The sequence below is a fragment of the Trichosurus vulpecula genome, chromosome 9 (assembly GCF_011100635.1).
Source record: "Trichosurus vulpecula isolate mTriVul1 chromosome 9, mTriVul1.pri, whole genome shotgun sequence".
NCBI lineage: Eukaryota > Metazoa > Chordata > Mammalia > Diprotodontia > Phalangeridae > Trichosurus > Trichosurus vulpecula.
In genome coordinates, this window is record NC_050581.1 from 51172932 (window position 1) to 51245020 (window position 72089).

Here is a 72089-nt window from a genome sequence, read left to right on the forward strand (position 1 = left end):
GCCACCATCTGGGTTTCCTCATGTTCCAAATACCACATGGTTTCCCATCAGAATACTAAACAGGAAATGAGTCACAATGAGTGGCTCCCCAGCTCCTACATATAGGGGCCTGGCATCAGAGACTCTCAGCCTCAAACTCCACTCCTTCCCTACCTCCTCCCGATACTACACACACACACACATAAAAACACCACCAAGAAATCCTTCATAATATATTTCTTTTGTATCCTCCAAAGGACTAACATGGCAAGCACTTCAATCATTCTGAATGAATGAATGCTAATAAGGTGAAAGGTCACAACCTTGATCTGTTCCATAGTCCATCTCCCCAGTCGACCATCTCATACATAAATGCAGCTGTTATTAGTCACAATAAAAGTAGCTAATGATAATAGTTAACATTTATACGGTGCTTACTATGGGCAGCTAGGTGACACAGTGCATAGAGTGCCAGACCTTAAATCAGGAACATTCATCTTCCCAAGTTCAAATCTAGCCTCAGACACGTACTAGCTGTGTGACCCTGGGCAAGTCACTTAACTCTGCTTCAGTTTCCTCATCAGTAAAATGACCTATAGGATGAAATGGCAAAGCACTCCAGTATCTTTGCCAAGAAAACCTTAAATGAAGTCATAAAAAGTTGATATGACCCAGACAACTGACGGACAATAATACTCTGTGCCAGGCACCGTGTTAGGCACTTGACCATTATCTCATTAGATCCTCACAACAACGCTGAGTGTGCCATTATATCTCCATTTTATAGATGAGGAAACTGAGGAAAACAGTAGTTAAGGGACTTGCCCAGAGTCAAACAGGCAGCAACTGTCTGAGGTCAGATCTTCCAGACTTCAAGCCCAGCATTCCATCAGTGGACAGTGCCGCCTAGCTGCCACTGCAAAGACCACCAGGTCATCACAAAAAAGACCAGGCCAGAGTGTGGCCAAGTACAGGACATTACCAAAAAAAAAAAAATTAACTGAAAGTATATTGTCCTATGTGAAGGTCATTGCTTCTTTTTTAACCTTAAATAACTTTACCAAGCAGGTATTCTGTTCTGTGGCTGCAGGAGTGAAGTATCCATCGTCCTTCCCACTCCACAACTTTCCCAAGAGGAAAATCCCACCAACCCAAGCTCATACATAATCTAAGTTAACCTACCACTTATCAAATGTGTAAAGCGTTTAGCACAGTGCCTGACACACAGTAGGCAGTTTAAATACTTGGTCCCTTCCTTCCCTCCCTCGCCCACCACTCCCTGGAGATAACAAGCTCAAACCAGCCAATCCCAGGACTCCTCCAACAACCCCAAAACACACTCTTTTCAAGAGAGAAGAGGTGATTCCAAGCTCAGGTACACGGAAAACACAGAAGCTTTCAAAGAAGAGGTGTCAAGGGAGGGAGATGGTGAATACTTCTCTGGGGAATGTTCCCAGATCACATTCCTTCTTACCAACAATTCTCACTCTTTCCAAAACTGTCATGAAGAAGAGGTTTGCAATTAGAAGATCTGGGTTCCACCACTTCCTGGAGAGAGTCACTTAAACCTATTTCTTTATCTGTAAAATGGTGACAATCATTCTTGTACTATCTATCTACCTTACAGGGCTGTTGGGAAGGAAAAATGAGATGTGTCTAAGTTTTGCAACCATAAAGCACTTCTTATAGATGTGTCATTACAACTACTCCATCATAAACACGACTTAACACAGAACTCATTCCTCCTCATCTAAAAAAAAAAAAGCAGGCTGAAGGTGACTAAGGTTGTTAACAAAAATAAAACACTCCCCATTCCCAGGACTAAAATGTTGAGTCAGAATCCCTGCCTTAGGAAACATCACCAACAGGTTAGTCATGTGGCAAGAATATAGACAACAAAAGGAAAGAAAAAGAAACAAGCACTTATTAATCACCTACTATGTGCCAAGCATCCTACAAATATTATCTCATTTGGTCCTTACAACTCTGGGAAGTATATGCTATTATTATCCTCATTTTACAGATGAGGAAAATTGAGGCAAACAAAGGTCAAGTGACTCACCAAGGTTCCTATAACTAGCCTCTGAGGGCAGATTGAAACTCAGATCGGAACTATCTACTGTACCAGCTCCTGGTGTTTCCCATATCCAGCTTATGTTTGCTCAACTTCATCACAACCTTTTCACTTGCTGCTTCACTTTCACCGTTGTAGTTCCAAGGTATCTGGGGTCAATGTACTTCAAATACAATGTGGTTTTTTAAAAAAATTGTTACTTTTGATTTATATCTCCTTAGTAGTCATGTACCTCATTGAGACTACTTCCTAGTCTATCTGTAAAATGAGAATATTGTACTAGCTTGCTTCTAAGTGGGCCTTGGAGGTAGGGAGACCTTGCCTCGGACATTGTGTGACCCTAGGCAACTCACATTATCTCTATTTGCCTCAATTTTGTTGTGAAGATCAAACAAGATATGTGCCTGGGCACACAGAAGGTCCTATGTAAATGTTAGTTGTTATTAAGAAAAGCACTTAGTAAACTAAACCATAAAGCATTATATAAATGTAAACAAATAGAATAGAATAATAAATATAATACACAATGTAATATAAATATAAATGGCTGACTTTCTTACATTTCTCAAAACACTGCCTTTCAAGACCCAACTCAAACCACCAGACCCAACCAAGTTTTTTTCTCTTACTACTCTGCCCAATGATCTCTTTTCTCATCAGAACTGGGATTTAAAGGGCTATCATGTTTTTCTGTATCATTGATCTGGCTCATTACACATGGCTTCATATTGTGTTCTTTTCCCAGTATTTGTGCTTTCTCTCCCTAACTAGGATTCATAAAAGGAACACATTCAACTAGGTTGAAACTTCCTAAAATCATTTAAAAGTTACCTCAAAGCAGAGCATCCTAATGGAGAAGGGCCAAATAGCCAGGTATCTCTAGCAACTCAAGAGTCAGAGACAAAAGAAAAAATACCTTAAAAAGCCATTAAGGTGCTTATTTGGAAAGCCCACATTACTGGCCTACCCCTGGGGAAGAACAACTGCAGGCAGCTTTGCTACCAACGTCTAGTGAATGGTTAGGTGGCAGTTCAGTGCCTTGTAGTACATTGATTGTTATCGTCCCTTTATTCACAGCCATCTATATCAATGATGCAACTGTATTTACTAGACGCTGGGAAGATCCATCTCTACCATTAGATAATTTCACGTAGGATCAATTTAAAGCTGGAAGAGATCTCAGTCTAGTCCCCTTATAAATGAAGACACTAAGAATCACATGCAAGATCACAGTAGTAAATAGCAGATCTAGGAATTGAAGTTGATTGGGTCCTCTAACTCTAAGTCCCTCATTTCGACACACAATTCTGCCTTTCTCCCAAGTCCCTTCCAGCTCTTCCTGTGAACCCTCATAAGGGTAAACCAGCATACCAGAAGCAAGATTGAAAATTAACCTTATAGGTGGGGCTGGCAAAGGGCTAGACAATTAGGTGATAGAAAAGTACATGTCTAATATGAAGGAAAGTCATCAAAAAAAACCAGAAAAAGGAAAGTGAAGATGTGGAGAAAATGTCATGGTTTCAGAGAAACCTGAATAAATTTGAATAAAGTTTTTTCTCTCACATTTCTATCTCTTTCATTATATTAAGCACAATCTTACAAGCAAACAAAATTATATAGAATCCATTTTTATGTTCTTGAGCCAGAAGTTTCCATTTAGTAGTAAAGTGGTATCTTCTAGATCAGGAAGTTTTACCTGAGAGCTTCCAAAATGGTTGTTTGTTGCTGTGTCCACACATCACTCTCCAGTTTTCTTCAACTTTCAGTCCAACCTTCCACGTTTAATGTTTGCAAAGACTTATTTATCTCAGTACTCTCATTTTACAGATAAGGACTTTGAGGCTGAGAGTGACTTGTCCAGGGGTCACCCACATAGCAAACATCTGAGGCAGGATATGAATAGAGGTATTCCAGATTCCAAATCCAGCACTGTATGCATGACACCTAGCTACCTCTATATGGGGATTGGACCAATATCCCCTTCCCCACATCCTCCAAGGAACCACATAATAATCTACGGTTCTTTCCAACACTCCACTCCCAAAACAATTCTGCAAACCCCCTCATGGATTTCAAAAAATTCTACCTCACATGTTGAGAAACCCTGGCCTAAATTAGCAAAGTGACTTTTAAGTACATAAAAAAGGAAAAAGGAGTAGTAAAACAAATATTCCAAGTCCTTTCATCTTAAACCAACATTATCCACCCCCACCCTGAAAGGATTTCCTTTGTAAGGTTCTTCTCTTTCCTGGTTGTCGGCCTCTGAGAAGTCTCCAGCTTTATCAATTAAATGTTCTTTTTACTATGTGGCACTCAAAACTCAGCTTGATATGATCTAAGCAGGATAGAGTAAAGCAGTACAGAGTACAGTTCTTTATTTGGGAACAGCATATTATTCTAATATCTATATATTATATATTTTTATTTATTATATAATTTATAAATATTTTCATTATATGATATTATACTAATATTCTAATACCAAATAAAATGCTTAAGGCTGCATTACTTTTGATGACTGCCATATTATTCTAAAATCCTATTAAAACTGAATGCCAAATCCCCCCTCCCAGATTTTTTTCAGTCCAATCACTTATCTAGCATTGCCTTGTACTTGTACATCTTGTATCTGCAAAATGAATTTTTTAATCCAAGGGTGAAATTTTACATTTATCCCTGTTAAAATCTCACACTATTTGATGTGACCCAATGTCTTTATTTGGAATACTGATTTTGAAAATTACTCCATTAGCTATTCCTCCCTATAGTGTCATCTGCAAATTTGCTAAGTATACTAACTTTATTCAAATCACTGATAAAATGCTGAACAGCACTGCCGAGCATGGCTGGATCCCTGGGGCATTCTATTGAAGCCTTCTTTCCAAGTTGATAGGGCATCATTAAGGATTATTCTTTAAGTCTGGCCATTCAACCAGTACCAAATATCCATCTAACATATCTCTCCAGTTGAAACCTGACTAGGTGCTGCATATATAAACTTCAATAAAGCAAATCCCTCATAGTGGTCATGCTCCAAATATCAGACTTTACTCCAGGAAAAAAACACACCCCCAATGATAAAATAACTATGACCTTTCTCAGTCACTTTGCTGCCCAAGGCCTCAGTTTTCTTATCTATAAAAGAATAAGTGGGGCTAGATGACTAGGGTCACTAGAATTAATCATTCTAGTACCACCTTAACTCAAAATAATTTTCCAGTCTAATAAAATAGCCTGTCATTGTAGCACCTGTACTAACAACTCATCTCATGCAGCTGTAGAATTCAGAGGATACGAGATTCTTAGAGTCAATATAAACGTCAATACCGTTTATCACAAGACAGTTACATTCAAATGGTCAGTGTTCCTTAGTAAGGAACTTTTTTCACAAGTTGATAATCCCTTAGAAAAAATTAACACTTAAGTCTCACTTCAGGTTTCCAAAAGGTTATGGAATATGCTTTATCATGCTTAAAACAACCTACCACTAAAAGTGCTGTAAATCAGTTGTGAGAAACCAATAGTTCAGGTTCTAGTTCATTTTCGAAACTACCCACATTTATTAAGTTATAGTACTAGCATTTACTAATTTATTACAGCAAATTTAGGACAGAGTCCTAAAAAAGTGCAACTTGAAACAATGCCTCAGGTTACAGATGTTCTCCTATCAGCAGGCATACATTTAGTATATATGGGAACACTAAAAGAATTAAAGGACACAGAAGGGGCTCTAAGGCTGACCCCTACCAGATCAGACAGAAAAGAATTTTTCTTTGGAAAATGCCCCACGGTCACTATGCTAACCCACCTCTAATTCACCTGCTCATTATGTACCACAGAGCAGTGACAAAGATAGAAACACAGATGTAGGGCTAGAAGAGAACTTCACAGGCTAGTCCAACCATGTCATTTCACAAATAAAGAAACCGAGGCCCAAAGATGTTGGGTAAACTTGTACCAAGTCAGATGGGTATTTAGCATCAGGAGGATTTGCAAACCCAGGTTCTCTGACTCCAGAGTCAGTGGTCTTTCCTCTATACTATGCCCGAAGTCATCAAGGAGCATTAAAATACTGATTCCCTCACAGGCCAACAACTGATATGACACATGATATGATATAGAAAGCACCACACCAGACTAGGACAAAGGAAATACTAACTCAATCGCCTTGGCTTTGGAGTCTTGGCTCTGTCACTGGCCTGCCGTTAACTTCAGTGAATGGAATTACTTCTGAAAATGAGGAAATTGTGTAAAAGACAACCACCTCCCTTCTCACTTTAACAAATTTTTCTTTCAAAGCAAATACCCCTGCACAGCCAAGTGGTAAATCATATCTTGCTATCAATTAATCAGTTTGTCTAAAACCTAAATAAAATCTATGAATACAAATTTTCATACTAAGTTTTAATAGGAAATTCATTTTACAGGAGGGGGTAGTGGAAAAAGAGAAGCAGAACGTAAGGACAAATCTAAGCAGAATGCTCTCGGGAGGAGACCCGGGAAACAGAGAGGGAAGCACAAGAAGTAGAAGACAGCATTCCTACCCCCTAGGTTTTGTCCAAGACCCTGCCATACTATCCCCTCAAAAACATGGGGCATGGAAAGTTGTACTATGTTATCAAGTGCGCATACACTGGTTTGACATCAGTAACTGGGATCCAACTGCATATTACCTATTAGTATAGATGTGCCTCAAATTGTGCAATTATTTCTTAAAAACACAGTAGGGCAATGGTGTCAAATTCACATAGAATGTTTCTTGCAAGTGGCATATAAGCTTAGAAAACCACAAATTAACATTATCTATGTTGTATTTTATCTTTATTTAGTTGAACATTTCTCAATTACATTTTAATCTGGTTCAGACTGCTATTCATTTAACATCTCTGTACTAGGGGAGCTTGTTATTGAAAGGAAATCTATTTCCTTTAAGTTTGGCAAAATAATTCATCATTCCTACCACTTCACAGACCGTAAGAAACTGCCACTGGATCTGGGTGGGGTAGCAACAGAAATGGGAACAAGTTACAACTGCCGGATGTAGCTGGTTAAGTATAAGAACCCATCCTGAGACAGCATTAGCAAAGGAAAAAGGACCAGGAAATCTAAACTCTAGTGCTATCTGTTAATAAGGAGCTGTGTGACTTTGGGCAAATTATTACTATCCCCGCCAAAAAAGCCAATGAAAAGTAATAATCTGTTAATCTCAAATCTAACTATTTAAAAAAGCTTGTACTCACGTGTATTAAATAACAAATGTCAACTTCTTGTTAATATAACTTCCCAAACTTAAAGCTGCTGTTTAGATACCAAATTAGTAATTTCTTGGCATTTTTACTTTCAATACATAGTGATATTCAACAATTTTTAATGCGTAAGCCAGGCTTTATTTCTCCTTTCACAGTGATACCTCAACTGCGCTAAGTATCAAACCTCTAACCACTTTCTCTTTGTTTCAATTTTCTAAACTATGTTATTTTTCCCAAAAAAATCTAAGACATTTCATAGCATCTTCACTTTTCCCACATTATGAAACTCATTAAATCCTCAAAATAAATCTCACCTATCTTTTTCTTCTCCCAAGAAAATTGCACCTTAAAAATTCCATTAGCTCTTAGGCATTTATTCAAAATTATACACCTTGAATCTGACAACTAGGCATTAAAATCAGCAACAACTTTAATTAATGAATTCTATTAGCCTGGCAAAACTTAATAGACTTTGGTTTCCTTTAGATATTAATTTTGTTTGTTTATATCAATTAGTGATCCAAGTATGATGGCCCGAAACAAAACTACAGACAAGCCCCAGTGGTTTATTTTTTAAATATTTATTAGGATTATGGTTTAAGGTGTATACTACTCCAGTTGGGTAAACCACATTTAAGAATTTGACTGCAGGACTTTGGATTCAGCCAAATGAGTTTTCCATTAATTTTGTTTTATAGTTTAGACATTATGAGTTTTAAATTTTTAATACTTTAGCCAAGCTCAGGTCACTGCAGTGTAAGATGTACTGAACCCACTCATGCCAAGTTAAGTCTGCCTACATGGAAACAGAACTGATCAGCTGTGGAGGTTAAAGGACCAAAGGATCAAGCAAGGTTAAGAAGTTCTGGTTTCCCAAACTAAATCATGTTTTAAGTTCAATGTACACTATTCTTAAAAGACCAAAAATGTCTTCTAAGAGCTATTTTTCCAAGAACAAACAAAAAAAAACACAAAATATCACACACAAAGGCAATCTTCCATGATTTGTTTTGAAACTGGCACAAGAAAGGTTTCAAAATCCTAAGTGCTGGACCTATTTTTCCTTTTAAGAAATTATTCCCCATTCTGCTCATGGGGAGTACATGCATCTTTTAATGGTTCATTTTGTATAGGGGTGGCAAATATAAGGACTGGGACATGGGAGTAGGAAAAGGAAAAGGATGTACTTTAAGTGACAACTAACATTAGAGATTAAATGAAATTGAAAAAAAGTAGCCAATATTAAAGTTTAAAAAAGTTTAATGGAGCCTGTCAGGCTTATAAATTGTGTTCTGGCAGACATTAAGACCTGCTTTCTCTTACCAAAGAAAATGGCACAAGTTTATCAAAATTTGACAATTTAGTGTAAAGGGTACTAGGACTAAGGTTCAGAGCACCAACTTAAAACAAAAAAAAAATTATTCAACTTGGAAAAGAGGAGCTAGAACAAAAGTACATAAGGGATGGATTAAGTCAATATGTTCCACTACCTCAAGTTCTCTTAGGCAAAGGAGCACCATCCACTCTTATATCACATCAATACACCCCAATTTCAGCATTCAATTTACAAGCAATAGAAAAACAAAGATGATCCTAGATGCATTTCTTGGTGAATTCTTATTAAGTGGAAGGCTAGGAAAAGTGTTCATAATACATAGGCATTTTCCGTTTCAGGTTAAATATGACAGTGCGCTATAATTCTACCTGCGGCTGTATTCCTTACAAGAGGCTGTTGAGAGAAAGTGTGTGTGTGTGTGTGTGTGTGTGTGTGTGTGTGTGTGTGTGTGTGTAGTGTGTATATGTAAAGAGGGTGTGTGAGTGTGTGTGTTCTGCAGAAATGGATGATTTTTAAAATCATGCCTAAATTTATGTCAGAATGGATTTTCATTTCAAGCTCAAGTATGAAAAATAAGGTCAAAAAAGGAGTCAAGAATTTCAATTCATTGCAAACTTTCAAAATTCTATTCACATCCTACCAGGCCAATGAGTATTATGGTCAACTTTAGTGCCAAATTTCATTTAAGTCTTCACAAGACTATAAAGTAGTTCAATAAACTGCAAACTTTAACTAAGTGCTATAATTAATTATTGGAAAATCCCTACATTGATTTGCAATGGTCTTGAGATAAAAACAGGAAATAACTGGTAATAGGCAAGGAAACACTCTTATCTTTGTCCTACGTGTGATGTAAGAATGCCATTTAGTAAGTTACAGTGACTTACATTAAGTGGCTTACATTAAGTTCTTCATCCAATGAACACTTACATTTGGTTCAAGGTATTAGAAGATGAAGAGAAAACATGCTTCAAAACATTGTAGCTATAAGAGGTCTTACATTTGTCCAGGAGTCTATTTGAAAGAACTTTTGTTTAGGTCTACCTAACAATTATAGAACCTGCATGAGATTCCATCTTTTCAAGAATGATATTCCAATTGGTTTCCCCTCCCACCCCCCTTTTTTATTTAAACAGTGATCATATCTTGTTCATTAGCAGGCAAAATACATACCTTTACCCTCCACCCAGCCCAAAGTTAACACCTGCCACAAACATGGGCATTCATGAGAAATGTAAAACTGGATATATAGTTGCATACGATACCTACCCCTTCACTAATACTGAACCCAAAAAGAAGCCTATTCTCAAATTTCACGACCTCTCTAAATTTAGGTCACTCAGAGTGTAGTCTGCAGTGCTTACGCTTACCACAAGGACAGTACCGGCATGTAAATAAGTACATTATATCATTTCAAAACTGAAAATTTTAAAGTCTATGAGGTTAATTGGGGAAAAGTTTAATATTGCTACTTTTAGAGCACTAAAACACACAAAGTGAATCCAATAAAGATCCTTGTATTGATTCAATATTAAGTATTAATTGCATGACCATCATAGCACCTCTTTACATTATCACACAATCACCAGAATTATCAACTGCTTTTAAAACTAAAAAGGGCACAGTCCAATATTTATAACTTGCACACTGTTACTATATAGAAACTAGGTGCATGGTACAGTGCTGCGAAAATGGAAGCCTGCAGATTTGACAAAGATGCCAAGTCATGTTTTAGACAATTTCAGTCAACTGGCAAATACTGTTGAAGCAAAATACTCAACACAGCAGGAAATAAAGGACAAAAAAGCATTCTATAACCAAATAAACATCTGATATTTCCTTTCCCTTTAAGAATACAAGTAAGGTCACTTTTAGCCTTGGAACGGATACATGTTTGCCTATGATGATCTTGCTAACTACTACACAATATCTGATGTCCTCTGCTAGGATTATAGTTTAAGAAAGCCATAGTTACAAGAGGCATCTACTGTAATACCTAAAACTTCCTTTATGGCAATCATTATTGAATTCACTTGTCTTAAACAGTGAACAAGGGAAGATGGCCTCATGTTTCCTTTTCAATAGTATGTTGAGGATCAAGTGGCTTTCAAGCAGCATGGTGGGTTTGAAAATTTTGCAGTTTAGATCATTCTGTTGCGTTTATGAGTTGGTGAGTCTGTAATGACATCGCCACATTGGGCTGAGGTACGCTTTCTAGTTCCACCATTGTCCAAGTGGAGTGCCATTTCTTCTGATATGAAAGTGTTCAAATCCACATCATGGAGTCCATTTCTCCTTCGACTAGCATTCGATCCACTGCTTACATGAGTAGGAGAGCCTGGAGTACTTGAACGAACGCTTATACTAGCCATTGCGCCACTAAGACCTAAGAAGAGAAAAAAAAAGTTTTAAAAGTTGCACAGTAATGCTATGAAGTGTAACATTTAAATTTTGCATTCTATCACATTATAAAATGATGGTATTATTACTGCCTGCATTTTGGTTTTAGTAGAAGCGCCAACCTTGTAGAAAGAGTAAACTGCTACCTGTCTACAAAAACTCCTTTTAGGGCATGAATGTGTTTTCACTATTGTTCTATAATACATAATTCTTTTGATATGTACTCTCATTTTAACCAGGTCTGGGCTGGCTGATTCCAAATCTTCACTTCCCCAGACTATTTTTAGACTTAACACACCTCTAGGGCCCAACCCAACAACTGTGGGAACTCCAAGGACTAAAAATTATCCAACTTTCCCCTGCAATGACAGCCTGCCTTTGATTAAAAGCCTTTCTGGATTTTGGTTTAAAGTTCTAGAAAATTCAGTAACAGGACTGAAGTCCTACCATTATACTTCCAGATGTAAAAGGTAAAAAGATGTGATTATGGCACCTAAAGCCCTGTTTGGGGAACCATGTCTACTGGGCTCTCTCTCCATGAAGTGAGATCTCAATCCTGAGTGACCTACGTAACTGTAAGCCTTCAAAATATACTTGGGGCAAATCTGGAAACCTGCATCACATCTATGTCTATATTCAAGGAAAAATTTTAACAGAAAATTACAACATCACAGTCAGTGGATTTAAATATTAAATTATGTTTTAATCTGAAATTATGGTCCCTTTCATAGTTACTTAAATTTGTCATACTACAACCCTAAGTAATCAACATTCTAAGACCAACAAGCTTGAAAACAGAGCTTTACATTTTTGTATTCGTAAAAATTTTGCTGAAAATACCACATTCAACTTCAGCACCTACTATATACAAAAGTACTATTCTAGATACAAAGGATATAAAAATGAAAAAACAACACAGCCCTTGGGAATTTTACAATCTAATTAGGGATCTGGAGTAGAGCTAAGACTAAAATCTAAACAAAGTACTTAAATAGTATGGGAAGAGATCATTTTCCGTTTTAAGGAAGAGTAAAGAGGTCAGCAAGATATCATGGGAAAGGTGGCAACTAAGCTGGACACTTGAATGAAAATCAATTTTGATAGGCAAGATTTAATGAGAGTGGCTTGAAGAAATAGGAAATGAAATCACTGAGGTAGGAGAAATCACTGAGGTAGGAATGGACAAAATGAGCTCAGAAACTACCTACTGTTCTAGGTTGGCCAGAATGTGTTAAGAAGAGAAATACGAAGTGGGGCAACTAGGTGGCGCAGTGAGTAGAGCATGGGCCCTGGAGTCAGGAGGACCTGAGTTCAAATCCGACCTCAGAAACTTGACACATGTACTAGCTGTGTGACCTTGGGCAAGTCACTTAATTGAAAAGGTATATCAGAACCAGATTATAGAGTGCTTTGAATAGTCGGTTAAGAAATAACATGTTTATATTATCTTTTATAAGATAAGCAAATGGAAGGCTTCTAAGCAGGCTAAAGATATGGTCAGACCTGTATAAAAGAAATATTTTTCTGGCAGCCACAAAAGATAGACTGTATAGAGAAAAGACTAAAGAGAGAAAAAAGCCTAAACTGTGATAAAGACAGTCAGTACAGAAAAAATACAGAAGATACCATGGGACATTTTATTGATTCCACGGGACCTGGCAAACAGTTGCATGGGGTGAGAGGAAAACAATCCTAAACACAAGAGGTTCTGCATCTGAATAACAACAGAATGGTCATGTAACTAGGAAAGTTTTGTGAGGAAAGGAGATTTGGAGTCTGAGGGTAATGTGTACAGTTTTAAAACATGCTAAGTTGCAGGGTACCTACACCCTGGCAGAGTTGTAGGAAATATAGGGCTGGAGCTCAGTACACTGTTTGGTTTTAGCTATTATGTAGATTTGGGAATTCATGGCAGGGATGATAATTAAAGCAATGGGAATGAACGAAATTCCCCAGACAAAAGAACATAAATTAGAACTGTTAAATAAGCACAGGAGTAGGTGAAAGAACTGGTAGAGGGTACAGAATGTTTTATGACTCTCAGATATATTCTTCGATGTTTGGTGTCTTAGTTTTGTCTGTTTTTGGTTGTTAGATGGAAGAATGCATGAGGAGAGGAAGGATAAAAGAAAAGCAAATCCAGAAGTGAAGTGAGGTAAAAACAAAAGGCAACAACAATACAATTTATTATTTAAAGGTTCTGGTAGAGAGGGAAGCATTAAAGAAGAGGGAATGATGAATAAAAGATTTCAGAAGGAAGAGGAGGGACATAGGGCACAAAAGGGGTTAGCCTTGGCAAGGACAGCTACTTAGTTCTTCTAGAATAGGAAAGGAACAGTTGAAGATTGGTTTTTGAGGTACGGAGTAGGAAATAAGAGGGAGCTGACAAAAGATGGCCTTAATCTTAGTCTAAATCTTAGAAGCCTTCCATTTGCTTATCTTATAAAAGATAATATAAACATGTTACTTCTTAACCAACTAAAAGAAGACAAGGTCATCTACAAAGGCAGAGTTGATTAGGGACAGAGGTAGGGACAGTAGGAATTGATACAGCTAAGTCCCTAAAGAACTAGCCCCTTTATAAATTAATAAACTGCTAGGTTAAATGCCCAAAGTTACAATTACAAAGTAGCAGGGCTGTGACTCAGTCTTCTCACTGAAGTCTAGTGCTTTTTCTCTTATACTAAGGAAAGAATAAAAGTACATCAATGAAAAATATAATTATTAACAATCCAGGAATATTGGGGGGGGGGTCCTGAAAGGTAGAGGACAGTGAATTGTTGAAATGAATACCTACAGGGTCAAGACAGAAGAGAGAAGTAAAACTAGAACACTGGAAACTAACATGGAAAACAAGGATGGATCAAGAGATTGGTTGAGAAGTTGTTCCTGTAAGCAAGAAGGGACAGAAAATTTAGAAGGGAACTTCAGAATCAAGAATCTTGGTGCATAAGAGCTTCAGGTGATAGATCTAAGCTGTATGAGCAGAGTGAAGATGAAGTTCATGGGAGTGGCAAAGTATAGCCAGGCTATGAAAAAAAATCAAAGTAAATGAATACTAGTAAGTAGGAAGAAGCCTCAATTAAGAATTTTTAAAAGGAAATAAAAAGTACAAACCAGGGATGAAGATCAGACAAGAGAGTAGGACAGATCAATAGATGGCAACAAGCATCAAGACAGAATAAAAAAAGCATAGTGGTACAATTAGTAAATGAAGGCTGACAGAGCAAGGACATAGAAAAGACAAGGAGAAAAGAATACACAAACTCCTCATAAGTCCATAAATTCAGAGTTTGAAGGGTCCCAAGAGAACATCTAATCCAATCCCCTCATTTTTCAGATGAGGAAACTGAGGCTTTTTGTGGTTAAGTGGCTAGCCCATGGTGAACACAACTAATAGTGTCAGAATTGAATCCAAGTATTCTTGACACTTAAGTTCAGCATGGTAAATAAGCACATTATTCATCTCTTGCTGTTCCTATAAAAGAAGGGTCAATGAGAAGAGTGGCCAGCCCTGAAGAGTCTTCAGGAAGAGACTACTTACTTACCTTTGAAGGTTAAGGCTTTTGTTAAATATTCAGCAATATAATGTGAAATTAATTTTAACTGTGCAAAATAGATAAGACTTTTGAACTTAAAAAAAAAAATCAAAAAGAAAAAGCCAGGAAAACAAAATTAAAGAAATCCAATGTGATGGAAATTTTAAGAATAAGGGTACACTGCTAACAATCATAATAAACTATTACTACTACTTACTCCATGTCTAAATTTTGCCTGGTCTGCAAGGTCTTCTATATACTCTGGTCCCACAATATCTAATCTTATCCAATTCCACTTCTGTTCACACACCCAATCTCCCCCACTACCTCCCCTGTCCAACACATACAACATCCTCATTTCCTATTTCCTTGTCTTATATTTATATTTAAGTTATTTCTCCCTTCTTCCCTTCTCTTCTTCCCTATCCCCCACCTAAAATTCTACCATCCCTTTCTTCTTAAGACTCAGATAAAATTCCAAGTAACTCTATTACAGATTTAACCCCTCCCCTTTCTCTGCAATCCTATCCAACTGTCAGGCCCGTATGGTTCAGATTTTAATTACTGTTTCTTAACTGGTTTGAGGTTTTCCTTCTCTGTCTCCTACTATGTTACATTTCTCAAGGGTAAAAATCATGTCTCACATCTTATACCTACCACCCCAGAACCTAGCATAATAATGAGCACTTATATACTTATTAATGAACTAACTTTCCTAACTTTGCGTACAAAATAAGTTACTCAGTTCTGAGTAGATAGTACAATAATAACAATTTACACAATAACAATAACAAACATTTTACATATCACTTTGAGGTTTGCACAACACTTGCCAAATCTTATCTCATTTGGTTCATTTCATCTTCACAACCCTAGAAGGTAGGTACTATTATCATGCCCATTTTCAAATGAAGAAAGCTGATGCAAACAGATTAAGTGACTGGCTCAGGGACAGTTATTTTGTAAACTATACTCAGAAATAAATATGACTATCACATATTGGTATGCACATTGTATTGGAATTCACAGTCACTTTGGACTTAATAATTAAAAAAACACCTCATGCCCAGGCCCCAACTTCCTCTCATCTCTCATCCCCATCCCCCTTTAGCATATAGGAGAGCAGTCTGGGGACTATTTGTACCTAGACACCACACTAACTGCCCATAATTAGCTCTATATATGCTATAAAACTGCCTAAGAAAATTTAGCCACAGAATATTCTTATGTTTAAAATATATTGATTAAACTCATAATGCCAAGGAGGGAGGTTTGCAAACATGGAATATCCTCAAAGATAACTCAAATGAGAGGACAGAGAAGATATTTTGGGATACAGAAGAAATTAAGAATACTGTTGTACTGAAAAAAATTTCAGCCAAGCAAAACTTTTGGTGCCTACATAATGTTATATTTAATAAAGGGAAAAAACACTAGCACTTAAGTTTCCCATGTAATAACTATTCACATGTGCAGTCTGGGAAATATTATTTTAATACTCCACAGTATATATGTATATAATATTCCAAAATTTCATCTGATTTTTGATCACTTCAGTTCCTTTGTGACTGTACCTAGTTCTAATAGCAGTTTGAATATTACAATGGAATACTTGTAAGCAACATTAAGTTCTTCCTATCATGATCACACTGGTAGTTAATATATTTCCTGTTTTTTAGCATTACAATATTTCTTAAAATGTAAAAATCAATTAAAATTAGAGTTTTAATAGAGCCTATGAACCTTGAAAGATTTACTTAACTTGTACATTAATTGCAACTTGATATTTGAACAAGATCTTTCCCAACTATACTATATAAAAGTTGGATATACTATTTTGCTATTCAGAAAACTCATGTTCTCAAAGATATATCATTTGGTGACGTTAAACATACCCAACCCTCAACAGGTTTCATTTATTCTAATTTGAAACTTCATGTCCTTTTTTCCAGTGAAGTTTACCTGCCTCCTTCTACCATAAAGAGAACATAAATTTTATTAAATGTCAACTACACAAATGAAAAGGTTTTAATGGCCCATATTTTATTTTTAAAACCACTGAAGTTAGTTTTGGGAAATTTTAACCAAAGCCATGGAAATAATCAAAACATCTTAAACCCAAAATGAAATATTTGATAATTCAGAAGTAAAAATTAAGCTTATTACAGACTTAGAAGAAACTAGGCAGTACAACAGCTTATACAATATAAGCTGACATTTTTGAAGTGCCAATGTTCGTTATGGAGCGAATGGCAGGTGGGGGGCGGGGGCAGAATGGATGAAGAAATGAGAAATAAAGTGTAAGATTTAACAGCTATCAATTACAGCTTTGAAAACCAATTCCGATTTTTAGGAGACTAATTTAAAATGCTAACAATGAAACAAAACCAAATTTGGAGGTCCACTTAATATGCTCTAGATTAAATGGTTAAAGATAAATTAAGAGAAATTTTATTTACTAACAGAATTTGTTTTCAAGAATAAACTCATGCTTCTGGTACTGCAAAGAATCATGTAAATATAGTAGAAGGGATCCTCCTTATCAGAATCAGACTAAATACATTTAAACTTAAGAATATGTATTTTCTATCTCTAAAATTTAAGTGAATATTGAGTGAGAGCTTAAAATGTAAGGCGGATAATTTGGCAATATAAATGACATGACTAATGAATCCCACTTCCAATTTTATTCTGTTTGCCAACTCTGACAACTGATTTCAATAAAGCGGCCAGTAATTCTGCAGCAATCTTGTAACACCTAAGAAGTACTGAACTATGCAAATTAGCACCCACTGGGGAAAAAAAATACAAGCCATAATGAGAACATACAGAGCTTCACAAAGCCAGGACTCAAGCCAGTTTTGCTCTTCTACTATTCTGCTAGGTTTTATCCTACCCCTAGGAAGCAACAATTTTAAAATCCCACAATTTGAATAATCAAAGTGATTAACGTATATATTATTTTTGGCAATGCATAAAATGTCCTTGTAATGCACAATTGCCAAATATTTTCAATAACTTCTTGCTTTTGAAGTTTATACTATTCCAACAGCCATAAAATCATCCCCAACAAGGTATGTAATTTCTGAAATTATGTAAATAAAAATTTCACAAAAAAAGTATCTTACATGTGCCAAAAGAACTCAGTATTTTAAAAATTCTTCCCCACTCCACCAGTCTACTCTTGGTCCCATTTCTCCTCCCCACTCTATGGTGTCTCACCCCCACCCACTGCAGTAAATTTTGATTTTTAATTCTAGATTTTGTTAGTGAAATAGATACTGAAGATACACACATGATCAGTCACAGCAAGAACTTCAAATTATGCAAGTAGACCAAAATTCTTAAGATTTTTTTTTATAATTTCAATAGTAAATCATTTCTCACAGGGTTGAATGTTACAAGTGAATTATTACTGTTGTTTTTGTTACATAGGACTAGACGAGTTATGATCCTACTGACCGCTGGCAGGGGCTGGACCTCTAATTTCACTTGTCCTGGGAACTCCCAGAAAAGTAAACTCTCTACAAATGCAAATCAGCACCTTCAAGAACTTAGAGAAAGTGTTTTTAAGCTGGCATCCAAATAGATTTCAAATGGTCCATGAACTTCCATGAATTTGAATGGGATAAAAAATTACATCTTTATTTCCATCAAACTACAATTGAAATTTAGCGTTTCCTTCCATTATAAATGTAAGCAACAAACCACAATAATATTAGCAGCACCTGTGACTTTCAAAAACAGAAATCAGAAATTTTCATATTACATTAGCTACATTATGTCAACCAGATTTCAAACATTACATGCACATCACCTTATCAAAGAGACAACACAGTTTAATGAACATTTTTTTTACACTGGCATTTACACTGGCAATATAAAACTTAACTTGCCTACTATATTTTTAAATGTATTGTCTTATTAACAATTTAATTTAAAAAGCAAAAATAAATAAAAAGCATACAAATTCTTAATATCTGATTATTTTAAATTGTTTCCTTTTGTAATCCTAATGGGGCTTTTTTTGTTCATTTAAAAACATTATTCTGAAAAGGGTTCCAAAGGCTGCAGACTACCCAAAGAGTCTATAACACAAAAAGATTAAGAACTCCTGTCTTGAGAGGTTGCATGGAGCACTGAGAAGCTAAGTGACTTGCCTGCTTCCAAAGCTTGCTCTCTTTCTATATCCACTCTAGCACACTTCCTCTCTCCTAATGACCATGAGATCTCAAAAATATTATCAGTTCTCAATTTGGGAGAATATAGAGGAGAAAAGATGTTTAGACACTATGCTTTTCACTTGAGTATACCAATGAGTACTACATTTTGGGAAACGCAAAAAGTTTGACAGTATCCAGAGAAAATGAACCAGGATCGTTGGAAGAGTGGTTTTAGCCTGAAGACAGATTTCATTGGAACCATGATAATAGTATCTGAAGGGTTGCCAGATGGAAGAGGGATTGGATTTGTCTAGTTAGTCCTAAAGGGAAGAGCTAGGAACTAAGAAAGTCAGACTTAGACTTGACTGAAGGAAAAAATTTAAGAATTAAAGTTTATTCAAAAGTGAAAAGGGCTACCAAGGGAGGGAGGGTGTCCCCTATCACTGGAGGTTTTCAAGTAGAAGCCAGATGACTACTTATTGTTCTTATGTTGTACAGGCTAGACTAGATGGCCTCAGAATGCCCTTCCAAATCTGACAGCTTGTGAGTGTAAATTGGTTACTGAGGACTAAACATGGTATTACAGTTCCAAGTGCATGACTACTTATAAGAAATTTTAACCCCATTTTTACCTTTTCAAAAATAGAAAAAATAGACTGAAAGGCTATCCCTTTAAACATAAACTGTTAATTCCTAAGACAGGAACTCAAGTAACTTAAACTTAGTGAGAAAAGGAAAATTTAAACTTTTCATTTTTAGTGCACTTTGATGGTTTTAATGGCAACTGCACCCTGAAGGTTGGTTTTTTTTAAAGACAATTTTAATAATACAAGCTTTCAGAAAAGCCTTTATAAAAAAAAAAGAATTTTTAAGTAATACAATTTTAAGCAATTAAAGTTGTCTTGGTACATTAATTTCTTATAATTTAAATTCCAAAATTCATTAACACTAGTATTCCAAGATTAATAGCATACAAGCAACCACAGTTTTCTTGAAGGAAACGAAAGAATAGAATAAAAGTATACAGGACTTTGAAAAATTACAGAGCTATCAAGTATCCATAAGTTAAATTCCAGTAGTTTGCTACACATGAACTTTCTTTAACAACAGTATTAAAACAAACCTTAGGAAAAAATTTTATTAGCTTACATACTTGACAATACATATTTAACTATGTGGACTTGTGATTTTTCTTCTTTTTTTAAATGGCAGGGGTGAAGGAAAAACAAGAGGAGGAACAAATAAAGTGAAAGGAAAGAAAACTGAACACAAATACTAAATTGATACTTAAATATCTAATAGTAACTGCTCAAATTTTACTCAGCTATTTAAAAATCTTGGGTTCCAAGGACTCCCTTTTATAGCATTCTTCCTAATAAATATTATTATCTATGTTGCTCTCTGGCCTGCTTTTAATTTCCTAATTATTGGGCACAAACCTTACTCCTACACATTTCTTATTCCAACCCTTGCCCCAACTATACTTCTGTGTAACTTGTAATATGCAATCAAATAAATGGATACATTTATTTTAAGTAGTTTAGATAAATTACTCTACTGGACACAAATGCCATAGAAAATGGCCAGGCAACTATCATAGCCTTGATGGGAGAAAGTAAAATGTAAGTGACTCAGATTACCTGGAATCAGAGCCTCCGAAAATCAAAACACCATACTTTGGCTCCAGCACTGTCCTAGGGTATCAGAATGCCTGTCCTGAGATATCAAAAACAAACTTTCCATAGGAGTAAACAAGAAGTTAGCACCGATCTTGTCAAGCTAGGATTCCTGTCAAAATGGTATTAAAGCTACCAGAAATTCTGTATTCTCCTATTCAACTTATCCTGATGCAAAAATTTTTAAAAGCAATTTACTAATGTGTTAAGTAGCCCCACCATTTTACAGAGAAAGGAAGTAAAGCAAGAATTTTTTAAAATAGTTTTCCAAAGGTACAAGGCAAGACACTGTAGAACAAGGAGATAAGAGAACTTAATCATCCTATGAATTATTACCCAACTATGTAACTGGGAAAATACATCAAATGTATACCACTTAAATGGTGTGTTTATTATTCTACCAAGAAATTACTTAAAACTTTAAGCTATAATAAAAAGATGTTACAGGTTATCAAATACAGACCACTCCCTTTGTAGAAGAGAGAGACTGAGACCTAACATTAAGGGACATGCTCAAAAATGTATATATAGTAAAACGCCAGAATTCAGATTTAAAATCAAGTACTTCTATTCCAAATTCTGCTTTATTTCTACTGTACAATACTATCCTGCCCAATCATTCCTCCAGATTTTTATCATCTAAAAATTATTTATGCGAAGAATACATTAGTACAGAGCACTAAAGCTAGAGAAATCAAGAGCTCAAAACAAAATTCTAAAACTCTTACTTTAAAAAAAAATAAGAAGTTCACAAATAAGAACTTCACTAAAAGGCCCTTGTTGTTTCTTTGGTTCTCCAAACAAGAAACCAGTTATGTAGCTGAAATTTTCAATACTTCACTGAGAACCATTACACTGTTGTGACAAGTGAATTTTGGATATGAAGTATTTACAATTGAATTTTTAATATAAATCAAAGAACTTTGAGGGGAAAAAGCTAAATGTGCAATGTTATCTATTTCTACATTTCATTAAATCACAGTTCTACCTGAGAATAGACTGGATATACTCCTTATAGAGATGCCTAAGATCACAAATCACACCCTTATTTAGAAATCTGAGAGCTATTATTTCAAAGTTATGAGACATCAAATAATTCTGGAGTTTAGGTCTAGTTTATGCCTAGGTCAAAAACCTGTTAACCACTAAATTCAATACATGGAAACCAGTAACCAATAGGCTTTAAAAGAAAATTAAGTCTTTTACTCCCACATCCTACATATGTAAATCAACTGTTTGTTGAAGTCTGTTTATTACAAAGACTTGTCTTTTCAGAAAGGTAATGATTCAATTTATCAAACTGAATCCATAGCGGCTGGTGGTAATGGAAATGACTCATCAAGAAATTTACTATTTCTTTGCCAAAATGAAGCTAAACCAGCATTTGGTTTCTTAACCAGAATTAGGCTGAGAAAGAGCAAATACATTTCAGTTTCTTGAGGTGACTGAAGTCATAAGAGGATTTAACCAAAAGAATAATTTCTCCTGTGAGTTCTCAAACATTCTCAGTCCAAACTTTGTTTACCACTCCTACACCCTAAAGATCCCATATACTCAAACATACCATTTAAAACTATTTCCTTTAACAGAACGCCACCTTTGAAGTGACCAAGGGTTTTTTTGTTGTTGTTATTGGTTAATAACAAATTCCTAAGCCATGCAGAAAAAAAGTATAGTGTTTATTAGCTCTCTGTTAACCAACAAATTTATTTCAGTCTTTAGTTAACCTAACACAAGTTAATACTGCTTTCTCAACAGTATGGACACTATGTCACAACTTTTATCCAACTTAGAAGAAATTCCAAGAGTTTACAGGCATAAACTTAAAACAGAAGTCTCCAAGTCTCAAACTACTTGGCTTTGGTGGTGAAAAAAGCTCATAATTCCTCCTACTTGACCCCTACTACTCAAAATGTGCCCCAAAAGTGCATCCATTTTGCCTCCTCCCTTCAGTTGTTATCCCCAATTCTTCCCTTTTCTACACTCAATCCAACCCTTTTTGCCCATCCCAGCTAAACTAGGCTCCATTTCTGTTTTCCAAGGTGACTAGCTAATATAATGATAAACTTACTGTACTAATGTGCTAAAAGAAGGGACTAGGGCAAAAGAGTGGGTTGAGGTTGCAAAGAGGCAGATTTACAAGTACAGCAACTCAAAGGTAGAATGAACTGCACCTGAAGGCAGTGGGTTCCCTCTCATTAGGTGTTAAGATGAAGTGTGACCAACTGTAGAAGATACTATAGATCAGAGGTCAGCAAATGACAGTCAATCACCCCAAGCTAAGAGATTTTTTTTTAACATTTTTAAGGTTTTATTTTATTTAAAAATATAAAAACCATTCTTAGCTCCCTAGCCATACAAAAACAACAACAGGCGGTGGGCTGGATTTGGCCAATGGGCCTCCTTAGGTTCTTAAACTATAGGGTCAAATTCTGTAAGCTCTCTAGGAAATCCTTCCTTTTAGTTCCTAGGATATTAATGTATGTTATCATAAAGATCTCCCAGTGACAAATTATTAACTGGTCTATTAAATTCTATAAAAATCTCTTGATACCAACTAGAAAAATACACAAGCTATGAGAGCTCTTCATAGTTCTAAGTAGAAACTGTTGAGTTTCTCTTCTCCATTAATAGATAAGATTCCAACCCCTTCCAAGGAACACTTGGTTTCCAAAATCAAGGTGAAGTTCAAGCACCTAAAAGAAAAGGCAAGGGTCTTCTTGAAAGATTTAAAGATATAGCTGATATATTTGGCCAAGATCCTTTCTGAATCATAAATTAACCAAGTGCTGAAACTCAGGTAAACCAGTGGTCTCTCTCCTCCCTGAAACTTAGGTTTTAACAGATCCAGCCTCTCAGAAGGAGCCATCAAAGCAGATCTCTATTATTAACCCATGTTCAGTGCTTTGAGGGCTTCAAGTTATTGGGATAATAAAACATGAAAAGGCATGAACCAGAACAAAATGTCATTTCTTTAATTTCTATTAAGACTATACAGATTATTCATGTGATTTCTTTAGTAATTTTAAACATAAAATGTAGTTCTAAATAAAGTTTGAAAAGACTGGAGAAAATATTAGGTGCCATGGAGGTGGTATCTGCAATATATTCCTTTTGCTAGAGAAGTACATATGCTAAATAAGGTAGGCTGAAAATGAGCATGTTTGAATTTAATTTAAAACAACAGAGGAAGCATGGTATAGAAATACTGCACTTGGAGTCAATAGATTAAGGTTTAAGTCATTTAACCACTGTGCCTAGTTTCTTCACTCCCTAACAAGGATAACAATGTATATAGTGGGTACTGCATGGGGTGGAGAGGAAAGCACTTCGAACACTTCGAAAACTATAAACTATTATTTAAACTTGACTAATTCTTCTGTATATAAACAATTCAACCATCTTATATGTAGACTGCTGACTTCCATAAAGGAAGTTCTTTGTTCTTTGATTACGGAGCTTTTCGAAATGTATAAAATGCAAGTACCACCAGAAAGAGTTATACCTTAAGTCTTATTAATTAGTACTTAGCTAAATAGTATAGTGGGATTAGCTGATAGCCAGCTAAGAGCAAGAACAGCAGAAGAGGTTGAGAAAAGACAGGTTTGTCCACATCATGGCACAGAAATGAACAGTGATCTAAGATTTATGCCAGCACAGTGGCATGCTATGGCAGGTTAAAATGAGCTGGGAAAAATTTAAGTACAGTCTAAAAAGCTATGTCTACTATTAAAAGACCATCCCAATCAAGGACAGAGAAAATCATGATCATAAGATAAATCACCAGGGGCTGAAGTTTCAGACTCAAGATCAACTACTTCCCTCTGTAAATTCTCCCCACCCAATTAAATGCAAAATATCCTTCATCCAGGTACAGTCACCTTCCCACTTTTACAGCAAAGGGGACAGATTAGTAAAAGGTTTGGAGAGCATTCTAAGACTCATAATCTTTGTGATAGGACCAATGAGCTGTCATACAACTAGAGAAACCATAATTTTCATTATAAATGAAATCTGAAGAAAAAGCTTACTGATTGTCTTCAGAAAGTCCAAAAGTAACAGAAACATTCCAAATACTTATAAATAACAAACAAAAAATTCTCTATGAAAATAATCATAGCTTATGCACTAAATTCCACTGGAAGGAATGAAGAGGTAGAGAAATTTTGTGGAAAAATTTAGCACGATCCTTCAAATTAAGTCAATGTATTTTGATACTTGGGGAACTTCAATCCCAAAAGCACCAGGACAGTGAAAATTATTGAATAATACTATTCAGCAGCAAGAAATAAATCTAAGGCCTATTCAAAAGCCTCACACTTGTTCGTTATGAATGCTTTCTTCAAAGAGAGCCCAAAAGCAATGGACATAAAAAAAAAATCATGTTAAGATGAAGTAGAATTAATCACTTGAGAATCAGTTTCTATATGCACTCAGTTCAACCACTTATAACAAAAGTTAAAGTAATTACCAAGTTAGAAGGAAAAAGATGAAAAAATACTGGGGACAATTACAGCAGCTCTAAAGCAGCGTGTTAAAAATGAGTTAATTCTGAAAAACTAGAAATGGATAAAGTAAGACATTAACTGTTAATTAACATTAACATTTTGAAAGAAACAATAGATTCAAAGTGGTTGGCACAATAAGAGGTCAGAAACAGCTTTAACCAAGACAAACTCCATGCCAAGAAAAGAGACATGGTTGTCAAAGGGTTCCTAACCTGGGGGTCCCTGATTTTTTTTTTTAATTCTAAGAACTGCATCTTCAAGATAATCAGTTTCCTTTGCAATCCTATGTATTTTATTCACTTAAAAAATTACTCTGAGGGTCCATAGGCTTCACCAAACTACCAAAAGTGTCTAACACACACACACACACACACACAAAAAAGGTTAAGAACTTTTATACTGGTTCAGAGTATAATAATGATGGTATTGAAGACTATAAATGAGTAGAGTATTTCTTATAAAACAGCAGAAAGCATTTTAAATAATCAGATTACAAAGTGCTTAGAGATCATCCCCAAAGAATTTGCAGAAAAAATGTCAACAGCTGACAAATGTCATTTTTATCTTGACCTATTTTCATTAGCTTTGAGGGTAGAAACACCCACAATTGCATTCTACCATCTCAGTAGTCACTCTGGGGAAATGTCACTAAAAAGATGAAATAAGCAGAACTTTGTTCCAAAACATAACTTTGTATTTGGTTAGATCTGAATGCAATCAGAACAAATCCAGATTAGAGGCAACATATTTTCTAAGGCAGACTAAGCTCAAAATAAGACATGTCAAAAGGGGGAAATCCCATAATTACAGAAGAGATTGTCACAGTGCAAATAATACCGCCCCCCCCCCCCAAAAAAAGAACCAAGAAAGCAGTAAATACTGAAACATGTCCTTCTTTAAAAATAAAACAATGGCCATAAACTATATTATAAAGCAGCAGTCATCAAAACTACTTGGTACTGGATAAGAGAGGGGTGTATCAGTGCAATAGGATAGGTAGACAAGATGCAGTAGTCAATGAATATAGTAATCTACTCTTTGATAAACCCAAACAGTCCAGATTCTGGGATAAGAACTCACTATTCCACAAATACTGCTGGGAAAATTGGAAAACAGTATGGCAGAAATTGGGCCAATATCTTACTCCATATACCAAAATAAAGTCAAAATGAGTTCACAACTTAGATATAAAGGCTGATACTATAAGCAATTTGGGAGAGAATGGAATAGTTTACCTGTCAGACTTATGGAGAAGGGAAGAATTTATGACTGAACAAGAGATAGAGAGCATCACGAAATGCAAAATCGATAATTTTGATTTTGTTAAGTTGAAAAGTTTTTGTACAAACAAAGCCGGTGCAACCAACATTAGGAGGGAAGCAGAAAATTGGGAAAGAATTTTTACAACCAGGGTCTCGGACAAAGGCTTCATCTCTGAAACATACGGGGAACTGGGTCAAATTTACAACAATACAAGTCATTCCCCAATTAATAAATGGTCAAAGGATATGAACAGGTAGTTTTCAGAGGAAGAAATTAAAGGTATCTAGTCATATGAAAAAATGTTCTAAATCACTATTAATTAGAGAAATGCAAATCAAAACAACTCTCAGGTACCACATCTCTCCTGTCAGATTGGCTAACATGTCAAAACAGGAAAATGATAGAGATGGAGAAGGTGTGGGAAAACTGAACACTAATGCATATGGGTGGAATTGTGAACTGATCCAACCATTCTTGAGAGCAATTTGGAACTATGCTCAAAGGGCTATAAAAATGTGTATACCCTTTGACCCAGCAATACCACTTCTAGGGCTGTATCCCAAAAAGATCATACAAGAGTGAAAAGGACCTGTACGTGCAAAAATATTTATAGCAGCTCTTTTTGTGGTGGCAAAGAATTGGAAATCAAGGGGATGCCCATCAATTGGGGAATGCCTAAACCAATTGTGGTATATGAATGTAATGGAATACAATATATTGTGCTATAAGAAATGAGGAACAGATGAACTTCATAAGAACCTGGAGAGACTTATATGATCCGATGATGGGTGAAAGGAGCAGGACCAGGAGAACATTGTACACAATCACAGACACATTGCTTCTATGATGACTAACTTTGATAGACTTGGCTCCTCTCAGCAATGCAAGGTTCTAAGACAGCTCGAAAAGACTCATGATGGAAAAGGCTAGCCACATCCAGAGAAAGAATTACAAAATCTGAATGCAGATTGAAGCATACTATTTGCTCTTTTTTTTATTTTTTGTTTTGTTACATCTTTCTCATGGTTAATTTCATTGGTTATTAATTCTTTACAATTTGATTATTGGGAAAATAAGTTTAATATGAAGGTATATAGAACCTCTCTCAGATTACATGTTGTCTTGGTGGTCAAGGAAGAGAAAATTTGGAACTCAAAAACTTATAGAACAGAATGTTGTAAACTAAAAAAAAATAAATTAAAAAATAAAACTATGAAAATTAAATGCAAATGCAGAGAGATGCATGGTTAAAACACAAAAGGAGAACAGGTATGCTTTCATAAATGGCTTTCTACAGCAGTCATCTTTAAGGTCATAAAACCAAGAAGTGTGAAAATATAATACTGCTGGTTGATTTTTTGAAAATCAAAATCAAGACAGCAAAACATAGCTTTCAATACTGTTCAAGCAAGATATAAAACAGGAAGAAATGAGAAGGTTAGAAAAATTAGACTCTCAGATCCCTTCCAGCTCTATATCTAAGATCCTTTGATTAACAGTTACATAAGGTGTTTCACCTCTGTCTTAGAAAGTATCCTGTACACTGTCCAAATAAATCTTATTGTGAGAAGGTATCTACTAAACACTTCAAAGGCTTCCCAATGGAACCCCTGGAAAAATGAGCAGTCTAACCATGCACTATGAAAAATCAAAGTAGATGAAAAATTTCACATTGCCTATACTGTACAAGTACCTGGATGGGCAACTCTTGGAATTACAGGATCCAGAGTAGAAGGGACAAGCTATTATCATCTAGTCTATATATCTTCATTTCATAAACAGATGCTGAGGAAAGGAAAAGTGAGCTCTTCAAGCAGTCAGGACTCAAATCCAAGTACCAACTACAAAGCCAGGCAGGTGTTGTGAGTGGACCCAGAATTGAAGAGAAAAAAACAGAAAAACTGTAGCACTTTCAATTATGATACTATATGGTGATACCACTTGATTGTTAAAGTCATGGATCATTATGATCTTGCAAGAAACAAAAGTACAAGTAACCCAAAGAACAATGGAAAGTTTGAGTAGGCACAGACTCCCATACGTAGCTAGTGACTTTGGACCATATATACACATTGTCACTGAGCATGTGTGTGGCAAAAAGGGGAAAAAAAAGTAAACAGCCTGAATGCTACAATGGTACCCACAACATTATCCAGAGAAACACCTCTTACAGATCAGATGCATCTTCTATAAAGGACTTATGAGAAAGAAAGGACAAGAATGGCACAGGATGAAAAGGTCTTTTTATCTCAATGCAAGAATCAGCTGGTAAAAGCAGAAAACTAAAATATTTAGTTAGAAGTAATTTTTCTGCAAATATACTCCCATTTGATATAACCTTGCAAGAATGAATGAAACATTTAAGCATTTACTGTGTGCAAAACACTGTAATAAATGCTGGGTTTACAAATAAAGACAGTCCCTACTCTGAGGGAGCTCCCATTCTAAATGGAGAAATAACACATGTGGAAAGGTTTCAGCTGCAAGTGAGATGGTGCTTAGAGTGCAGCTGAAAATTTAATACATGCTCCTTACAACTCTTTTAATTTCCTATCTATTATTCTGAGACCTTTGTTTTCCCTTTTAGAGAACTTTAAAGTTCAACAGGAAGTCCAAATGTCCCTCTGAAAAATTCTCTCCTAAAATTGCTCCTAAATTTATCACAGAGAACAAAAATTAACTATCTCTGATGGGAATCTTCTACGAATAGAGCCTAGCAACCTAAAAAAGTTACAAATGAGTTGACCAAGTATAATTAGGGGCAGCCCTAGGTAAAATTATTCAAGTTTGCCCTTTGGCCCTCTACCTTCCCTATTCCTTTTTCACCTTCCTGAAAGCCTGTTGTGCTCTTTTTCTATCCTATGTACTCATTTTTGCTCCTACCTAGATTTTGATTCACACTGCTCCCCTCTAAACTTATAATTAAGGTATTAGCCTGGTCTTAGGTTTGTTTCTTATAGAGGAAGGCCCTGCATAAGATAATCAAACCTACCTCGAAAACTGCTTTTTCAGTTACACAATTATATCCCTTTCAAGTGATTTTGCATTTGAACAAATCACTAATAATCAGAGAAGTGCAAATTAAACCAATTCTGGGGTTTTGAAAAAGGATAAACGTCAGGGGAGCCACAAGGGGGGAAAAAGATATGTTTGATACACTGGAAAGCAATTTGGAACCATGCCCCAAAAGTTATTAATACCACTACTGCGCCTAAAGCTCCAACAAGATTAAAGAAAAATGAGAAGGACCTACAGGTACAGAAATACTTACAGCAGTTCTTTTGTAATGGGGCAAAGCACTGGAAACAAAAAGTGTACCCAATCAACTGAGGAATGGCTCAACAAATTACAGCACATAAATGTGATGGAATACTACTGTGCTGTAAGAACAGTTTTACAGAAATCTGGGAAGGTACATGAACTGTAAGCAGAACCAGAAGAACAATTAACATTATAACAATACTGTAAAAGCAAAGAATTTTAAGAACTCTGATCAACACAATGGTCAACCATGATTCTAGAGGACTAATGAAGAAGAATGTTGGCCCACCTCCTGACAGGACTGGTGATGGATAAATATATACAATAACACTTACATTTTTTGACATAGCCAATACAAAAATTTATTTTGCTTGACGACTATACGTATTTGTTACAAGTAGTTTTTGTTTTTTAAGGGCTGGAAGAAAAAAATAAATGCTTGGTAATCGAAAATAAAATTTAATTAAAAATAAAATCAACAAAAAAAAAGAACATAGTACTTGACCATGGCATGTATCTTCCAACTAGTAATCAGACTACAGAAGGTCAGCTTCTTCAATACTTCAAGAGATTCATGATTTCATTTGTGTGGGTAATCTCAGAGATGGTGAACTCAACATAATTTAGTGGACAGTACTGATACAACTTATTGGAGAGTTTGCATACCACTGACAATCTTTGACAAGGTCACCTCCCCTCCACAAGAAGGCAATAAAGTAAAGACTTTAATGGAGGAACCATGATGCCATAATGCTTTAAAAGAAGATTCGGAAAAATAAAAAGTTAAATGTTCTCAAATTACATTAACTAAAAAGGAATATAACTAGAAATAAAAACATTTCCCTAAAATTTCATGGGAAGGAATCTGCTAAGTACAAATGGCACCCCTTCTATGACATTAACTAATTACACCACACAGAAGCACTCTCTCTCTCTCTCTCTGAATTCGTACAGCACTACTTTATTTGTACCACTTATGTTTTCAACACATAGTGCTTTATATTGAAGCAGTACATGTCTTATCTCCACTACCAGATTTGACTGTAAGCTCCAAGCATCTCCTATTATTACCTCAGGACAGCAGAACCAAAATAAACACTTTTTGAAAATGAAAATTCAAAACGAAACTTGAGAAAATTCAGAATTCAGGTTTGCAAGTTTGCAAAACTCAAGTTTGATTTTAAATGTAGTTTATAGGTTCAGGGGGGAGGGGAATCAGACAACTTAAAAGTTAATTAGTAATAAAAAAAATATTGAATTGTCCCTATAGTTCAGCTTGATTTCCACACATAAAGTCTAACAATGTTGAATGGACAGTGTTGTCTCAAAGTTGCAAACAGTTTTTTGCATACAGCTTAGAGATTCCAGGTGGTCTGGGTTTCCACTTCAGAGTTTACTATGGTAACTGGTCATGTGACTAAGGGGCAAAAAATCTCGTGTTGTAATTTCATTCCACAAAATAATTGCAGAAATATTCCATTCTAAAATAAAGACCCAAGGGGTCTTCAATCATGTTTTTACATTTTAAAAGTCCCTAAAAACTCTATACCTATTCTATATTTAAGTACTGTTAAATATAACAATTACAAACATTAATATGGAGAACTTTATTTTCACTTAAAATGAACACTGTAAGAAAAATCCCTTTAATCCAAACCCATCTACTGATGTTTTTCAGTTACACTGAACTTATCATTTAAAGTCTTCATAATTTTAATGAGTCCATTATTAGAAATAGATACACACACAAATACATATGCTTAAGTTCATTCATAAAAGCTAAATAAGTATGGGCAAGTAACTAAGTTCTATGTACCACAGACATCCCCACAGACTACAGTTTCACAGATCCTTCAGTACTGACTCAAGTTTAAGAATAAAACTTCTGGTTTCTAGAACGGGTCAGAATTATCAAGTTTCCCTCACTCCTACTGCCCCAAACTACTTGAGATTTAAAGACTACAAACCTGAGAGGCAATTTTTAAATTTATAGCTTAACAGCTTTTACCCAAGACTATGTTTCTCCATCTTCTCTCTTAAAGGTGGCACAGTGCATTGAGCACTAGACCTGGAAGCAGGAGGACTGGAGTTCAAATCCAACCTCAAACACTTAGTAGCTGTGACCCTGGGCAAGTCACTTAACCCCTACTGCCTCCCCCCAAAAAGTGAAAGTATACATGGGGCACATAGGATATCTGTTAAAATTTGACACTCTCTTGACTATTTACGAAACTACATTTAAGGGGTCCAGAGTCTATATACAAATACATGAAAAGCCAAAAAAACTGAATAAAAATCATTACTTATGCATAAAATACAAATTCATTTAAAAGTAAAAAAAAGAAACCCTTACATGTGAAAAATCAACTAACTAGTCATTATGGACACTCTAGGTAAGTTTTAGTACAAGCTCTTATTTGAAAAGAGGCATAATTGGATTCATGTGACTCACTGAAGTTATGGTACTCTGGTCAAATCCCTTCTAAGCCTCAGTTTCTTCAAGTGTTAAATTGAGAGGGTGGTTTTTATTACCTTATATTCCACTATTTGCTAAATGAGGCAGCATGGTAGGGAGGAGTCTAAATTTATTCTATGAAAATATTTCATGAGGTAAAAACCTAAGAGTTCCAATCATTTAAGCATTAGCTCTTTTTCGCTAAAAGCACTAACTCTACCCAATTCTAGTGCCATCTAAGAATGTAAAGTAAAATCTAAAACTAAAGAACGTGCATGAGATAACCAAGTTTTGGGAGCCTTTGCTAACAGAAGATTTTGCCCTTTTGAGCCTGATTCTCTTATCTTCTTAAAGACTCTACTAGTGTGGCAGAAAACCTTAAGGTCGAGGAATAAGACAGAGAAACTTTTCTGGGTCTAGATCTGCGATTTCATTTGTACAGGGATATCCCAGCAATGAAACTCCTTCTATCAATGAAGATTAAGAACTATTCTGAAATTAATGGTTTCAGAGAATTACCTAGGCCACTGTAAAGATGCTTATAGGGGGTTACACAGCCAGCATGAGTAAGGTGGTGAACCTAGGTCTTCCTTATGTCTAGGTGGGCTCTTCTACCTTAACTCATTCTGTCTCTCTGGAAAGCAGATAATCTTCAAACATTTCCTAAACATACATTGTACTGAGTCAAGATGGCTGGGGAAGAGGTATCCAACCACAAACAACAATCTAATAAACCTGTTAGAATTCTATAAAAATCAATAAAAAAGGGTCCAACTGAGGGTCTGAAAGGTCTATCACTATGAACTTTAGTACATGGGTTTTGAAAACTACTTTATATATCAAAACCTTTTTCTAGCCTTCTGATTCTCAGTTGTTACCATGATTATACATTAACATTTTAGAAAAGCTAATGGCTGGTGATAAGTTTTATTAACTACAAAACTATATCCCCAAAGTAAGTAACATGGAAGGGAAGCTTAATGGATGGCCTAATAAGTACAGAAACACCAACAACCGTTTTCTACATCACAAGTAGTCAGCATATGACCCTAGTACTCAGAGGAAGAATATTTATCACGAAGGAAAAAGTCACAAAGGGACCACAACTCCATTCCCATCAAGACAGTTGGAAATCCCGACCCAGAAGAAGGATATGCCCATGTCTGAGTTTACCAATGACAAACCAAGTGGTAGAGTGATCTCTAAACATGTGGATAACAAACATACATAATCCAAGAATGGATAATTACAAGCAACTATGCTTTACATCCTTTGTTCTACCAAAAAAAAAATCCTTGGCATTTCCCTAGTACAGAAAAGACTTTCATGTAAAAGCTCCGGTGAAACTATCTTTAATACCGTGAGCCACCCTACCAAACTGAAGAATCATTAGTCCTAAATGTGAAAAGAAAAACTTTAGAAAAGTAACTACACACTTATTTTCTTCCTTTCCCTCTTTCAAGTCTTGCTTTGTTTTGAGGAGAAAGGAAACAGGGATGGTAACTATGTGAACATCTAGTTACCTATCCAATAATACCTATAGCAGTTTTCATTAATCTGAAATTACCCCCCCCACCTCACACCCATACCCCACCAATTACTAAAGGAAAATGACTCATCCAGACCTGCAGATTCAGTTAACTGGAATCTAGTTCTATTCCCTTTATTCATCCTTGCTTGGAGGAAAAGGATGTTTAATTTTATGAGGAAAATAATTTGCAAATAATCAACTGAAAGGCAATGCTTACATTTAATATCCTGTCTCTGTTTCACAATAATGATGGTGACAGCTAGCATTTATGTAGCGCTTTAAGACTTGCAAAGCACTCTACAAATCTCATTTGATCCCCACTTTACAGATAGGAGGTAGGTGCTACTATTATCTCCACTTCACAGATGAGTTAACAGAGGCAGAAGTTAAATGGCTTGCCCAGGGCCACATAGCTAATGTGAGGCAGCATATTAACTCAGGACTTCCTGACTCCACGTTCAATCCTCTATTCCAGGACTGCACAACCTGTGGCCCGTGGCACAGCAAAGGATACTGGGTGCCCCACAAAAAACAGAGGATGTTTTCCTCTACGTTTTTCGTGGGCCGCCCAAGCTGAAATCCTTTGGCAGGCCACAGGCTGTGCAGGCCTGCTCTATCCACTGCATCACCTTTTTCTAGATGAATTAAGACTGCTATTACAGCTCCAATTCAATTTGTGCCATTGTTGACTACAAGTACAGAGACCAGGATTACAGTCCAAAGAAAGGAGATAAAACTCCAAAGTAGAGAAGAGTGGGAAACTAGCTCCTTCTTTATTTTGTCTATTCCAGTGGTCTCCAAACTTTTTTTGACCATGTCCCCCAACAGTACATTTTTTGAGCATGCACCCAAGATACATATTTATAAATTATGTATAACCACTGCATTAATAACTATGAACATTATTAAATACACCACAAAAACTTTCAAAGTGTGAAATAAAGATCAATAAAAATAGACTGACATGGTAAGTCTTGTGCTTTAGGAATATCAATTTGGCTGTTGTGCGTAAGATGGATTTAAGTAGGAAGAAATTTGATAAAAGGAGACCAATTATCAGGCCCTCATAAGCTTACATTTACGAGTGGAAAGGTGATAAGATTCAAGAAATGAGAAGGTAGAAACAGCAAGATTTTGTAATTGATTGGATATGTAGAATGAGGGTGAGGAATCAACAACAATACCAAGGTTGTGAGCCTGGGTGAATAGGAAAAATGGTGGTGATCTCACAAAACCAAGATGATTTACAAGAGGGGGAATAGATTTGGGCATGGAAATACATGTAATAAAGTCTGCAATGCAAATGACCACTCAACCATGTCTGCTCACCCTGTATGATTTACTCTACCAAACCCAAAAGAAACAAGAGGTATGGAGAGGGAAAGGAGGGCAGGAATTTTACTTATTGACAAGCTAAAAGGCAATCTGCCAGATAAGATGTGGGGCCTAAAGGGGAGTGGGAAATTTTGCCTAACTGCTCAGGCATCCTGCTCATGCTCACATCCTTCCTAGGTTGCTATAGAGAATGAAAGTAATAGCAGGCTGTCCATTAAGAACGTTGAATGATAACTGATAAAGAAGGTGCTATAGTTGTGCTGGAGATGAACCCATAATTGGTTCGGGTGGGGTAGGTGAGATGTAATCCCCCTTCCCACCTCCCCTCTTCGGATTAGAAAATTATCCACTCAGGGTTCATGTCAGCACCACCCCACTTTGGAAACTACTGGTCCATTATGGACAAGGATGAAGCATTATACCTTGAAGAAATTGCAGCTGGCAGTATGCTTGTTAATTCAATGGGGTAGGGAAAAGAGATGAGAGGAAAACTTCTTATTTCTTCTCAAAATGGGAAAGAGATGAGGGTAAAGATAGTTCCTCCTTACAGTACTTTATAGTATAATCCCTCCAAACATAAGAGCTTAATACTTATTAAATCAAGACACAAAAAAAAAAACAAAATAAACCTTAAAACATTTTGATTACATGCTGATTTTAGTTTGTAGAAACCATCCCAATGCACAAATCAACATCATATCCTTTAGCTCTTGGAAATATTTACAAACTCATTACCTTCAAGCCACCTAATTTTAGATTGCATATCAATTTAGACATTAGCTAAAGTGAAAAACTTCAGACGTTAAACATTAAAAAAAGTTTGGCTAGGCAAATTAAGCATGAACAGGATTTAAGGCAGAATGTTTAGCTTGCTTAAGGGATTAACTGCAAATTTCAAACCATCTTTATACAATCCACTATTTACAAATTAACTGGTTCACTAAAGGGGGACAAATAAAATCCATATGATAAAACTCAACTATTAGTTTGAGTTACTATAAACATATACAAGATAACAAATAACATTAAAAATTGTTCTGCAATTATTATTTCCCAATTACCCTGATGTCTTCCCTAACAACATTACGTTTTTAGTGAATAAATCCATACACATGTGAATGATGGGTTTTATTCAAGGGATTTTATTTTGTCATACTGACAAAACTGTTACACCTCTAACAAGGGGGGAAAAAGAATTCAAATCCCATTAAAGCTAATTTAGTTCTCCTTTGCACTAGCTATCCTCCATGCAGAGGATAAGTCATTCCTCTTTAGTTCAACCTTTTGGAATATCTGATTTCTTTTAGCTCAACTATCATCTTCTGAAAGAAGCCTTTACTGATCCAGCCAGATACTAGTGCTCTTCCTCCCCAAAAAACCTTGTATTTATTCTGTGTGCACACATGTGCATGTACATATGTGTATACACACACACACACACCCCTTTGTCTTTGCATTTCCAGGATTAGCCCAAATACCCGACACAAAGCAAGCAATTAATAAATGCTCAATGGCTATTGCTCAGGTCAATTGCTTTCTGCAGAGCTTAAAAACCAATTCGGAAAGGGGGTGGGAAAGTTAAATTTCAAATCCTCCACTAAGTTCTTTGATTTTCTTGTCTACTTACTGACAATGCCTGGCATGTGTCAAACACTTATAATAAATGTTCAAATCCTAAAAACAAATGTGACAGTTAATATTTAAAAGTTCTCATCAAAACTATCACCTTTATAAATAAGACACAAAATCAGTTTCCTCATCTGTAAAATGAGGAGGCTGACCTAGATGGCCTCTAAGGTCCCTTCCAACTATCAATCTATTTATTCTATAGGAATCTAAGACAATAGACCCTGAAATTGAAATAATTTGAGTAAATACTAGCACCTATCTATACAATTATAACACTGATCTGAAAGAAATCTACTTGAAGAGAATGTAGATGTAGTATAATTATACTAAAAAAAAACTTCACAGATCTAAGGAATGAGTGCTTTGCTCAAAGCAAGTAGGTATTCAACCTGTTAAACTGAGTTTCAAATCTATTATTTTAATCACTTTTAACAATATCCTAGAAGAAAATCAGGGTGCTTAAAACTATTCAGGGAATACGGGTGCCATAAACCACAAAGCCAATGACTGAAATTTTTAGTTTCTAGGTTAATTTAAGTGATTTCTGAAAAAGAAGCATGACATGGGTTAGGCAGGAGACACAAAAAACTTCTCAGAATTTAAGTTCCTTCTTACTAGAGATCTTCAAAGTAAAGGATCTTGTCAAGTATATTGCAGAACTGAGACTATGTAACATTTTGAATGTAACACTTGAAAAGCCATGGGTTTTTAAAACCTCACACTACTTGTCAAGTTATTGTCTTCATGTGGCACCATGACGACAAGCATCAGCTACAAGTTTAATAAGAATTCTTTGTACTGAACTTTTGGTGCTAGGACACATTTTTAAAATATTGAAGTGCAAGAAATAATACCTATGACCACAGTGTACTATCTACATTGCATCTTTCTATACGCTTAGTCATTTGTTTCATGTCTCAGTCCTGGTGTTTAAGTCAGGCCTGCCAGCCTTACATATGTATCACAGGTAAAATTAGTGACTCCTCTTTCAATTTATTTCTTAAAATAAAAAAAGTTTATCTATCTCTCCAATTTTCAGTCAACTTAAGCATTATGCAACCTCAGAGAACTCTGCTCAATGAAGCTCTCATTATCAGGATGAGGCAAGTATTAAAACAAGGTAAACATACTTGCCAAGGGGAACTCCCTCTTGAAGGAGAGTTCCTCTAGATGGTTTTGTTAGGCATTATGGTGAATGCATCAAGCCCCCAAATCCTACAGGGCATCTTCACTGGGAACCTGATCACCTAAAAAAGCAGCTTACCAATCCATGCAAAAAAAAAAAAAATCAAAGGCATGAAAAATGGCTCTTTTCTAGACTATAATATGCAGATGGATGAGCAGTCCATTAAGCTAGTCCATCAGTATACATATTTAAGGACAGTCACTTTAGATGGACAACAAGATGGGTCCAGATTTAAATAAAATAAGAAAGTAGGCAGGATTACATTTGAGAAAATAAGCAGAGTTTTCAACAATTTCAGCCTAGATTGATGCCTTTACACTTTACTCTCCTCTATGCAACTCTATGATCCAGATACACTTGCCTACTTACTGTTCGCTTCACACATGACACGCCATCTCTCAGCCTTTAAGCTGACTGTCCCTCCACCCCCACCCCACCCCGACCAATGCCTGCTTCCTCAACCTCAATCTTTTAGTTTCTCTTTAAGATTCAGTTTAAAGCCCATCATCTAGACTATATTTTTCCCTTTGCACTATACTCAACCATCACCAACATTCCCCATTTTCAAGCTGTCCCTTCCCCATACCCACCTTCATTTACACACTTTCTTCCCCCAGTAGAATGTGAGCTCACATTGAAGGCAGGGCTGTTTTTGCTTTCAGCACAGTGCCTGACATAAAGCAAGTATGCTTCCTAACAAATGCAGAAGTTCATCTTTCCAACAGTATTATCCTCCTGGTAATACTTGTGAAATGATGGAAGACCACAATCTCCAAAATAAAAATTACAGATGACTTGAAGAACAATGGAGGTAACACACTAGACCTATGTAAGTTGAAGACTATTACCAATTATCATTTATATGCAACAAGTGGCATAAGTTAAATTCTCTAGGAAATACACGATCAGAAAAAGGAAACGGGGGTGGACCCATGGTGGTGTTAAGAAAACAGAAAATATTAATTAAAATTTTGAAAAAGGAAATGGGCTGGTCTTATAGTGAGTGCCAATGATAACAGATAAAACAGCGTAAATTCTGGGCTGGTACCCAAAATATGCAATAAAATCCAGCACAACAGGTCCATCTTTGCTCTACTGAAGATTTGTAGGAAGATATGGACAAGACTAGTACTCAAGCAGCTATGTATGGATTGTGATCTAGATTAAAAGAGTTATCCATTTCTAGAAGATCATAGAACATTGAACATGTGTTACCAAAGACTTAGCTTTAAATCCCAGCTCTGCTATTTACTATTTGTGTGGCTGTGGCATTGGTTAAGATACCTATCTTTCCTGAACCTTTTTCCTCATCTATATGTCAGTAATAATATTTGCACTGTCTGAGTTTAAGGGGAGGGGAAAGTATTACGTAAACCTTCAAGTCCTTGACAAACAGTATTACAGGTATTAAAATAAATTACAAAAAAAGAAGGAAATCCTTTTCAATGAATTGCATTCCTGAACCTGATTCTGTTATACCAAAATGTCTCTGGTTCATATTAATTCCAGCCCTGGGAAAAGTTAAGTGTATAAGCTTGTAGGACCCCTGATGTTCCAGATGATATCAACTAATAGGAACTAAGGGTAGAGTAAATAAAGTAAATAATTCATTCATTATTCCCATCTCTGGTTGGTCATAAGCTCATCATCACTACAGAACTATTAGAAAAACGAGTATGCTTTTACGGGAACTTCTGAAAAAAGAATTATCTATATGCTAGAACTTCACCGAATCCTTGTATTTAACTGCAATTAGGTAGGCCATGATAATTATAACTGTTACATTTTCAAAAAAAAAAAAACCTCAGAAATGTCCTTAGCAATAAAGATTAATCAGCACATGAGGTAAGAAAATCCAATCAATTCTAAGAACACTGAAAATTTGGGCATACTATTTTCATTCCCTGCTAACACACACTTGGCACAAAATAGTTCAAAACAGCCTTTGGAACATTAGAGAATTATGTCTAACTGGCAATCTAAGAATCTAAGTTCTCGGTTAAAATCCTACTTATATATTCCTAATAACACCTACTAATGTCAATATACTTTAGCTGTAATAGAAAAAAATAGACAACAGCCTAAATTCAACTCTGAGCATGAAAAGAAGTCCAAACAAGTCATAATCATTTTTAGCAGAGAAATGTTTTTAAAAAGCTTTACCATGCAGAGCTATGGCTTCACGGAAGGGTTGCAAATCAGTCTCTACAGATGAGCTAGTTTCTGTTGAAGTAGCTCGGTTAGGGGATACTACAGTTAGTCTTGGGGGAGCTCTAGAGTTTCGTGGAGGAGGAACTTTTCCACAGAGGAAGCTGATCAAGTCTTCTCTACGAATAGTTCTTCTGCGTTTTTTAACCCATGCTAACACATCCTTATTGCGACGCTGGTAGCCAATTTGAATTCCTAGATCAAAACTTCGTTGATGGGCATCCACGCTTTCTGTTAAAAAAATATATATATTTATCAGTTATTATGTTTTTTATAAGGTTCCAAAATAGAAATTTTACAAATGGCTCAGATCTAAGTAACTGAGACAGGTTTCAACATAAAGCATGAATATTCTTTAAACTTTTAAAATGCTATTGTGAACTTGACTTGGAAATATTATAAATGACTTTTTACCTAATCCCAAATTTTAGAGCTTCATGCCAAAAGCAAATAAGATCCAGATCTCTCCCCTTTTTTAAAGACTGCCTGACTTAAAATCAGATTTTATCTTTTACCAAACTGACATTTTCTGAATGACTAAAATATTGCATCATATCTCCTTTAGCAATAGAATATAAAATAAAAGAAAATATGAAAAGAAATTTTTGTAGGAAAAAAATTTAAATTAAAACCTTATTTGAGTAGATCAATTCTGTTTCTTCACTGATAAGATCTTACTATGAAATTTATCTCACGTTTTTTTCCCTTAATTTTTAAACCAGGTACAACCATAATACTTGTGTTTTAAAAACTTAATTCCCATCCATCCTTCCAATTCAACAAAATTGTTGAAAATGAATCAGAAAGCAAAGGTGTACCCACTTCAAACAACAGTTTAAAAAAATCTTTTGTGAAATCAAATTATAAATACATGTTAATTTACAATGCAATTTCAGAGCTACATTCCCACAGAAAAATTTAGCAGACATAAATAAAAAGCATATTCAACATAGCAAGCCTTGTTAAGGTACATTTTTTAAAGAGAAAAAAAATATCTTTTTTGATGATTATAAAATATTAAATTTCAGGATGAGTTTACATCTTTCTTGGATCCTAGGTACTCTGCAGTTATGTCAGCAGCCCCAGTCTCTAGTAAACCACTACTAATGCCTATAGACCCAATAACCTAGAACCTCGTCCTAAAATTTGCCACACTACCTCTTTACTCTTCAGTTGTCCACTTCTGTACTCTACTCTGGCTCAGTAAAACAATCCTTGCTAATCTAACAGCCCTTTGGTATAGTTTCTCCAACAGCAAGTATTAAAAAATCTTAAAAGTCACTGTAGTTTGTTTCCAAGTTTTAGTGGTAAATTGATGCATTTCTAATCATTTGTAAATAAAGCACTTCCTTTATTCCTGGTCTTTTTGTAAAGAAAAGCTTTCATAAGATGAAAAAAATTCCTTAATTTATCGTATTCTTCACTGCAGTTTCAAATCCGAAATGTCTTTTTAACCTAGGCACATCTTTGGAAGAAAAAGATGATGACTGACTAGCTGTAGTCACAAATAATAGAAATTGATTCTATTATCAGAGCAGATCCCCAAACTGAATAAAAATGGAAATTTGGCATCATGCAGAAAATGAAACCAAGACATATATCACTCACTAACAAAAAAAAAAAAATTCCTCCCATCATAATGAGTTAGATTCTTATTAGATACATTGAATAAAATGCAAAATTCCATATGCTATGAGGCCAAAGTCACTATATGGATTAGTTCTGTTACAGGTAAGGTTCACATATTTTTTGAGGGATGGGGGAAGCAGAGAGGGTGTGTGTGTGTGTGTGTGTGTGTGTGTGTGTGTAAATAAGTGATATAAACACAAAGGGCATCAATCTAATTAACAAAAACGTAAAAAGGAGAATTAGAAAAACATACATAAATATCATGCAAAAAAATTCTCTAAGTTCATAGCTTGACCAGGAGAGATAAATAGTATATCTACTTTTATATGTAAATTGTTCCATTTGTATTATTTTAATCCTTATTTTGTTTTTATTCATTGAGTCTACTCGTAAGAAAATTTTCCTGGGAGAAAAAAAACAGGATTTTTTTGTCTGTACACTTTAAAAGAGAGCTCACTAAAACAAGTTCCCCCCCCAAAAATAATTTAAACAGGTTAATTACACCTAAAGATACATCATAAAATGAATAAAATGCTCGATTATGCTGCCACTAAGAAAACAAGAGAAAACAGACTTAAATTATAGCAATTAGCAAGAAGAGCCATATAGTGTACACTTTCCCATAGTTGACACAGCTGACTTTTCAGCCCTATGATTAGAGGAAGAGGTAGTAGCCATAAAAAACAAGAAAGTGAAATCATGATATAAACCTAAGGTGCCTCACTATACCCCCAACCCCATCTCTGTCTTGTTTAAAAGGGAAAGCCATCGACCCAGAGCAATCAAGATACTCAAGCCTTCCCTGGAAAAAAATCTTTTAAATCAAGTTCATAACTAGAATAGTCTACCCCCCCTCCCCTCACCACTACCCCCCCACCTTCACTCCTTACTTTCTCCCACTAAACATTCCTCAATGGTTAAGAGCAGAAGATAATTTAGGAGGGATACAGTTTAAAAGGAACTGAATGGAGATAAGACTCTAGCCAGATTACAACATTCCAGGAATAAAAGTCAGGAGAGAGAAACAAAAATTTTAGCAACAAAGATATGCAGAACAAAACATGCAACAGGCTTGGACAGTCCAAAGTATAAGATAAAACACGAACAGCAAAAATGAAAAGCAAAATTTCATAGAAACCAAAACTGTGAAGTGGTTAAAGAGACTCAACACTGTCCATTCCAGGCAATGGAATTTTATTTTGATTTTAAGACATAAAAGTAAAAATTTTCAAAGATCATGGTCCAATTATGAAGATTTAAAGCAAATGGTTTAAAAAATGTTTCACTGGTTGTAGCTATATATTAATTTTGAACCTTTGCTAGAACACTTTTATATTATATAGGTCAGTGACTACAGAAATCTGTTTTAAGCCCTTGCTACCCTCACCTGTAACATGAAGCTAGGCAAATACTCTACATAGAGAAACACATAGAGCCCACAAAGAGAAAAGATAGGACTCAATGTTTTATAAACATTAAAATTTAGGAAACACAGTACACAAAAACATACAAAGTCAGCTACATCTAAGATGTTGAGGTGTATGCTTTTATATTTCTAGGATAACTAAACTACTAAGCTGTGTACCATTAAATCAATGCACAGTAGTGCAAGGAGAGTCCATTTTCAAAGATTCTCCAATTTCAGTCATTTCCCTAAGCAGCCTGGGAGGGAAATAAAATTTTTAAAATTCTAAACTGTAATGCTTTACCTATTTTAAAATAATCTATTCTTTCTTATCCTATCCATTTAGATGACACAGTAATGCTTGTCACTTTAAATGAACTAAAACAAATGCATGGTCTCCTTAGTATGAGATTTCAACTATCTACATGAAAAAGAAGTAGTAGTAGTAACTCACATTTATATTGTACAGTAAGATTTACCAAGCATTTCTCACACAATTACCCTGTGAGATACATAGTTTAAGAATTATTACCACCATTTTGCAGAAGAGGAAACTAAGACTCAAAGTAGTTATGTAACTGACTTTGGAGGACACTCCTTGAGTGTGAGAGACAGAATTTGCACCTGGTCTTTGTTCCAAGTCCAATAATTTTTTTTTTGGTCAGACTTGTTATGATAATTCAAAGTTCAAAAAAAGACAATGAACTCTAGAATTAAAGGTTCAACTTCAATAGCTAAATCCTACTCCATCTTTGAATGCCATAAACAAATTGTAACTCCTAATCTCAAAATCTGACAATTCTATAGGCTCCCACCAATATTTAAGTATATCCACAGAGTTTTAGGGGGTATTAGTATCTAAGGGTGTGCTGGAGCCAGCTGGAAGAAGGCTACTATTGTTACATTTTCATATTGAGCATTTTACATCTCAAAATTGAACAAATGCTACAAATCAGGGCTTAGTTTATTGTTTTGATTGTCTAGACTTAAGTCATTAAGAAAATGTTAACAATGCAGATTAAACATGGGAATATTCCCCCCCCTCCCCAAAGAGCCAACTGTTAAACACCAGCATACCACAGCAGGTACCCAAAGCTACTTTCCTGAGGCCAAAGCCCAACTGTCATAAAGATGAAAGTTTGACACAACCCCAAACGTACCATTTATCTTCATATAATCAGACCTTTCTTATTAAAAGTAAATGGATTCATAAAAGTCATTTCTGATCAGCTATAGTCCACATTTCAATACAACAAGATACTATTTAAAGCTAAAAGTTATAGCTTCTCAGAATTTTTTAGTTTGATCAGAGGACAGTCTTTCGAGTTCAGCAATACTAGACTGCAAAGAACCAAAGCCCAAGGCCAAACAAAATTAATCAGCAAAACATTAAGCACTAAAATTTTTTCATTATCAATATAGCTCTCCACAAAGAAGAAAACCTTTTTTCAGATTCACTCCAATTAGAAATTTAAGAGTTTACAAGTATTTCTGTCTACCCTGCTTGAGTATGAAATAACCACAGAGAAATAAAAACTTAAGTAAAACTGTCTTTACTAAGTTCCTTCAAGGTAACAATCACGTAAGTCTATGGAATATGATGAATGCTTTCAAATCCTACCTAGTATATTAAATTATATAATTGGATATCTATTTTTAAACCCCAAAATGATTAGGAATAGTGAATAAAGGCAGGGGAAATCAGGAAGCTCTGGATTCAAGCCCTGTCTCCTATACAGATAGCTGTGTGACCATGGAGAAATCACTCAACCTTTCAATGTCATCACAATAAATGAGCCACCTCTGCATACATACGTCAGAAAAAAAAAGTCCAGTCCTGCACAGGCTAAATTAGAACTCCAAACCACCAGCACCCCCAAAATAAATCTATATTCTTCATATATTCAAATCTGTATTCATGAATTTATGTAACATATATATATATACACACACATATACATGTGTATATGTTGCAGATATAGCTATAGATACAGGTATTGTGTGTATAATTTTCCTACTTATCAAAGAATACAGTACATCTGCCACCTTCCTTGGAAGTACTAGAAATATTGCAAGAGCTAAATTAGCACTTCTAGAATATACTACCAAAACGAAGGATCCTAAAATTTCTAACATTCCATTATATTCAAAAATCCCCAACAACATAGCAAATGGTACCACTTAAAAGTAATTTAAATAGCAAGAATTAAAAATCCACAAATTCTGTACTATAAGAAATTGAAAGTAAACAGCTATATGCTCCGATAAAAAGTGAACTTATAATAGCAAACATTCGAAAATCTGACAGAGGGCAAAAAATTGTTTCTCAATTATTTTGACAACAGCTTACATTAATATGTATGCTTTCATTACAGAGAGGTTTTTGGAGCCACACAAATACACTGTCAGGTATAATTCCCATTCTACACACAGGGAAGGAAGAGAATCAGAGGTCAAGTGACTTTTACATGACATAACAGTAGGAGAGCCTAGGTACTAGAACCCAGTTCTACTGATTCCTTTCACTAATGCCTCAAATAGTACTTAGCTCTTTCCTCATAGCAATAAATAAGGAAGCAAAGACTCAGAGTTATAAGTGTCACAGCCTGCATTCATTATCAGTTCTCTTAATTCCAAGTCTCCTATCTTGTTGCCTCTCAATAAAAACACAAAGTGTTACTATGGGATTGGTAAATTAAACAAGAATATTAAATACCCTATACATTGTGCACAGAACTTAAGACTTTACAACATGAGACTGTCTTCTCATCAAGTACAAGAGATAAGACCCAAGAATGTGGGGGAAAAAATTACTACAAAACAATATTAACTTAATTAAAATATCCAATTAAAAATTGACTCCACAACACTATTAATGGACAGATGAGGCAGATTATCTACAGAAGACACAAATCTAAGACTTTCATGTCACTGGGTTAAAAGCTGTTTCTTAAATAATTTTAAAGTTAACTGGCAATATCACATGAATGGTAATGGTTTATTAAATCTAACTCTAGAAAGCCACTTTAGTACTCAAAAAGTTTCACAGATCTAATGCCATTATTATTAGGACTTAATGTCCAATGCACTCCCCCCTCTAAACTTCAGAATCTTAAATGTCCTTTAGTAAGCTTCTCCATATAAAGGCCAGAAAATGGACAGTAACTCAAAAAATACATGACCTGGAGAAAAAACCAGTACTCAAGAATGGTTCCTGCCCACTAGCCTTAAAAATGCTTCTAATCTCTGTACAAGCAGAAGGTTTAGAGCTTTGAAAACAAGGAAGTTTGAAAAGAAGATTAAGAGGACATACGACACAGGACAGAAAGGAAATAAGGAACTTATTTGAGGGTAGAACAGGGAGGTCACACAGAACTAATGCTTATAAATGGAGCATAAGAATACTAATAATCTTCACCTAAAACTCTAGTCAAAGAGAAATTCTCTTTAACAAACCTTAACCAAGATGCAAGCACTAATCTATTTACTAACTACACTGTTACCACTAACACTGTTTACAAACAGTTTGAGCTAGATAAATGCTAACAAGTCAGATGTGGTACAAGGGAAAGAGAAATCTGATGAAGCAGAAAGTGAAAACCAAGTTCAAATCTGGACTCTACTAAATATGTAGTCCTGGGCACTTGGGGTCACAAAAATAGAAGCTAAAAGGGACCTCAGTGACCCTCTTCTGATTCCCTTATTTTACAGTTAAGGAAACTGAGGCCCAAGGTAGTAATTGTTTCAGAGGTTGACTTTGAACCCAAATCTCTTGACTCTGAAGCTAGTGTTCTTTTCACCATACCATGCTGTCTCTGGCCATCTCTAAATTCTAGGATCCCGTAAGCCTAGAGGCACATCTAACACTATCACTAGGAGGTAATTCTCTCCAAGTACCAAGTTGTAGCCAGGACTCACTAAAATATCAGACCCCATTTTGGATACAGAAAACTAGGAAAGACACCCCCCCCCCAAAAAAATAAACAGAATCAGAACAAAGAACATTAGATAAAACTTAATGAGAAGTTACTCTGGATCAGGAGTTAGCAACTTAAGTCATTTATCTTTGCCACACAACTCCCTTCCCAAAACCACTTTCAAACCCAGAGTCAGCTCTCTAACTAGCCCCAAAACCAGAGTATGGCCAAGGACTGAAAGAGCCCCCCAGACCTTGTTTTTATCTACCTTTGATTTTACCCAAAATTTTATGAAGGGGGGTTGAGAAGATCCCCTAGTTAGGTGATTACTTTCGACCAGGTAAACTCTCCAGCAATTAGGCTGGGGACTAACCAAAGTAGTAATGGATGGAAGAACCCCTGCCTTAGAGAAGTCAGTTCAACTGATAAAGTAGGCTCAAAAGGTAGGATTTAAGACAGATAAAGGCAATATATTCCTAATGCCACCAATACTTGAAGAAAGATAAAGACATGTCACCAAAGAAGATTAGGGGAAAACAAGAACTATTACCAAGATTCAGACACATTTATATCTAACAAAAAAAAAAACTATACTGCCTGGGACAAAACCAAACTATATTCATTTCTAAGTTCCCCCTAGGTACTGAACACCAACAATGTCCTAGCTCTTATCTTCAAAAACACACAAAAACCTGTTAACTTATTTTCTAAATGTTATGAAATGAGAACTTAAATATCAATAGCTATCCAAAGATATTGAATTTAGTTAGAAGCCAGCAGTCAGGATTTTCCTGTACCTTTAAAAGCAGATAATAGTAAGTGCAGAAGGAATATTCTTGAAGCAGGAGCTCTAAATCCTTTCTAAACACAATCACTGTCATCAAATCAGCTGGTTGAACTTGCAACCAACAGGCTTGCAGGACCGCTTAAAGGAACCCCCAGGTTTACTTCTATCTTACCAGTTCTCAAGCTCATTTTAGAAAATAGTAAATAGCCAGTAAGAATGCCTAAAGTACCCAAATGTACCAATTTTACTTTACTGAACATAATGATACAGCTTAACAGTTAAAATATTAAAGCAGTGGTTTTTCAAGATGTTACCTGGGAGTTCACAAAACTCTTTCATAAAGTCCTTAAAGTCAAAACTGTTTTCATAATACTAGGTGTTTTCATTTCTAACATGGTATTTAGACAGATATAATCCACATACACAAAAACTTTAAGAGTATTATATAAAGGGATCCTGAGACCAGAAAGTTTGAAAACCATTATATTAAAAAAGTACATGTTACTTCAGCTAGGTAGCACAAGGAATATAAAGTACCAGGCCTGGAGTCAAGAAGACTCATCTTCATGAGTACAAATCTGGTCTCAGACACTTAATAGCTGTGTGACCCTGGGCAAGTCACTTAACCCTGTTTGCCTTTGTAAAATGGAGTGGAGAAGGAAAAATCAAACCACTCTAGTATCTTTGCCAAGAAAACCCCAAATGCAATTGCGAAGAGTCAACATGACTGAAAAACGACTGAACCACATACTTCAACATCGAAATAATTTGTTTACATGATTATTTGTCTATTTAATAATGCTACAGCACAGTATAGTGGGAAAAGCATCAGGTTTAGAACCAAAAGGCCTAGGTTCAAATCCTAACTGTGCCTTGTGACCTTAGGCAAATCACTTGGTCTCTCTGTATGCTTGGTTCCTCATGGATTAAATGACCTCTAAGGTTCTTTCCATTTCTTAATCCACTGATACTACATAACTAAGGCAGAAATCAATACCCTACCTCCTAAGTTCTTTACTATTTTATTTAAATAATGACCTTAGGGACAAGTGGTACAGTGGAAAGAATGCTGCATCTGAAGTCAGAGGCCTTGAGTGGAACCCATGTTCTTCCACTTACCACCAGTACAACAATAAGCCAAGTCACAACCTCTACGCCTGTCTTTTCAACTGTAAACTGAGAAGATTGCATTAGCCCTTAAGGATCACTTCCTATGATCTTTTCTATTTCAAGAATAAGGTTTTAAAAGGAGGGGGGGTGGGAATCACTGCTGTATTCAAAATTCAAAAATATTTTTTCAAAAAACTTCATACACTATAACTGTTTTTTAAAAAAAGGATTACGACTGATGGTCACTTCAGGCAAATTTCTTAAATGTCATCTACACTGACATGTTTGCATTAAGGCAAATGTTAATCATATTCACAAGCAGAATCCATATCAACAGAAAATCTCATTCAGACTCCACTACTTCAGAATTTATAGTAATAAAAAGTACAGAAAATGTGATGCTTTTGAACCAAAAAATAACTTCTTCCTTTGCCAATTGTCTATTTTTTATAGGTAGGGAGACCATCAGCAATCAATATTTATATTCTAGAATTTCAGCTGCATTAACACGAAGTGGCATTTTTCACTAACTTTTCACTTTTCTTTTTAGTACCAATACCTGTTTAGAAGATGTATTAGTAATACAACTGCACTTCTAAAACACTTTATAATTCAGACCATGGACAAACTCTGGCCAGTCTTTTTCCATTTCATTACCAACTTCTTCAAAGGTAAGTCATTCTTAACTGCTTCATATGTATTCTTTCAAATTACCACATGGATAGCCAAAAAGAAACCAAAGCTCTAGCACTGGTTAGGTTAAACATGGTACTTAGAAATGGAAATTCATTACATCTGTCGTATGTCTCAACCACGAGCAAACAAAAACCTTTCTCCCTAAAAAACATTCGTATCCACATCAACCTTTTATTATTAGTGATAGAAAACAAAACTACATAAGCAATTCAAAGAGACTAACAAATTTTTACCTAAAGAATATTACTGTTACCTACACATTCATATATCACCCATGTAACCCTAAACTTTGGAAACAAGAAACCAATGTGTAAAACATATTTGTAACTTCTATCTCTTGTTTTTACAGCAACCTACCTAGAAATTATGTATGCAAAAAAACCTCATTAGAGCTGCAAGCTAGTCTTTTAATTCATCAAGGAGTTCATTTCTGAAACCTCTTTTGGAATACAAAAACAATCACTTGGCTTGCAAACCTTTTCAACTAAAGCACAGCTATTAGAATTTTCAAAATCAGTGTGGTATAAAATGCAATACTTAATTACTAATAATGAAACTCAGCAATAGTAATAAATGACCCATGGACAGGCTTTGATGTCAAAGAAAAGTTCATTATGCAAAATCACCAAAATCAAAATATGTTTATAATGGAGTGGGGTAAGGACAGACTGCTTACCAAAACTTTGCTATCAGGTATGAAGTAGACTGAAAAAGTACAGTTCAACTTACTGAAGAAAGTTAGCATCTGCTACTAACTATCCACATAATCATACTTGAAGGGTTTTTAAGGTACCTAACTACCAAACGGTGATACCTAAACTTGCATATAACTAAGCAATCATCTGTTTTCAGATAAGACATCTACAAGTGTTGTTCCCATTACGACCATTGGGGAAAAAAAAACCATGAACTGTTTTCCTTCCTGTATTCCTCGTCTAGAGTGCAATACCTCACAACATTTAATTAGAACCCTGCAAGATTATTTTGCGATGTAAGGCCTTCGGAAGAGTCATGTAATCAATTACTCCTGAAACTGTAAACAATCTCTTGCACATGGCAGAAGGCAAAAGGAGGCTTCGTGCCACCAACTCTGGAAAGGCACCGCACTGTCCCAGACTACGCTCCCTTACCCTGGAGGGAGGTACGAGTCATCTTTACCTTTGTAGAGGTTGGTAACGGCAGTGGCTGCGTTTTGGAAGGGAACCCAGAGGGAAAGTCCTTGCTGTTGACACACTCGATCTAGACAGACAGATACAAACGGAAAAATAGATTTTGGAGTCACTCACTCTGAACGGCCATGTTAGGTTTCGCCATTTTGTTCAGGGGATTTAGAGCCTTACAGACCGTGGGAGGGCCGGACGCTGACCCCCCTCGTCCCAATCAGGCCAGAGCCATGGGCCGCAAGGGCGCAACTGGGTGAACGCCCGGGCTCGACCCCGGGCGGAGGCCCCTCCCTCGGCCCCGGCTCCGGGATCGCCGGGCACAATAGGGCCGGCCCTTCCTTCGCCATTTTGTTGATACCGTCGCCGCCTCCTCCCCTTTCCCTGGATTTGGCAGCGGCCTCGGTGGCGGTGTCTGACCCAGGCAAGGCGGGGGAGGACCCGAGCTTCCGGGCCGGCTGGGGATAACCCGGTGCCCACCGTCCTACTCCGCCCCCAGCCCACACCCACCCGGACGGCGCAGCCTTTCACACCGCACCAAAAAGAGCAAGCGAGCTGTGGGGTGGGCGGCCCCCGGGGAGCCCAAGGGGGGACCCCCCGAGGGGCTCGCGGCCTGGGGCGCCGCACCTCCCACAGCAGCCAGGGCCCTTCCCCGCCTCCCCCCCATCCCACGGCCGAGCTTCGCCATCTTGGGAAAAGGAGGAGGGGAGATCTCGGCGGGGGAGACCCGCCGGTCCTGTCCCCGGAAGGCAGGGCTTCCCCACCCCAGCCCCACCCCTCGGGCCCCCACCTGAAACTGGGCGGAGACCCGACTGACCTCCCTCCCCCACCCACCAACTCATTCCTGCCGGGAGCTCCCCCTCCCCCCACTCCCGGGGAGGCCGGGGTCAGAGGGGGGAGCCGGGGGCGACTCCGCCCCACCGACCGGGCCCCGGGCCGGTCCCGGAGCTCAGGCGCCACCTTCCGCCATCTTGTGTCTCCCGTCTGCTTCTTGGGGGGGGGGGCCGGAGGGAGGTCTTTAGGGTCCCGGGGGCGCCCCCTCACCTTTGTAGAGCTGGGCCACGGCGGTGGCCGAGTTCTGGAAGAGGTGCCACAGCTTCTGCTGCTTATGCTCGGGCTGTGCGGTGGCCGCCTCCTCCTGCAGCTCCGGGGGCAGCTGCTCCTCCTGCTCGGCCTCGGCCAGGCACTGCCGCTCCCACTTGGTGAACCAATGCTCGGGCCCGTGCTCTTGGATCTCGGATTCGCCTTCCTCCTTCTTATCCTCCATCCTCCTCCTTCCTCTCCGCTTCTTCTTCTTCCTCCTCCTCCTCCTCGTCGTCGTCGTCTGGCGAGCTGGCAGCGGGGCCCGGCGGCCGGCTGTTCTCTCTCCCCTCCACCCCGGGGCCTCCTTCACCTCCCCACCCCCCAGGCCCCGAGCTCACCACACACCCCACCCCCTCAGCCCCAGCCTGGCCCACCGGAGGGCCGGGCCACTGCCCGCCAACCGCCGCCGCGCTCGGGCCGCCGCCGGGGAGATGAGCACTACAACTGCCGCTGCCTCTCTCCCCACACGGCCCGCCGGGCCCGCTCCTACCGCCCCCCCATGGCGCTGCGGCCGCCTCGGAGCCGCCGCCGCCGCTCTCCGCCGGCTCCCCCACGCCCCTCGCTCACAGTCCCTGCCTGCGCCACGGAGCCCACACTGAGAACTGAGGAACGCGGCGGCGGCGGCGACGGCCGCTTCGCTTCCCCTCGTCTCCTTCCTCCCCCCGCCCCGCGCCCCCCTCCCCCGCCCACATGCTGACAGGAGAAGGTGCCGCCCACCTCTCCCCCCTCCCCTTCTCCGGGTCCCACCCGCTCCGGGGCTCCCATTGGCTGGCCTCGCCTCATTCCGCGCCCCGGCCCACCCGATTCCTAGAGATGATTGGTGCAGAAGAGTGTCCGTCGTGACGTAGACGAGCTTGGGAGAGGGGAGGAGGGTGGCGGAGAGGGAATGTCATAAAGGGTGAAGAGCGCAGGAGGGAGTCGGGGGAAGAGGGGGAAGAAGTAGAAGGAGGAGCCAAGAGTGGTTGCATCCGAAAAAAAAAAAAAAAAAAAAAGGCTAGAAGTGTTGGGCGCGCATGCGTGTTTATCTCTTGCCCGAAGGAGCCTGGCCGCGGTCTCTTACAGCTCAAACTGTGGAGCTTGAGCCAAGGAATCACGTGCTTCGGTGCAGGAGCCGCGCCCGGCTGGGACCTCCTTTAGCGGAGGACCGGCTTTATCCCGTATCACCGGCTCCCAGGGCGCAAACCGATCTCTACCCATGGGTCCGAGGTTGCATCACGTCCCCTTTTCGTACATCTTTATTCCCTCTACCCAACACTAACACAAGAGCAACACCCGCAACAGCCCAGTAGAGCTCGGCAAACTGAACGGGCATCTGTGAATATCCTTGGGTGACCACAATCTGATAGTGAATCACTGAACGTGTGTGTTAATGGAAGCATACAATCTTTAAGAGTTGGAAAGGAATTTAAAGATTATGCAATGTGATGTCCCACCCAGGTGCAAGACAACCCTTTCCACGGGTATCCCTGCTTAATCACGCACCCCACGCTGCCTCTCAGCTACTAGGAATTGACCGACAGCTGTAATTGTTTTTAAAAGTTCTTCTTGTTGTGCAAAGGTCTGGCTCCCAGTAAGTTCCATTTATTGAGCCTATTCCTGCCCTCTAGGACCAAGACAAATTTAATTCAATATTTATTAAGTGTTTAATGTCCAAAGCAGTCAATAGCTAGGCATTTGGAACATGATAAAAAAAAAAAGTCACCGTCGGTGCCTTCAAGAAGCATAGAATATTACTAAAAATTAAAGAGCCTTGCTTTAAGGATGGAATGTATACAAAGGAGGAAACATTTGGGGAGAAGGGAGGGAGTGGAGAGCAGAAAACAATTCACCGAAGAGGTGATGCGTGAGCTGTTCTGAAGAAAAGGGTTTCCACCTGAAAAATGGAGATGAGGCAATGCATTCCAGGCGTGGGGATGGCCTGTGAGAATGCTACGGAGGTGGGAAGTGACCTGTCAAGAATAGCTTGGCTGGAATATGGAATGTATGACAGCGAGTCATGTAAAATAAGGCTGGAAAGATAGGGTAAAGCCAGATGTGAAGATCTGAAATGGAAGACTGAAGAGTTTGTACTTTATTCTAGAGAAGGGATTTTTACCTTTTTCCGTGTCATGAATCCCTTTGGCAGAATCTGGTGAATCTCATGAAGCTCTTCTCACATTGTTTTTAAATGCATAAAATAAAATACATAGGATTAAAAAGGAACTAGTGAAAATAATTATGTAACTATTTTTCCTGTCCAAATTTACAAACCAACCCCCCCAGGTCCACGGACCCCAAATTAAGAGACAACATAGAACCACTAAAGATTTTTGAGCAGAGAAGTAATGGGGTCGACCTATGCATTAGGAAGATTATTTTGGCCCCTATGTGAAGAACAGATTGGAAAGAGGAGAGACTGGAAGCAAGGAGACCAATTGCTAGGTTATTACAATAATCTGAGCAAGAACTGAGGACTTGAACTAGACTCATGTTAGTATGAATGGACAGAAGAGGAAGATAGGATAGGCAGGATTCAGTGACTGATTGATGGGATGTCGATATGAGGTAGGGGAGTAGAAAAAATAACAATAATTCCAAGGCTTAGCATGTAGGCTCCTGGGGGAATGGTAATTGGTATGTTGAATTTGAGTTACCATCAGGTGAAGCTGTCCAGGAAGCAACTGAAACTGGAGGGAGGGAGGCAGGTTAGTACACAAATTTGGTAGAGAAATGATCACTGGAGAAAACGTAAAGAGAGAAGGGTGGCAGACTTAAGTAGAGCCTTAGAAGACACTCACATTCAGTAGGTTGGATGAGGATGAAGGAAATAGAGATCCAGCAGTCAGACATAAAGGAGAAAATAAAAAAACCATCACAGAATCCAAGGTGGAAGAGAGTATCCAGGAGAAAGAGAAGGTCAACAGTGTCAAATGCTGTAGAAAATTTCAAAAAGAAGATACCTGGGGAAAAGGCATAGGATTTAGCAATTAAGATACTGACTTTTGAAAGAATAACTTCAGGATAGTAGAGACCACAAATGGCCAGAATATAAAGGATTAAGAGGTAATGAGGTGGAGACAGCAAAGGAAGACAGCTCTTTCTAAGAATTTAGTAGTGAATGAAAGGATACTGGTCAATAGCAAGGGGATAGCAGGATGATAAGAAATTTTTTTAAGGATAAGGGAAGCCTGAATATATTTATAGGCAACCAAGAAGGAGAGAATAGATAGGAAAATGTGACAAATGGGAGTTAGGAGTAGATTGAGTAGAGTAAGTCTAATTCTTCCATAAGATAGCCCCTCTGAAATTAAATAGAGCTATAATGACCCCCATAAGTCTTCCCTGTACCAGGTAAACAGGTTCTTCCCTCCCTTCCCCCATCACCTGCCCAGAAGAGTAGAGGGATTATTTGCAAAGAAGATGCAATTCTTTGATTGCAGTAGTAAAATTTTATTGTCTTTTCATGGTTTATTTTTTCCTTCTTATGGTAACTGTTGCAATGGAAATTTCAAATGTTTGGTCTAAAAACCCTAAGATTAAGACCCCCCCTCAAGATGGTTGTGGGAATCAAGTGAGATAATATATGTAAAATGCTTTGTAAATCTTAAAAAGCACTATATAAATGTTAGCTCTTACGCGTGTTTTTAGAGAGCTTCAGTGGAGGCTTAAGGTTGGGCCCGATGGGATCTCTACTCACTGAGAAGCAATCACAAGTCATTCATCTGGAAAGCTTTGTTTCAAGATGTTATAATAAGCTATGTGTGCTTAAATGGGGTTAAAATAGGATGGATCCTCTAGCATTCTCCTGCCCCTGATCTCCATTTTCCCTGTATTCCCTTTTTTTGTATCCTTTTTTTAAGGGGGGAAGGCAGGGCAACTGGGGTTGAATGACTTGCCCAAGGTCACACAGCTAGTAAGTTTGTCAAGTGTCTGAGGCCGGATTTGAACTGAGGTCCTCCTGACTCCAGGGCTGGTGCTCTACTCACTGCGCCAATATTCTCCTTTTTTTAACTAATAAGTAGTGTGGTACAGTGAAAAGATCACTAAACTGAGAGTCTGGAGACCTGAATTGAAAACAGTTCTTCCCATTGCCACCTAAGTCACCTCAACAAGTCATTTAACTAATATGTAATCTAAACGAATTTTCTCATCTGTAGAACTGGAGGGTTTAGACCAGGTGGATTCTAAGGTTCCTTACAGCTCTGACTTTCTCCGATTTTTCACAGATCTGCCTTTCAGGTCTAGCTGAAGGCCAGCCCAAGCCTAATCCAAAACCCTTGCCTAACAATCATAGGCTTTTTTTTATAATATCTCCATTCAGGGGTTCATCATGCTCAATTATACATTAAAGAAACATCACATCTTTAAAAAACTAGGGGTTATATTAGGAAGATTACAGCAATGGCTGTGGTGTCTGAGGACCTAGATTCAAATCCTACCTCTGATGGGAGTGTGATCTACCTACCTGTGTGATCTTGGGCAAATCATTTAGCCTCCTAGGCCTCAGTTTCCTCATCTGTAAAATAAGATGGTTTGACTAAATTGCCCCTGAGACTCCTTCCAGCTCTAAATCTATGATAGAAAGAATGAAAGAAAAGTATATGTAATGTCCAGTCTAAGTTCCAGAAGACCTATGGAGGGAATGATACATTTATGCATATACATCTACAGACCCCAAACCCATCAGTGAATTAGAGGGATGTGTACCCCAAGCATGTGAAGACTTTCCCCAGTGGAATGGGCAGGTAAGAACAATTCATTTCAACAATCATGAACCTGGCTGAAACAGGCATTGTTGAGTGCTTAGAGTTTGCTCAGACATGGAAGACACCAAGGTCATCATCCGTTGGAACCTGGGCCTTTGCCAGTCAACCTGACTTTTGTCTTGCCACTGTCCAATGACTGGAAGAGAGAGTGAGGTTGACAACTTTGTGCAACTTTGCCTCTCTTAAATCTAGTTCACAGCAAATCAAGACATCACACCATGATGTCACTGGTCCTCCTTCAAAAGTGAAGGATGAACAAAGAAAAATACCTTCAGACACCCGTATAAAGGAGAGTTCTAGAGCTGGGGAGTTGTTTTTGGGATGTAACAGTCATGAAGGAAATGAAAAACAATAGATGCTGGACCTGTGGTTTCATTGGTATAGGGTGCAACTTATAGTCTTAGAGTAATAAGTAAAACACTGAGAGACCAAGTAACTTGCCTAGGGTTACACAGCCAGTATGGAGCAGAGGTGAGACTTAAACCCAGGTCTTCCTAGTTTGGAGGTCAGCTTTCTATCCACTATGCTATGCTGTCTCTCAACAACCAAACAATATATAAATGAATAAGACATTTTAAAGTAATTTTTTAAAAAGATAACTCATTTGAACATTGAAGCTCAGCACATTAAGTTGCTTCCTAAAATATGTAGGACATTCTGGGAATAGTGGCCTAAAGGCTTACAAAGTTTACTTATGCTGCAGGATTGAGTATTCACACATCCTCCCACACTGATTCTTCCCATCAGCTTGAAAATGAACTACTGTGAGAACAAACCATAACTGAAGTGTCCTTTCCCCACTTCACCTAAAGAAAATTCTCAAATTTTCTGCAACCTGAGGATAAAGTTCACTGCACCAAAGACAATGACATCAAAAAAGTTTATTCTCTTCTCCATGAATATGGCTAAAGTTTTACTCATGAATCTCCCTTTCAAGAATTCTTTTCCTTCCAATTCCTTTTTTTCTAAAGACCCATATGTATTCTGTATGGTCCCATACCCAACTCTGCCCCAAGTCTTAGTGATTCTGCTTCCACAGTATCTCTCATCATACCATATGTCCAGCGCCCTAGTTTTGACCCACTCACAAGGTGAGTCGAGTCTCACTTTGACTATTAATCAGTGTTTCCATAAACACTTACACTGTGCTAAGGGCTAGGGATACAAGGAAATGTAAAAGATGGTCCCTGAGATTGGTACAAGTCTTAGTCCCACTTTACAGCTGAGGAAACTGACATGTAGAGGTTTAAGTAACTTGCCCGTGATTATAAAGCTAATAAGTGCCTTAGGTAGTATTTGAACTCAAGCTTCCTGACTTCAACTCCACTGCTCTTTCCACAGGGCCTATGCCTCTGCTCCTATGGTAATAGTCTTCTAATTGATTTCCCTAGTTGCAGTCACTCTTGTTAAAAATCCATTCTATACCCAGCTGCCAAAAATAATCTTCCTAAGTCACAGATCTGACTCTACTATTCCCCTCCTCATAAGTTGCCAGTGGCTCCCTATTGCCTTCTGGATAGAATGCAAAATCTACCTGCTACTTGAGGCCTCCCATAATCTGGCCCTACTATACCTTTCCAATTCTTAGTACCCCTACCCTCCTCAATTTATCAAATTATAAATCATTGTCAAAAGATCATGTAAGTACTTATCTGTGTGAAGACTGATACTCTTTTCCCTTCCTCAATAGAATCTAAGTTTCTTTAGAGCAGGGTCTATTTTTAGTTTTGTGAACAAAGGTATTTAGTCAGTGCTGGTTGAATTGAATTAAATTGAATGAAATAACCTACTAACTATTCTTAGGGTTCAACATTCTGCCCCCAATCTCTGTGCTTTTGCCCAGGCTATCTATCCCCTATGCCTGGAATGCATTCCTCATTCATTTCCAATTCTCAGAATCTGACCAACAAGTTTTAGGTCAGGCACAGTCTACCCCAATCCTTGATAGTCAGTGCTACTTTGTGTCTTCTAGTATTTATCCTAGTCCCTAGTACAGTACGTCCTTTAAATACTTGTTGATTTGTTATATTTAAATATCCATGAGCATGTCGTATCATCCAGTTTAATATGAACACAATGATGGCAAGATCATTTCATTTTTGTTTTCATATTACTCTAGCACCAACACATTGCCTTGAAAATAAAATACAATTAAAATACATTTGTTGCCTTGGGTTGAATTGAATTAACAAACTTGTGTTAAATGACCTATTATGTAACAGAGAGTCAGAAGATAAAGGGCTATCCTTGATGTCAGGAAGGCCAGAGTTCAGGTCCTGCATCTGATTCACACTAGCAGTGCTACCGTGACAAAGTACTTGTCAGTTCCTCAGAAAGCTTTCTAAGTTTAATTGTTGATCTAAATCAATGGAAGGAGTTTTCACACTGGGAGTTCTCAATCCCATCTCCAGTCCACAAATTTAAATCTTCTCTACCCCCCCCCCCCCACCAAAAAGATGTACAAAGCACTGTCCTGGACACTGAGGATACAAACACAGAAGGAAAATAATGGCTACCCTTAAGGAGCTTACATTATGGAAGGATACAACTTGTAGAGGAATAAGTAAATACAATGTAATTAAACTATGCAATGAAAGTACTAAATAAGGGCAGAAGAAAGGAGAGTGCTAACTGATGCTAACTAACATGGAGAAGGTGGCACCCAGCTGTGCTTTGGCAGAAATGAGGAGAACGTTCCAAGGATGGGGGCGCACCTGTGTAGAGACACAGAGGAGAGGTACATTTGTGGAATGTCATGTACCAGGGAAAATTAGCAGTGTAGTTGGACTATAGTGAAGAGTATGTGAAAGGGAGTAATATGAAATAAGAATAAAAAGGTAAATGGGAACCACATGTAGAAAGGCCTTCAACGTCAGACTGAGAGTTTGTATTTTATCCTAGAGGCAATAGGAAACAACTGAAGATTTCTAAATAAAGGGGGTGACCCGGTCAGATCTGCATTTCAGGAATTTTAATTTGGCAGCCATTCGGAGGGTAGATAAGAAAGTGTAAAAGCTGGAAGCACAAAGACCAATTAGGTGGTCACAGCAGCAGTTCATGTAAGATATGGGTAGGCACTAGGATAAATACAGAGTGAGTGAAGAGAAGGAATTGATGTGAGGGATGTTGTGGAGGTGAGAGATGCGTTGGTAAGCAAAATGGGCTCTTAACACTTAGTTCGACCAAGTGCCCTTGAAGAGTTCGGCTTTTGTTTCCTTTGAGTAATTCAGTGTATTTTATTGAGTCTTACTAGGTCCTAAGCCCCAGGCCCAAACCCCTATTAGGTGTAAAACCTACGTGGGTGTGGATTGGTAAGTAAGGTGGGGCCCAAGGTGGGGCTAACTAAGGGGAGGTGCTAACTCCAGAGCCATGCCCCTCTTGAGTCTTACTAGGTGCTAAGCCCCAGGCCCAAACCCCTATTAGGTGCTAAGCCTATGTGGGTGTGAAGCTCCCAGGATACCAAGGGGTGGTGCTAACCCAAAAGCCAATCATAGCAGCCTAAGTTCTAGTAATTCAGATGACATTTGATGACGTCTGAAACCCTAAGAAGAGAAGACAGAGTCATTTTGCACAGGCCTCTTATTCTTGGTGGCGTTTGGAGACTCCCTGACAGCTGTAGCTAAGAAGCCTTCCAGCTTGTAAACCCGGATGTTGGGACTTTGTTAAATTCTGGTAACTATGTATTGGGATTTGAATCAGACAAGGTCTGTTTGTTGATGTTTGTACTTTGTATTTTGTTCTGAAGTTCAGGGTGCTGGCTTTTTCCCCCTGAACAAAGTGAATGATATTTGTGTGCTGAATTAAAGTAAGCTTGTCCACCCCTTAACGTTGCTTTCCTTACTAAAGCAGATCAAAAGAACCTGTGCTTTTGCAGTGTGTTGGCAGCTTTCTGGGTGCTGGTTGTTGGTGAATCTTACACCCCCACAGAAGCTGCTAGCTGAATTGTTGAAACAAGATATTAAAGACATTGTAACTGATAGAAAATAGGGGCTGAAGAAAAGAGAGAGTAAATGATAACTCCAAGAGAAACATGATTGAAGCACTGGTACCTAAACTCAACAAAGACCATGGACAAATTACAATATTCCATTCTAAATTGAATAAAAAAATTGAGCATTCTTCTTTATGAGGCATTTCATTGGAATTGTCATTATTTAGACAGAAAACAAAACAATTAAAACTATTAGACATTCCAAATACATCAGCACTAACTAATTTCCTTCAGGTTGGCCTAGAATACATATCTATGTTTACCTCTGCATCCTCAAAATACTTGAAACACCATTAGATATTCTGTATTTTAATGGTATGAGAAAACCATAAGGGATAAGGGAAAAAAATTATATTTTTATTACAATATATTTGATTTCACTCATACTCCTATGAATATCATTGTATACACTTAAAAACATTATTCAGAAGCTTCTCCGGGCTTCAAAAGGGGTTAAAAAAAGGTAAAGAAAATCTATAAGACATTCTTTGAGGTCCTTTCTAGTTCTAAATGTCCAAGAACCTGGGTTCCCATCCTGCCTTTGACACTTAATCTTGAGCAAGTCATTTAATATCCCTCAGTTTCCTTATCTGTAAAAATGAAAGGATTGGAGGATTCTAGAGGACTGGTGATAAAGCATGCTACCCACCTCTTGACAGAGTGATGATAGGTTGAGATCTATTTTTTGGATACGGCAAATGTGGGGTTTTGTTTTGCTTGACTGTGCATATTTGTTACAAGAATTGTTTTTTTCCTGTGGCGGGTAAGAAGTAGAAGAGAAAGAAGATGAACTTTTCCTGATTAAAAAATAAATTTTTGAAAGTCTGCTAAAGGAAAGCAAAGAATAAACGAAGGAATGAAGGGAGGGAGGGAAGGGGAGAGAGAGGGAAGGAGGGAGGGAGGGAAGGAGAGAGAACAGGAAGAAGAAAGGGGAAAAAATGAGAGTTGGACAAACTAGCTCTTGAGGTCCCTTTCAGTTCTAAATTTATGATCCTATGAATACTACTACTTGTGTTACTTTGAGCAGATACTGACTCTCTGAACCTTAGATTCTTCATATGAAAGGGGGGCAGTGAGCTAGAGAAATTCCCTTCTACCTCTAGATCTATGGTCTTACAGTCCTAATCCTATCTGGCCCTATAATAATAAATGAAGAAAAGTTGGAAAATTATATCTTGAGTCTGGGGACAAGCAGTTTCTTTCTGAGTTATCACAATGATAATGTCTCCCCAGTTTTTGTCTTCATCCACTGTTCATTCAGCAATTATTTTCATTAAAATGAAGCCTTCCTTCTGTTTAAGGAAGTCCTGTCCTCATACTCTCATTTGCTACACCCTCAGTAAATATACATATAACTTTGACTACAAGTTGCTACTTGCTTTCCAGCAACATATAGGATATAAGTTTGCTATTTAATCATGACTGCAATCTGGAAGGTGAATCATATGCAAATACACTTCGGTAACCCTGTCTATAATCTTTCCCGAGCAGTGGAATCTATGGTTTTTTACTCCTAGAGTTCTGATTTGGATTATAGGGTAGATGATCTGGTGTTGGAGAAACTGGGTTGATATCCGGAATCTTACATTTACTATCTGTGTGCCCTTGGTTAAATCACGGTATTTCTCTGGGTCTCAGTTTCTTCATCTGTATAACTTAAGTCTCTTACAGTGATCCCAAGATCACTACTACCAAGATTGATGCAGACTAACATATCAATAGGAAGCAATTCTGAATTCTTTCTAGCTGTTTCTCATACACACCACTCCATCTCCTGCCTTCATGTCTTTCACTGGCTATCTCCCATACCTGAAGTGTCCTCCCTTTTCACCTGATCTCCTGGCTTCCTACATGACTTAATTTAAATGTGATTTTTTTTTTTTTTGCAAAAAGCCTTTTCCAATTCCTACTGCTAGTAGTACTAGTACTACTGCTGCTGCTGCTGCTGCTGTCTTTCCTCTGAGATGATCTTCCATCTATACTGTATTCAACATGTATGTATGTATGTTGTATGTACATAGTTTTTTGCATGCTTTCTCTCCCATTAAACTCCTTAAGGACAGCAACAATGTTTTTGCATTTCTTTACATTCCCAGTGCTTAGTACAGTGCCTGGCATCTAGTAAACAATAAATGTTTGCTGTCCCACTAAATGAGGCTGTCACTTAGGGGAACCTCAAACTTAGGGTAGCATTGTAAGTCTGGAGTAATCTATATAAGTCCCTAGGGAAAGGTGGGACTCACCTGAGAGGGAAATGAAGTTGTCTGGACTGTTTAAGGCTCCTGAAAATCCTTTATATGTTTTGCATTTTCACTGGGGTGGCCCTCTTTACAATGTTTCTGTGCAATGACAGGTAATGTCACCAAGAACACTGAGACACATTATACTAAGTTCTTCAGGGCTCAGAATTCAACTGGTTTAAAGGGTCTTTTCCATTCTTCTGAGAATTTATGCTGTGAAAAGAGCTTTGTCTTGCCTCAGCATTAAAAACAAGGCAGACTTTTCTATTTGGAAGTGCTGGACATTAAAATAGAATAAACAAGCTGTTATCCCTGCCTGAACAAACAGAATTCTCATTTTATTTGTTTGTCCAGCATGCTGAAATGACAATATTAGAATCTAGTTGGTCACTGAGTTGCTCCACAATCTGATTATTCTCACAAGAAACCTGTCTGTCAGTCCTTTCCTGTCTTTTTAGCAAACACATATTACCAGAAAAAAGTTTGGAGGACTCATATTTCCCAAGTCTATTCAATCATACACAATATGTGGGGTTGACCAGGTAATGTCAAGGATTGTTTGAAAATTAAATTGCCTAAACTATGCAGCATTCACATACTGTTTTGCCTACTGCCTACTCACTGTGTGACCTTGGTCAATCTACTTTACTTCCCAAGGCTTCAGGTTCCTTATTTGTAAAATGAAAGGTTTCATCTAGATAAGCCCTAAAGATAATCCCTTCAAGCTCTAATATTCTGACTGGGAATCTTTCACTGACATATTATTAAATTATTTATTCAAAGAGGCTCAGTAATATCTACTACAGTGATAGTGTTAAGGCTAAATCTTGTAACATTGACTCCCAGTTCTATTTTCCAACCAAAAAAAAAAAGATGATTTACTAGTGAGTATAAACTATTATTCTTTAAATAAAATGCATTTCAACCATTTGAGAAACTTTATATAAATACCATAAAGCCCAGGACAAATAACTGAATTCAAAGACTGTAAGATATGCATTCAGATCCTGTATCAGACAATCACTACCTGTGTTACCCTAGGCCAATGACTTAAATTCTTTGTGTTTCAGTTTTCCTGACCTATAAAATGAGGGGATTGGAGCTAATGGCTCCTAAAATCCATCCCCACCCCTGGACTAGATCTATGATCCTGTGATTCAAGTAGTCAGCACCAAAAAGGCCAAATGCTTAGGATACATAGATTATACGCTTTGTTTTCTTACATTAAAATAGATGTAGCACAGATCCTGGATTAATTCAGTCTAAAAGGTATGTGCCTATATCATTACTTCTTAACACTTAGTAACTTTATCACTAAATCAATCAATCCAGTGTTTATTAAGCATCTGCCTTTTGCTAATCTGTCTCACATTTGTAAGTAAGGCAGCTCCTACTCATATATAAGTAAATATAAGATATATACAAAATAAGTACACCATGATAGGATCAGAAAAGTCCTCTGAATGAAGGCAATGCTTAATGCTCAACCTTGAAGGGATTCAGGATTTTAAAGAAGTGGGGAGAACAGTATAGGCATGGGGAACAGCCTGTACAAAAGCTAGAAGGCAGGAAATGCAATGCAAACATAGGGAAACAGCTAATAGATCACTTTAGCAAGCGTAGAGAGTATGACGGAGGGTAATGTGTAATTAAGCACTTTTCAGCTAACACAGGTACAGAACGATATTTAAGGATTATTCTTTTTCTTTCTAGAATGCAAATGAGAAATACATCCCTTGATTCATGGGTCCCACCCAGTTGAACTCTAATAGATATTTACAACTCTCTCTCTCCATAGTCAATCTTATGTCTCTGAGCCTTCTCGAGGTTCTGAGCTGGAAAGGGAGCAGATTGTAATAATGGTCTCCTTTCTTGATTGTCAATAGTACCCCTTTTATCACTGACAATAGCACTATGATTGGGTTTCCTCTCCCCTCACCCAAGACTCTGGTAAATTGAAAAAAAAAATATTCCTTCCAAAAGGTCAGGCACCCCAACTGTGAACAGCTTAGAAATAATCTTCAAATTGACACTTTGCAAGTCATATTAACTCCATAGTTAGCACAAACATGACACATCCTCTGTTGTCACCCCACAAAAGGACTTGTATAGATCCACAAAGCACCCATATTACCCAACTTGAATATGTATTAGTTGTCTAATAATATCTACCACCTCCACTTGAAGCTGGAAAATTGGACAAAAAAGCAATTTTGCTCTGTAGTCAGTAACTCCTTAAAAGACACAGTTCTGAAAACCAAATTACATTTTGAATGCAATAAGAAAACTTGTTGTTTAAAGGAATTCTAACAGAAATTGTTTTTATAACATGAAGAGTGTGTTTGTAATACAACTAATCACCACTGATTTCCCTGGCTTTGCAAATACGGATTCGCGTATATTAATTTTCCTCAAATTGAGGCATCCCTTAACAAGCAATGGTTTTCTGGCTTTATTTTAGCAAAAACTTCTCCAAATTCCTTTTTTTCAGTTAGGGATCTTATTAGTGCATGGAACTCCCAGTGAAGAAAATCCCTTTCTCCCAATGCAGTTAAGTAACTGTTTTACAATTTAATGTCTCAGAGGTCACACAGCCAGTACGTATCAATTAGAAGGACTTGAACTTGGGTCTTCCTAACTCTGAAGTGATCTGTTTGCTCTGTCACATACTCTCTCTCCTCCATCCCACTTTTAAGAGAAGAATTCCAGGACAACAAACAAAAGCATCTGGACAGTCCCCTAAAGTTCACTATGCCAGAATTTGAGCTATGTTCTTAAAAAAAATTTTTAAAAAGAAACCAAAAACCCAAACAAACAAACAAAAAACCACAAACCACACCTTAAGTAGCTTTCAACTAGGAAGACTGAAATAAACTTAGTCTGGGATAAATAGGAAGAGAATGAAAAAAAATGGTGAGTGACCAAGGGAGGAGTTGCCCATTCTAGGTACATGAAGTTGTAAGAAAAAAAAATAGTTTTTCAATTATTTCATCAGAGAACTCTTTGTACAAGTATAAAATTTCAACTTCAATAAAGAAGGAAAAGGTAATAGGTAGATATCAATAGGGGAGAGAGACAATAATAAGAGTTCAGATTCATATTGTGCTTTCAAGTTACGAAATACTTAGATGCATTATGTAATTTGAGTCTCACCTCCCAGGATGAAGTACGTTTTGCTATCATTATTATTCACATCATAGGGTCAGCTAGGTGGCCCAATGGATACCACACTGGAGTCAGGAAGACCGGAATTCAAATCCAGTCTCAGACTGGTTGTGTGACCCTGCACAAGCCACTTAAACACTGTTTTCCTCCATTTCCTCAACTGTGAAATGGAGGTAATAATAGCACCTGCCTCCTAGGGTTGTTGTGAGAATCAAAGGAGGTAATATTTGTAAAGCGCTTAGCACAATTTGTAAAGGCTCAAAGTAAACACTTAATAAGTGCTTGTTTCATTTCTTCCCATTTTACAGATGAGGAAACTGAAGGTAAGAAAGAAGTGACTTAGTCAAGGACTTAAATGCAGGTGTTCTGACAAGTTCAGTTCTTTTTCTGCATCATGTGGAGGACCCATTGAAGTTGACTAAGCATTAAAATATCTGTGATTTCCCCACTAAGAATATTCCTTCCACTGAGGAAGATAATATTTCCCCATGTTAGTGGATAGTTTCATAAATTGCTTTGGGGAAAAAATGTATCCCCTGGGAGCTAATCTCCTAGTGATGAAACCCCTTTGCCCCTCCTATGCTGGTCTTCAATTCATAATCCATCATTGGGTCTGGTACCCCAACCTGTAAGACCCACCAGAGGATGTGTTCCACTGTCATAGCCTTTGAGAATCCAGGGTCACCTCCAGGCCACAATGATGTAATGACAAGAAGAAACTGTCCTGAATTGTTGGATAGCCTTCCCATCAGCCTTTGCCCAAAATGGCTTGTCTTTGTATTCACCGACCCCTAAGAATACAGTGAGTGATTCCATATTTTTTAATAGGTAGTAATGTTTTGGCATGTGACAAATTCCCTGCATATCTTCGTTTGCTTGGTGAATTGAAAATTCACAATGGGACCTTTATTTGATCACCTTTGAAAGGAAAACAGTGCTCTCTGAATGCAGAAAAACACCACTGAGCTTTGGACAGCACACTAGTCATTCATGATTTTGTGTGCTATTCAGGATTAAATGAAGAATTACTACCCATGTAAGGAAAATGGAATAGAAGTGTAGCTATAAACACAGTAGATGGACGTTAATTATGACCCAACAAGTATAGCTTCGTAGGCAACAAAGCAGCTTTGGACCAATAGCAAGGAATTTAGAGTTAAGTGCATCTCTTTTTAATCAAATGGGGATACAGATTTTAACATCCTTCACAGCTGATCAAAAGAAATTAGCCATGTTTAAGGGAAAAGTTCAACTGCAAAAAAAAAAAAAAAACCCAGATATCTATTTCATTAAGTTGATAAAGCACAATAAGCTTCAATATCTTAAATGGATTTTGTTTTGGGGCAAACAAGGACATGACCTATATTGTCATAATGAAATTATTTTTGATTAATGACAAAAGCACAGAAAAAATGGGGAGGATTTCAAATAAATACATCATCAGAACATGTTTAACATTCCTTAGTGTAATAGAATATCAAACATGTAAGGAAATTAAAAGATTTTTTTAAAATTAGCAATCCTTTTCCAAAGTCTATGAGGCAAAAGATAGCAAACATTAAAATTCTATCCATAAAGCCTAAGGGAAAAGGGGATTGGTCTAACTGGAGATTAACATGATTATCTCCTGAATCCCAGATCTGCTATCATGCTAATCAAGGGAATTCAAAGTTTAAAAAAAAAGTCCCATTTTCTGACTATGAAAACAATGTCTTCAGATATGACAGACAAAAAAGTGAGAAGCAGGAAACAGAGTAGCAGGTGACATATTTGTGCCACATGATAAATTAGTGTCCAGGCTAAGAATAGAAATCAGGGATCCTATTCTTAGTATGTTGCTCTAACCACTAACCCTTCTTTCTTCCTTGTCTAATTGCATATATCATACTTTTGACATTATTCAAAAAGGAAAATTGGGGCCATTTTCCTTCATCATGAAATAGGCGTTCCTCCACAGGTGACCTAATCAAATATTAATTAAAATGTGCATCCTGAAGAAGAGCCAGTGCACCAGTCCTTTAGATTGGGTTTTCACATCTTGCTGCTTAGAGACAGTATTAAAGATAATGAACCTGACTCAACCATACCCTGTAAAACTATGACTGGACAAATAAAAATAGAGGCAACTATAGAAACAGCTCTGGGGAAGAAAAAACAACTGTGGGAATAGAATTGACATCCAGTTCTTAGCCCCTTAATAGTAATAATAATAATAACAATAACTTAAAATTGAACATTTTTAAAAGCCAAAATAATTAAAAATAAACATCTTTCAGTCTCACTTTCCTAATCCGTGAAAAGGGGATCATAACAGCACCAACCTCAGAAGGTTACTATGAGCATCAAGTGAAAAAAAAAACATGTGCAAAGATCTTTTCAAACCTTAAAGCACTATATAAATACTTGCCATCATTATTTCAGTTATATTAGCATAATGTTTCAGAGTTTATGAAGGTATTTTCCCATATCATTTGATAAAGGTAATATGGTAGTGAAAGATCCCTGGGCTTGAAGTCAGAAGACCCCAAATGGGATCATAGATTCTGCCATTTGCTATCTATACCTTGGACTCAACCTCTCAGAGTCTCAGTTCCCTCATCTGTAAAATGGGGATAATGGCATTTAAATAACCTACCTTAAAGATCTGTTGTGGGGGAAATGGTATGTAAATATGAGTTTTTGCTATTACTCCTTACAACTGCGAGGTATGCAAAGCAGATATTATTATCCCTTTTTACAGGTGGGGAAATATAGATCAAAGTGTTTTAAATGACCTACCCAATGTCCAACTGATTAGTGTGGTCAATATGATTAAAAGGGAATAGGAATTCTCCAGCATTCCAAAGAGACTTTGAATTATCAGCTGAAATGCCATGAAAGGGAGTAGGAAATGGGGATGGGGCAAAAGCAAGGGAGCTGTATCTAGCAATATTTTCAACTGAGGCAAGCAAACTCAAATAGATATTTTGATTCAGTTAAAGGGTTGGGCAAGTTTAGAAATCCTGGAACAGTATTGAGGTTGATGGATTAAAGAAGATAAGAGGAAGATAGTACTAGAATGCAAAGGAATTAACTAAACTATAGTTTCTGAATGAGAGTCAGGGCAAGATATAAGGCAGAACAGCTGAAGTATTTGACTCCCATGGCATGGTTCAGCAAATTCTGTCCTCCTGGTGATGAATGATTTGTTATTTTTTGACCTTGATTATTGGAGAGGACCATGACTTGGGGAAGGTGGTGTCATGACTTGCAAGTGAATTGGATTTAAGTGAGTCAAGGCTGTGCAAAGTCACGAGCCTCACTCTCTCCTCCAGAGCCATCTGGGTCCAGTGGCAAGATATAGATCAGGATGACTGTAGACGGCCTCAGATACAGTGGGAGACCTTGGCCTTTTTAAGCTGAGATCTTTTCTAGGTCTCATGTTTGTCTGAGGCAGGCCCCTTCAGCGATTAAGGCTAGGTAAAAAATGAGGCAAAAAAAAAAATCAATTTGGGAGGAGAAGACCCTCACAGTTTCTGGCCAAAACAGAAACAATTGCTATTTACACTCAACTCTCAGCCATCACAGAGTCCAAACAATGGCTAAATGAGGCTTGGGCTGGGACTTACTGTTGGCCAATCAATGAGAGCCAGAGTGATTTGGGTTTATGGCTTGGTCCTTAAAAAAGAAATCTAGGCCATAAACCTTGAGATATCTTGTGAGGTTTCAGTGATCAAAATTTATATTCCTGGGGCAGCTAGGTGGCGCAGTGAGTAGAGCACCAGCCTTGGAGTCAGGAGGACCTGAGTTCAAATCTGGTCTCAGACACTTAACACACTTACTAGCTGTGTGACCTTGGGCAAGTCACTTAACCCCAATTGCCCTGCCTTCCCCCCTCCAAAGTAAAACAAAAAGCAAAAACAAAAAAAATTTATATTCCTTTGGGCAGAGCACCCACAGGTAAGGATACGATTCCCCATGTGGACAGAGGGAGGGGAGGGAGGGAAGGAAGAACAAAGATGTGAAGGAAGGAAGGAAAGGAAAGGAAGGAAGGGAGCTCTGTTGCCCAACTGGAACTGGCCAGTTGAGTTCCCAGTGAGGCAGATACAATTCACAGTGTTCAGGTCAGGTTTAGGGGTGCTCAGGACCCCAAAATACCAACAGGCCAGGTCCTGCCGAATGAATTTGATTGGAGCCATCTTTCAGCCAAACAGAAAATCAAAGTTTATTAAAGATTCACCATATTGGTTAGAGTCTAAAGAGTCTGAGCTTTTGTGATGCTTGTGTTGACAAGCAGGACAGATTGAATCTGAAGTACATTGAATCTGAACACCTTCATGGAGGCAAGATGAGAGATATACAGAAAGATTGTGGGAGGGATCTAGGGGGGTCTAAGTAGTCTGGAAGGAGGGGTTTAGGGAGGGTCTTGATAAGACCAGGGTGACTGGGGTGAGGTTAGACTCCAGGAATGGGATTAAGGGTGGGAAATAGCTGAAGGCTACCTGGAGATAACAGACAATGGAGGACTAGGCTAGTTTAAGGGTAACAGATTTGGGTATAGATATTTTGATAGGATCAAGGATGGGAAGTAGCTGAACAGTGGAGGGCTAGGCTAGGTTAAGAGTAACAGGAGATTTGGGCCTAGTGACAATGAAAGGCTTCTCAAGTGGGAAGATTCAAAGAGAGTTCAAGGGGGGCTCCCAGAGCCTATGTCCCATCAACAGTTGTTTATCCTTAGTTCTGGAAGAGGACCATGACATGGGGAAGGTGATGTCATGACTTGCAAGTGAATTGGATTTAAGTGAATCACGGAAGTGCAAAGTCATCAGCCTTACTCTTTCCTCCTAAGCCATCTGGGTCCAGTGGCAAGATCAGGAAGAGTTGTAGATGGCCCCAGATACAGTGGGAGATATTGGCCTTACCCATGTTGGTCCAGAAAACCTCTCTGGTCTTCTACACCTAGTTCTTATTTATAAATCTGTCTCTGCTTCAGACAAGCCCCCTTGTCCTACTTGGCACCCGTCACCTTTTATGGAATTTTCTGTCTTTAGAACATTCCATATTAGTGTAACCAAGGTTGAATTTGCCTATAGGGGTCAATCCCAGAAGCTTCCAGTTGCCCCGGGAAGCTTCTGGGGACTCCAGGGACATGGTGACTCAGCTTTTGGGTGTGTCAGAGCCAGAAGAACCAATGACTCAGTATACTTATTAAAAGAAAAGACTGCATCCAGCTTGAACAATGGGGTTCTGACTCTCCTGTATGACTGTTCTGTGTTTAGCATTTGTTTTGTGTATACGAAATAAATACCTGTCCCATACCTGATTCATGTTTCCCATTTGGTAACTTTTTAAAAACCCATTTGGAGGAAACTTTAGACAAAAGACTAAACCTAAGCTTGAAATGATTTGTCCTTAAAGCATCAGAGTGAGGGTTTAATGATCAGAAGACTGAATCCCTCTTCTCATTAGAGAAGATTCTGGGATCTGGTAGGATTAAACCCAGTTGTACCGCAGGCCTGGGTTCAGAGTAAAGGAGCCCCTACTGGAGAAGGGAGTGGGAGAAATAATTTGACCCTAGAAGCCCATAGCATTTTTTCAAAATGTTAGAACAATACACAAAACTTTTTACCTAAAAGATTTTAAATCAGGGGAAGACTGTGATGTACATTTTCAATTAATTCAAATTAACAGACTTTTAAATCTTTTGATAAAATTGAAATGGGTTAAAAGAAAGGGAAGAGGGCTTAATACTTGTTTTTTTTCCTTCCTTCTATCTCCCATTTTAGAAGGTAATATGGTGCAGTGGAAAGGATATAGGATTTAGTAACAGAAGACCTGGGTTTGAATCACCACTGGAGGGTCCAAATTATGGATGGAAAGAAAAATGGAGGTTTCCAATTATCCCCTACTATCTTCAGTGCTTCCTCCATCCTAGAAGCTTCATGTCTGTGACGTAAGGACTTGGACAAAACTGATGGCTGGAGAATTCAAATTAAGTGATTTGTTCAAGGTCACACAGGTAGCAAGTAGCAAAGCCAGGATTAGAACCCACATCCTCTGACTGTAGAAAAGCATTCTTTCCACTGTCTCACACTCTTCCCACCATTTGGGAAATGAATTGCTCTTTGAATGTAGTTTACCATTAATGAAAAATTAGATCATGAATTCCCATCTGAGGTCTAGGGTTTCCATCTCTAGTTAAAGAGCACTTTATGGAATTTCTTCTATATGTATATATATATTTTTGTAATACCTACATTATAGAGTAAGAAACATACTTAATGAAAATCTCTTCAAAAATACCCTGGATTGAATGAGATCTGTTTTCACTAGGCTTTGTTGTTCAATCTGGCTCTTCATGACCTCATTTGGGGTTTTCTTGGTAAAGAT

The 72089-nt window shown here is 37.5% G+C and overlaps 1 protein-coding gene across 1 annotated transcript; it reads right to left on the reverse strand.

The window, feature by feature from the left end:
- Nucleotides 1-7867: 7867 nt before the first annotated feature.
- C9H16orf72 (chromosome 9 C16orf72 homolog) lies at nt 7868-51951 on the reverse strand. Its single transcript, XM_036738015.1, has 4 exons — nt 51541-51951; nt 50495-50575; nt 39748-40023; nt 7868-11024 (listed from the first exon to the last, which is right to left on the reverse strand). The coding sequence occupies exons 1-4, from the start codon at nt 51761-51763 to the stop codon at nt 10780-10782; spliced, it is 825 nt and encodes a 274-aa protein (XP_036593910.1). The 5' UTR covers nt 51764-51951; the 3' UTR covers nt 7868-10779.
- Between the last annotated feature and the right edge of the window lie 20138 nt (nt 51952-72089).

Excerpts from the sequence above, each read along its gene's own strand:
- C9H16orf72 (XM_036738015.1), bottom strand. The coding sequence starts at position 51,763 with ATGGAGGATAAGAAGGAGGAAGGCGAATCCGAGATCCAAGAGCACGGG. Across the intron at positions 50,576-51,540 it reads CGTGGCCCAGCTCTACAAAG|ATCGAGTGTGTCAACAGCAA; the intron begins GTGAGGGGGCGC and ends CTGTCTGTCTAG. Across the intron at positions 11,025-39,747 it reads TGAAGCCATAGCTCTGCATG|GTCTTAGTGGCGCAATGGCT; the intron begins GTAAAGCTTTTT and ends TTCTCTTCTTAG.